Source organism: Lactuca sativa, chromosome 7 (genome assembly GCF_002870075.4).
Source record: "Lactuca sativa cultivar Salinas chromosome 7, Lsat_Salinas_v11, whole genome shotgun sequence".
NCBI lineage: Eukaryota > Viridiplantae > Streptophyta > Magnoliopsida > Asterales > Asteraceae > Lactuca > Lactuca sativa.
In genome coordinates, this window is record NC_056629.2 from 21022647 (window position 1) to 21094292 (window position 71646).

At 37.7% G+C, this 71646-nt stretch overlaps 3 protein-coding genes across 3 annotated transcripts; all 3 read right to left on the reverse strand.

The window, feature by feature from the left end:
• Nucleotides 1-14571: 14571 nt before the first annotated feature.
• On the reverse strand, nucleotides 14572-17908 carry LOC111890934 (glucan endo-1,3-beta-glucosidase 1). The gene is made up of 4 exons (XM_023887011.3): nucleotides 17660-17908; nucleotides 16140-17420; nucleotides 15050-15077; nucleotides 14572-14724 (listed from the first exon to the last, which is right to left on the reverse strand). Exons 1-4 carry the CDS (start codon nucleotides 17724-17726, stop codon nucleotides 14580-14582), a joined length of 1521 nt encoding a protein of 506 aa, XP_023742779.1. The 5' UTR covers nucleotides 17727-17908; the 3' UTR covers nucleotides 14572-14579.
• Nucleotides 17909-35820: 17912 nt separating this feature from the next.
• LOC111891014 (uncharacterized) lies at nucleotides 35821-37227 on the reverse strand. The gene is made up of 2 exons (XM_042896596.2): nucleotides 36747-37227; nucleotides 35821-36566 (listed from the first exon to the last, which is right to left on the reverse strand). The coding sequence occupies exons 1-2, from the start codon at nucleotides 36752-36754 to the stop codon at nucleotides 36143-36145; spliced, it is 432 nt and encodes a 143-aa protein (XP_042752530.1). The 5' UTR covers nucleotides 36755-37227; the 3' UTR covers nucleotides 35821-36142.
• Nucleotides 37228-55292: 18065 nt separating this feature from the next.
• Nucleotides 55293-57960, reverse strand: LOC111891058 (5'-adenylylsulfate reductase 3, chloroplastic). The gene is made up of 5 exons (XM_023887146.3): nucleotides 57803-57960; nucleotides 57517-57681; nucleotides 56846-56975; nucleotides 55950-56751; nucleotides 55293-55861 (listed from the first exon to the last, which is right to left on the reverse strand). Exons 1-5 carry the CDS (start codon nucleotides 57864-57866, stop codon nucleotides 55631-55633), a joined length of 1392 nt encoding a protein of 463 aa, XP_023742914.1. The 5' UTR covers nucleotides 57867-57960; the 3' UTR covers nucleotides 55293-55630.
• Nucleotides 57961-71646: the final 13686 nt, after the last annotated feature.

The following is a 71646-nucleotide window of genomic DNA, read 5'->3' on the forward strand; positions in this document are numbered from 1 at the left end:
TGGTCAAACCATAATTTCTAGACTTTAAGCCCTATTTAAAGGAAGTAAATACTAGGTTTTCCTCCATCCTCAGTCTCCATCACCTTCAAATGACTCATTGTCCACACCTTAACCCTTTTGAAGCTTTTGTGCTCACTTTGCAAGTTCTTGGTGGTTTTGAAGGAAGAATGAGAAGAGTTGGTGCTTTGATTCAACAAAAAAAACTTCCCCTTCACTTATGTGTATCTTATGGACTCTTTATAAGTCCTCAAGTTTCCATCTTTTGATGTTTTTCTCAATAGATCTAGGTTTTATGTCATTATGGTCCCTTTTATGTGGTTTGTATGGGTTGAAGAGATAACGTTTGCAACTTTATGGTTTCTCTATTCCAAGAGCATTATATCTCATACATCTAAGAAGTGGTGGTGCTTTGGGAACCTTGCATGAATTCTTGGTTATATTGCATTTTTTACCTAAAATTGGGAGAGGACGTGCATGGGGTATGCATGTCCATAAAGTTTGAATTTTTAGGGATCATTAGGGTCCCTAAAGTCATTCTGGAAGTTTTGGACTGAGGACTCCATGGATTAAGTGCTTGTTGGTTAAATCACATGTATTAAGTTGCCTTTTGGACCTGAATTGAGATATGGGCTTAATGGGATGTCTCAATAGATAAAGTTGGAAACTTTATCCATTAAGAGCATGGGAAAAAGCAGAGATGAGCTTTGGAGCTCATTGGATTGATGGAAAATGGATTAACCCTTTAAGTTGTTTTGGCCTAGTTCCCACGACGTGGCGATTAGGTGCCACCACATAGCGGTTGGGAGTATCACGCGAATGTTTCGTCTTTATTAGGCCACAATGTGGCGACCCTCTGAAGTCAACTTTGGATAGTTGACTTTGACTGTTTGACTTTTGGTGTTACTTTTACTTAAGTTTACTTATGGTCAAGTACCAATTTTAGAGCATAGACTAAGGTTGGACCTTGTTTGATTCAGTAGGAGTATTGTCGCATCAGTAGCGTGGATTTGTGTTATGGGGTGGGCGATTTTGTGAGACAGGTGAGTCTTCTAACTATACTATGTACGATGCTAGCTGTTTTTGTGACTCTTGCATTTGTATGTTGGGTTGGGCCCATTTATTATATGTTGATTTGGGCCAATTTATTATATGTTCGGCTGGTCCTATTTATTATATGTTGGGTTGGACCCATTTGCATGATTGGGCCCACTTGAAGAAGTATGGTGATTGGTTTTCTTTCAACAGTCGTCATTTTCCCCTTTCCCCATATTTATCTCACTCCAATGGTAACTTGAAAAGTAAGTTTTGTTGGGTGGATATGCATAGCTTGTGTCTACTGTTTTTCCTTGTTGTGTTCCGCTTGGTGATGATTCGGTATCTTTGTGTGCCGATCTATGTGCTTTTGTGCCTTTATTTTCTCATTTATGTGTGAAAATAGCATTTATGTTGGAAATTGTACTTGCGTTGTGTCATATGATCCCATTTTGGAAGGCTCGATGTCAACTGCATGTGTTATTTGTATGTCGTACAGGTTTCTAACCTTTTTGCCATATTGGTATAATTTCTTTTTTCCTTGGTCTTGGCTAATCTCCTGATATAAATGTTACCTTAAGGTGTTTTCTCTATGCTCATTTATTGTTGAGGATTGGGGTAAATGCTCCTTTCATCTGACATCATATTTGGCTGGTGACATTTCACCCGAGTCCATTGTAGTAAACGGTGTGGTTCCGGACCAAGATGTGGACCCAATGATTTCGATACCCGAGTCTCTCGTTACACTTCTAGGGTTTGGGATGAATATGTTTTTATTGATCAACTTCTGACAATCTCATCTTCGTTCCTCTAGCTCAGTAGGAGTGGTGCCCCTAGAAATTGGCTCTCCTGATTGGAAGCGTATGTGGACCCTTTCGCCCGATCAGTTTGAGCAATTTTTACATGAAATTTCCCAGGTGGGGCCTCGCTGCGCTTCTCCTTTATCTTTGGGTCATGTTGCCCTTAAACCGGTTAGTACGTAGATACTTTGCCTATGATTTATGTGCTCACACCTATGTTTTAGGTTTTAATATAGTATTTTGTTCCGCTAATGCCATTTTCCTGGTTCATGTAGATGGGTGCCCTTCTTGCGTACTTTTTGAGGAAGAATTGGATCAAGCATGTCGTTTTATATCCCATGTTGGAAAAAAAATTATACCGTACTTGGGTGGGATCTCAAGTTTTTTGACGGGTTGTTAACCTTACGAGATCGTTTTTTGGATGTGGAGGTGAATATGCGGGTTTTCGAGGGTATGAAGCTTGCAAGTGAAGAGATGTTGGTGAAGGTCGGGGAGATGTATGTCGAGCTGTCAATATGTTACCGAGACGCTATGGCCAAGGTTGTTTTGCTAGAAAGTCAGAAAACTCTTGTCCAAGCTAATTACGAAATGTAACGCCCATAGATCAGGGCTAGTCAATTTAGAGACGATAAGCGTCAAAAATGACTTTTTGATAGAAGATTAATTAGGATGAATAATCCTAACTAAGTTGTAGTATATTTTTACAAGGATTTTGTACATATAAAGAACGCCAAAATCCGAGTTATAACGAAGAACTTATGACTTGTCGAAGTTTCGCGACAGAACCGACACAACGCTGAATGACGTAAAAAGTGAATTTACGTTAGAGTGATATTTAGCCTTAGCGATCTAAACGAGAATCGAAGATCTCGTTGTTAGTAGCGAAACGACGAAAAGTTAGGCAAGAACGGACGTCAAACGAAGAAGTTATGAATTTATAACGAAATTTTCTGTCTCGGCCTATTAAAAATAAATAATAAAAATAAAAGTCAAAATTAGCCGACGGAGTCTAAACGAAAGTCGTAGGGCGTAGTCTCACCTACGCGTGGATATAAAGAACGTCGAAAACGGAGTTCGTATGAAGAAGATATGAATTTTCGAAGTTTATTAAATAATTAATAATTAAATTTAATTATTAAATCCCGGTATTATTCGAAGACGAGTCATCGGACTCATCCGAAGTACGCCCCGCGTACAACGAAGCATGACGACCTTCGCACTCGAGTTCTTCAGATGATGCATGCAGTGACGTTTCGGACGCGTACGCCCCGCGTACTCCGAGGCTCCAGCCTCCTATAAATAGGATGCGAGGGCAGCCGGCTCAATTGCTATTTTTCTCTCTTCTCTCTCCCGTTTTGCATCGTTTTGCGTGCCCGAAGTGTCCCGAAGCCCCAGTCTCAATCTCGAGTCCCGAAGCAAGATCCGAAGCCCCGAGAATCCCGAAGAGCGTGATTCCTGAGCCGAAGCTCTGCCCGCGAGGAGTTCAATTTTTGTGAAGATCTTCCAGATCTGCGGAGATATACTACTTCTGCAAGCCGTAGTGCTGTCCGATCATCTTCTAATCAAGTGAGTGTATACTACCTTTCATAAACACAATAATAATACAAGTATGGTTTGAGTGTATTAACTATATTGTTGTTTATATGCGTGAGTGTGTAGTTACTTTCTTCTAACACATAAATATGAAGTATTTGCTATGAAATACGTGCTAAGTGTTTATATATTATTTGTCTATTTGAGATGGGCGTGGAATTGATGTTTTATACAAGTGTTAAATGATTTAAACTGTGTAAGTATTTATATCTACGAAAATGTTGGGTAGAACTTGGGTAGATGGGATAGTTGGTGACTATGGAGTTAGCGCCTATTGTATAAACCTTGGCGACGATATGACTTCGTGCCTATTTGATGAACCTTGGCGACTATGGAGTTAGCGCTTGTTGAGTAAACCTTGGCGACTATGGAGTTAGCGCTTGTTGAGTAAGCCTTGGCGACTATGGAGTTAGCGCTTCTTAAGTGAACCTTGGTGACTATGGAGTTAGCACCTGATAACTATGGATTTAGTACTTGATAAATAAACTTTGGCAGCAATGGAATTCGTGCCAATTCCTTACGAATAAATGAATGAAGGATAGTTGATTCTTAGGGTAAAACCTTAAGAAGATAATAGGGATGGGTAATTGGGTTGATTGTTTGCTGATTAAATATAATAATTATATTATTATGGGTTGAAAACCCTATATGCTCACCAGGCTCCCAAGCCTGACCCACTCAGTTTTCTTTTCATTACAGGTAATGGCACAAGGGTATAAGTTGGCGGACTTGACGAAGATTTTGGATTATAGATCAGTAGTTATAAATAACTATTGTAAGGTCTATTTTATATTGTTTATGCTTTTGGTCTGTATCGAACATGACATCCCAAGGTTTTATTATTTAATGAAAATACATTCTCTTGAGAAATGTTTGGATAAATGGTTATCATATTTTTGTTTTTGGGAACAAATTCCGCAACAGTTTTCTTTAAACGATTACTCTGATTTTAAAAACAAAGCATAAACAAATCGGTCTTTTTTGGCCGTGATTTTGGGGATGTCACACGAAACTTGTGTTCAGGAGAACAGCCAACTGTGTGCCCAACTCATTATTAAATCTTGATTGTGTTAGTTATGTTAATCGGTTATGCTCTGCTTTGTTGGTTTTTAGGCAAGCATGAACTTCGTATTTTGCTTGTGCCTAATCGATTCCTGTTTTGTGGTTGGTTTTTTTGAGATATTGTTTTTTTGGTGCAAAATGTCGTTGTGTGTTGTGATTGTCGTCGATGATGTTTGTTACTTATGGTAATCGTTAATTTCTTAATGAATTTAGATAATTGTGAACTTTATTGTGAATCAATTGGATTATACACCCCATAAATATATTTTTCCGCCTAACGGATGTTGGATTAATATTTGTCATATTTATAACCTGTTGCGCAAGCTACAACTTTTATGAACAAGAAGTATATTCATTGGCTAAGCGGGTAATTTGTGTCAGAATAATGATACTTGATGTATACACATGTGTAGTCGGCAGACCGGGCTACATGTTTTCAAGAATACGTGTATTCTTAGGCTAAGTGGGTAGCCTGTATCTGAGTAATGATACTCGATGTATATACAAGTGTAGTCCACAGACCGAGCTACATGTTGGGAAGAATTAGTGTATTCTTAGGCTAAACGGGTAGCCTGTGTCATAGTAATGATACTCGATGTATACACAAGTGTAGTTGGAAGACCGAGCAACATGTTTTGAAGAATAAGTGTATTCTTAGGCTAAGCGGGTAGCTTGTATCGGAGTAATGATACTCGATGTATACATAAGTGTAGTCAGTGTACCGAGTTACATGTTGTGAAGAATAAGTGTATTCTTAGGCTAAGCAAGTAGCTTGTATCGGAGTAATGATACTCGATGTATACATAAGTGTAGTCGGCAGATCAAGCTACATGTTTTGAAGAATAAGTGTATTCTTAGGCTAAGCAGGTAGCCTGTATCGGAGTAATGATACTAGATGTATACACAAGTGCAGTCGGCGGACCGAGCTACATGTTGTGAAGAATAAGTGTATTCTTAGGTTAAGTTAGTAGCTTGTATTGGAGTAATGATACTTGATGTATACACAAGTGTAGTCGGCAAACCGAGCTAAATGTTATGAAGAATAAGTGTATTCTTAGGCTAAGCGGGTTGTCTGTGATTATTTTGTCATAAAGCGACTAAACCTTCCGTGGTTTGTGTTATCGTCCACATGGTACATATGGGGTCTAATGATAACTTGTTCTACCCATCTCATTCTTGTTCCGACTGGTATGCTTTTCCTAGCATATTCAAACATAGAACTTCCTAACGTTTTTGACATGCCACGTTCTTGGTATTGTCTCGCCTTCCATTGTCTGTAGGACGTATGATCCATCCTTGTTTGCTTCATGTATTATGTATGGACCTTCCCATGTTTGACATAATTTTCCATCTGGCTCCTATATACCGGCCTCATTGTTTTGTAACGCCTTCTCGCCTACCTTGAAACAACGACCTTGACCCATTGGTTATAATAGCTTTATGTTTTCTTCTTATAATGTTCCTATCGTATTGCATCAACTTTTCTTCGTTCCATGGAAACATCTAGGTTCGCCCTTATATTGTCATCATTATTGACCATGTCCACATTTGCCATTATGATTGTTAGGATAATCAATTATAGTGGTAGTACTGCTTTCAACCTGTAAACTAAACTATAAGGTCTTTCTTTTATTGTCGTTCGTGTTGGTGTTCAGTATGCTCATAAAACGCTTTGTAATTCATCAACCCATCGTCCTTTGGCTTCATTTAGCCTTGTTTCCAAGCTGTATACAATTTTCCTATTGGTGACCTCAGTTTTTCCGTTTTCCTCTAGGTGTGCTACTGAAGTAAATCTTTGATTGATTCCGAGTTCTCCGCACCATTCTCGAAAAGGATTATTTTCTAACTGCGTCCCATTGTTTGAAATTTGTGTATGTGGTACACCGAAGCGGCAAATGATTTCTTTCCAAAAGAATTGGACCATGTTTTGGCCTATTATTGTAGCTAATGGTTCTGCCTCGACCCATTTGGTGAAGTAGTCTATTGCTACTACTAGGAATTTTGCTTTCCCTGGTACCTCTGGGAATGGTCTAACTATGTTGATTCCCCACTAAATGAAAGGCCAGGGGCTACTGATGCTAATCATTGGTGTCGCCGATTTTCTTAGGATTGGTGGATGCTTCTGGCACTTCTCACAATTGTAGATTACACCTTCTATATCTTGGTACAAGGTCGGACAATAATACTTTATCCTCGATATATTGCGTATTATTGTTCGTGTCCGTTCGTGTGCTCCGGCCACTCCTTCGTGCATCTCCCTTATGAGGTATTCTTCCTCCTTTCCATTCACACAACGTAAATGAGGTGTTAAGTACCTTTTTCTGTACAATACTCTTTTTTCCGTTACAAAAGATGGTGCCTTGATGCTTAGTTTCCTAGCTTCCTTGTCGTCCGAAGGTAGCTTGCCCTCTGTTAGGTATTCAATTATTGATCTCCTCCAGTTATTTGTGTATGTTGTTATTAACATTACTGGCTTTGCTTCTATTGATTTTGCTTGTTGTATTTCTACCAACACTTTCTTGGCTAAATAGGGGAAAAGTTGATGATGCGAGCTTACTTAGTGCGTCCGCACGTTAGTTTTTTGACCCTGGCACATGCTCTAAGCTAAAGCTTTTGAAGTGCTTTGTCAGTGCTTTCACTTTGTCTGCATATTGTGCTAGATTTTTTCCTCAAATTTCGTATAAGCCATTTGTTTGGTTAGTGACTACCATCGAATCTATAGAGGCGTGTATGTGTTCACACCCCATCTTGATATCCAGTTGCAATCTTGCGATGAGTGCTTCATATTCTAATTCATTGTTTGATGCCTGAAAATTAAATCTTAACGGGTAGGTTACCTCTTTTCTTGTAACATCCCAAAATTCAAGCCCGAAAATTTCATTTTTGAATTAATATGTTTAATAAACATTTTACCAAAACATTGTCGATAAAACAACACCTTACAAAATCATAATGTTGTGTCTCAAACCATGACATCATAAGTAATGAAAATCATAGTACAATCCTAGAAACTCAATGCGGAAACCATGTGTGTGTGTGATGCACTGCTACACCGCTAACTCTTTCCCCTTTGACGAAGAGGTACCTGAAACCAAAACCAAAATTGTAAGCACGAAGCTTAGTGAGTTCCCCCATCATACCACATACCATAAAATATCGTCGGTATCTTTTCAACCGATAACCTTCATCAGTATCTTTCAACCGGTAACCATCATCGGTATCTTTCAACCGGTAACTAGGGACTATTTCACCCCCTACCACTAGCATGCAACAACAGATATAAGCATATAGTCAAGCATATCCGGGTACTGACCTACCCCTAGGTCCTAAGGACCACTGTCAGGGAAGCTAATCCCTACTACACACATAACATGTCATATAGTAAAATCTCATGACGAAAACACATAACGAGACCAAGATAATTATCACAAAGACAATCATCTTCTAAATACCCCTTTTTGGTAGGCCGGCATTGTGGCCTTAGACCCACCCCTACTGGAAGGTAACTCACCTTAATGCCGTGTAGTGTTTGAATTATCCTCGGCGCACAACTCGACTCCCTTCGACTCCTCGATTCCTCATCTGATGAACAAGTCCTGTCCTCGACTCGCCGAGTTGCATGAGCAACTCTTCGAGTTCATCTTCAATCTTAAGAAGATTGCCTTGGACTCGCCGAGTCTGTTCTAGTACTCGTCGAGTCCCATTAACTCCATGTCTAAAATTACGTCCAATGCGTTGGGTCACTCTTTCTGTCCGGTTACAACCCTTCTAACACTCAACTGAGTTCTTTTGACCTTCAACAGATATAGGACTCAAAACCTTGGTCTCGTCAAGTCCCGGGAATGGACTCGCCGAGTCGGTCATGTCCACACTCTAAATCCTCGATTTCTGATGTACAACCTTTGATCAAAAGATAGATCCAAGCTTCTACAATCGATCTAGCACGTAAAGTTACAAACTTTACGTGCTTGCATGGGACTTTGAGCTCAAAAATACATAAAACAAGCTCTTATGATGCATGGGACCTTTCATAGGTGCAAAATCAGTCCCCCAACTGCCTTGTGACTCCCTTAATGACGTGATTCAGAAGCTCTAACCCCCAACCATGTTTGCAATCATGGTTGGCCATAAAAAATGGCTTATAAAAGCCCTAAATCTCCCCAAAAAGGGATCTAACAAATGAAAGAGCAAGGTTACAACTTTTTACCTTCAATGAACTGTAGAAGGTGCACAAACTCGGGTTCCCTTGGTCTTTACTTGTTACCTCAAGCTTTTTTCTTTCCTTCTTAAGACCACAAGCACCAAAATCCACCAACAAGGCTTAGATTGCTTCAATAACGACTAGGGTTTCAATGAGAGGTGTTCTGGGAGCATAAGGGACGTTGTGGCCGACATAACATTGTTTAAATAGGGTGCAAACCCTCGGATTAGGGTTTTTTGTCCAGACAGGGTCTACTCATCGAGTCCATCACTTAAATCCCGCGTCCCGTCCCGCTTCTACTCGGCGAGTTGGTCCTTCAACTCGCCGAGTCCAAGGCCAAAATGCAAAATACTTAACTCGCCGAGTCCAAGGCCAAAATGCAAAATACTTAGAAAGAAATATGTACCAAGACCCAGGTGCTACATTTCCAGTTGGCCTCGTTAATATCAAGCCAACTCCGGCACCTTATGTACAGGAGGACCCATCCGAACACAATATTCGTTTATTATCTTGCATTAAGTGTGTGTTTTTGATATTTTCATCTAATCCATGTACCGATAACACTTCCTTTTGGCTTGTTATTTCATTAATGAATTCTACCAGTGCCTATGCTTTTATGTTGGTTCGTGGTTTGAAAATGATTTCGTGTTCTCCTAACTCCATGAACCATTTAGCTAGTCTCCCCAACTTCTCTGGTTTCAAGAGCACTTGACGCAATGGAATATTTGTAAGTACTTCGATGGTATGTGCCAAGAAGTACCTTCTTAGTCTTCTTGTCGTGTTGACAAAGCATAACGCTAGTTTTTCCATATCTGAGTATCCCATCTCTGCTCCTTGTAGTATACGGCTTACAAAATATATGGGTACTTGTTTTTCTTCTCTACTTACCACCAATATTGTGTTGGTTTCCGTTCTTGATGCAGCCAAGTACATGGTTAAAACCTTACCCGGGATCGGCGATGTCAGAGTGGGTATCTCGACTAACGCCATTTTGAGTTTGCGGAATGCGCTCTCAGCTTCTTCCATCCATCGGAAAGTCTTCTTGTCTAATACACTTCTTAGCGTTTTGTAGAAAAGGGTATGTTTTCTCTGCAGATTTGGCCAGGAAACATCCGAATGCAACCAATTTACCATTTAGTGCTTGCACCTCTTTTATTGTCTTTGGTGATCGCATTTCTAGTAATACTTCTATCTTTTTAGGGTTCATTTTTGTTCCATCCTTTGTGATGGCGTGTCCTAAGAATTTTCCTTCTTCCGTCCCAAAGATACACTTTTGGGGTTCAATTTCATATTTTCAACTCTTAAGTTTGCAAAGGTTTTCGTTATGTCTTGCAGAACATAACTGTCATTTTTGCTTTTGACAACCATGTCATCCACATAGACTTCAATGTTTCTACCAACTTGTGGCTCAAAAACTTTATCAACTAACCTTTGGTATGTTTCCCTGCATTCCTTAGTCCAAATGACATTTTTAAGTAGCAAAATTTTACTCTATCCGTATGGAAAGACGTTTTTTTCTTCATCCTCATGGTGCATGTGTATTTGGTGGTATCCTTTTGTAAGCATCCAGAAAAATCTTCCATTTATGTCGGTGTAGGGACTCTATCTTATCATCGATGGGCGGTGTGACATCCCAAATTTACAATCATTTAAAAACTTTTATTTATGCTTATTTTTAAATCAAAGCATTTATTTTGTTGCGAAGTTGGTCCCAAAAATATTATTTCAATGTGAGATAATATTAACATTAAACATTTTCGAAGAAACATTCGATATTGATATCTTTTCAAAACTTGGGATGTCATAACTAATACAAAACATAAGCATAAACAAACCTTAGATTAATATACACTAATGAGCTACATTTTCTTTAATCTCTCAGTGTAATGTATCTTCATATCGATACATATGATACAAATAAACTTAGTGGGTTAGGTTGGGAAACCTAGTGAGTACATATGTTTTTCAACCCACAATAATATAATTAATGTGTTTAATTATCAAAATATGAACCCAATTACCCATCCCAAATTTACTATTTATTCTTCCCTAAGGATTTATCCTAAGGGTCATCTTAACCATCGTTGCTAACAGTACTGTTACAAAGATTTATCCGCAATACATGCCAAAATGTTTCTTTCTATTTTTATTCCTAATGATTTGTCCAGAGGAATAGACACGCAGTCCATCGTTGCCAGTTTTTAGGCACGAAGTCCATCACTGGCAGTGTTTATCTTATAGACACCAAGTCCATAGTTGTCAATATCTATCTAATAGGTACCAAGTGCATAGCTGCCAGTGTTTATATAATATGCACTAACTCCATAACTGCCAATATCTATCTAATAGACACTAAGTTCATAGCTATCAATGTTTATCTAATATGCACTACGTCCATAACTGACAGTGTTCTACGGGACTATCGTCAATTAGTCTGGTAGTTGTCACCTATACTTTGCTAAGTGACTACATCGTTGGTAAAATAATAACTCCAAAGTCGTGACATTCTATCATTGCCTAATTCTTTTGTCATACTATGACACCCTATCTTTCATCATACTATGGTATCTTTCATTACCCTTCGTTTCCCAATGTATGATATTTATAAAAATACACATATGGTATAAATCAAATAAACTTATCTTTATAACATTTCATCTAACACATAACATCTTTGCACATAAGCATATATAGCCGTTATTTAATTAGATATTTCATATCTATGTGTAAGATGAAAGTAACTATGCACTCACTTGATAAAGTGATGAATCGAAACTCGGATAGCGCTTCGCTTCTAGCAACTGTCTTTTCCTTTGATGTAACCTAGTATCATTATCACTAAGTCTTAGTCTAATATTTCTTGCGATTAATTATTAGTCTAAAATCATTACTAATTTAAAGTTTACTGATCTATAGCCGATAAGGGACAACCATGTAAGATCATATCGATGGTAGGGTTTGTTTTGTATATAGAGTATACTGTTTGGAAAGCCCGTTTTAAACACCTCACTAAATCTAGCCTTGTTATCATCCCTGTAAAGTAGATCAATCAGTATAACGAATTGGAATCACTGATAAATCTTGTTTATAGGTTCATAATAACAATAATGTACTTAAACATAAGTTATACTTAAAGCATGGTAAGTATAACTCAACTTACATGTGGTTTAGCGAAAAACCGGACTTAGCGTGGGCGGAACTTCAAAACCGAAAGCTCTATTCCTTGTGGCTTTCTGATGCTCCGGAGCTTCGCTGCTAACATTTAGGAAGTGCTAGAGAACGGCCTAGGGACCTTGGGAGGGTTTTGGAAGACATTGGATGAAAAGGTATGAAGAAAAGAGTGAAAATCGCCTTCTATTTATAGGCTGCCAAGAGATCCAGTACGTTGGGTGTACTCAAATTACGTTGAGCGTATTGGGTACAATGGGTGTACTCAAATAACGTTGGGCGTACTGGGGCCACTTGTCTTCATCTGGTGGCAACCTGTAGGGAGAAAGGGGATGTGCCAGATCGCGACACGTGTTGCACTTTTGTTAATCCGAAAATTAATTATCTTGTAAAATCCATAACTTTCGCATACAATCTTCGTTTTTGACACTATTTATATCCACACGTAGCTACCGACGAGATCTACAACTTTTGTTTAGACTCCGTCGACTAATTTTGACTTTATTGTTAAAGTTATATTTTAATAGGCTTAGACAGTTAACGTCCATTAAAATTTCATAACTTTGGCATCCGATGTTCGTTTTCAACTATCTTTATATCTTTGAACTCCTATTAATGAGATCTTCAATTTTCGTTTAGATTGTTTCGGCTAAAAACTGACCGATCTAAAATCCGAGTTCTGAGTTGTATATTGTTACGTTGAATCATAAATTCCTCTATTGAAGTTAGATTTGGACGTTCTCTATATGCACGCTCTCGGTTTAACGAATATTATAACTTTTGTTTAGATTACTAAGCATAAAAAATATTTTATCAAAATCTCACTTTTTACGATACGCAGAGTCGTGTCGGTTTAATCGTGAAACTTCGAAAAAGCATAACTTCTTCATACGAAGTCGGATTTCAACGTTTTTTATATGTACAAAATCATTGTGACATATACTATAACTTTGGTTAAGATTGTTTATCCTTGTGACATATACTATAACTTTGGTTAAGATGGTAACGGGTAGCAATCTTTTGGGCATTCTTTGTTTAGGTCTGTGAAGTCTATGCACATCCTCCATTGTCCATCTCCTTTTTTTTTTTTTTTTTTTTTTTTTTTTTTTTTTACAAAGATTGGGTTCTCTATCCAGGATGGGAAAAACGATTCCTGTATTACGCATGCTTTCACCAATTTATCGACTTCGTCATTTATTGCTTTATTCATGTCTTTCGTTTGCCCCCTCTTTTTTTTGTCGGATTGACATGCTTCCTGGTCTTTCGTTCGGTTTGTGTTCGACCAACTGTCTGGTCATATCGGTCATGTCTGCTGCCTTCCACGTGAATACGTCAACATTTTCTTTTAAGAGTGTTGTTAATTGGGTAGTTTATTTTTTTTGCTTTACTATCTAACATGTTGCCCTGCCCGTGGTGTTTAAATTTTGATCTGCTTGTCGGGTATTTTCTTTGTTTGTCACTCTGGTACCCTCATAATACGGATGGTGCCAATGCTGTTATAGCGAACTCCAGGCGCATGTTTAGCTCTTTCACCCAAATGTCTCAGTCCAATAAGCATCTAGGAATCTGTTATGCATAAGATAAACAAGTGCTAGGTCTGACAGCCATACCGAGGGTCGGACCTCGACATAGCTCTCCGATGTCTAAATTAGATTGCAGCTTATGATGTTGCCTTGATGCTATGTATGATGTCTCTTTTTGGCCTTACCTTGCTCCTCGGATATCATGTCTTTGGGGGTATTTATAAGCTGCTCATTGTTAAAAGAACTTATATCATTGGTTGGTCCTTCGTCTATTATCCGGTCTACAGGCATACACGTCTCTTGTCCTTTTCTTGTTTACTTTATTGTTTTGTACCGTTTCTTTTGCATGTTTCTTGTGATATGGTTCCGACACTTATGCACGATGTATTCAAATTTATATTCATTCGTAATAAGCCATGGTGTCTGTAACGCCGCTCTAGTAAGTACCGGGCCGGTAATGAATTTCCTTGGATTCCGGTCTGGTACATCATTATATCGTAATGAACTAGTTATAGTTTTTACTTTTTGTTTAAATGGTTAAGAATTATTTTGCGTTAATGAAACTAAAAAAAATGCTATAACCAGGTTACCGCTCCGGAACCAGCACCACCAGTTCCAAAATTTTAATAACCGCCTAGACCAGTTTCGGTTCCGGTTCTAACTTCACAGGAACCGTCGGTTCCGGTTCCGATGAAATGAGACAGTTAACCGTCTATGTTCATCCCTACTTTTAAGTAGCATTAGTCAAGTTTAAATACACATACATACACTCCCTAAACATCTATAATTTTTTTGCAAGAAAAAAATCTAGAATAAATGAATAATTAACAAAAATAAGCCGACGGAAGCATACAACAAAATTTTCACCAATTTATTCTTTCAAGCCCTTGGATAACGAAACAAGACAAGACTAGACTACTAATTCTTGAATTTTTAACATCTTACACAACCAAAATGTTGAGCAAAACCATTTTTATGGAGGATAAAACATGCTCAAACTCATCTATTTATTCTCGACTTCCACCATGAATTACCCTAAACACTAAATACAACATTATACAAAAGATTTAAACCCATAAAAAAGAATCAAAAGCTCCATCTTCCTCTTTCTTTTTTCTACAAAAACAGAGAACTGTATCAATATAAAATATTCAAGAAAAGTTTCAATTCTGTTTTAAGTTCATAAGTTCACCTTTGAGGTCACAAAATAAATAAACAGAAGATGACACCAATAATCAGTCCCCAAAAAACACGTAAATTGTCCCCAACGAATCTTGATGTTTCCATGCCACTTGTTGCATTGGTCGAGTTCACCACTGTGTTCGTTCTATTGCTTATTATCTTACTGCAAATACATTATAATAAAGATATTATTATATATTATATATAAATATAAATAAATAAACAATTACTAGAAAGATAATGGGATCGAATTATGAAACTGGTCTTTTTACAAATACGTTAATTATAAATAAGCTCAAAAAGATCTTTGCAATAATTAGTAGCATGATTACAGTCATTACACTCCTTTATTACTAAAAGTATCATGCTAAAGTGTTGTTTAATAAAAAAGAAAATATTCTTTTTTTGTAAGTTTTAATGAATTATTTTTGGGAAATGAGAAATGGGACAAATAAAGGTACAAAAGATGGCAGAAAAATGTAGCTAACCTTCCTGGAAATACACAGACCCCGTGACCTGCAGTGGGTACATAAATCAGAGCAAAAAAAGAAAGTTATTTACATAATTTATAACAGTTGGGGCCCTTAATTTTCTATTTATTTTCATACCCATTTCTAAATAATTAAAATATACTTAAAAAAGACAAACTTTACAAAGAATTGAGGCTGAGTATAAAAGCTGTAATCGGATGCATCTTTTGGTAAATTTCTAACCCCTTTATTCAATAAGGTTTCATTTTAGTCCCCTAATTATATTTGAATTTTAAATTTTCATTATTTGTCACTAACTAATCTATTGTATTAAATATTTAATAATGTTTCATTTTACTCCCCAATGTCGAATATTAAATATTTTCTATCGTTTTTTATAGCTACATGCATAGTAATATTATCATCTTTTATATGTTCGAAATATACTTGTCTTTTATATGTTTTTAAATATCGGGTATTGAAATATGACACGTGCTTCAAAAAACAACATATTTTGAGGGGAGTTTATAAACATTTACGATACGATAGATGAGAATGAATTATTAACTTATAAAAGAAGCTCTTGAAAAAAGTGAATGCATTGGAGAAAGTTTGTATGTAGGTGTAAGTTTTTGGTAGATTAAATTATTGGGAAAATGACATGACAAAAATAATAAGTGTACATGCTCTTTAATCTACAACTTTCTTGACAAGAGAATAACCCTTTTTCAGGGCTAAAACAGTCATAATCTGCAACTTTTTTGGTTAAATTCTATAGGTTCTACTGTTTTCACTCAATCAGTCAAAAAAAGATGACAAGTGTTTGTCTTTCCGTCTTATAAGTGGACACAACACTCTGCAAGCACATACTCATATACAGTGTCAAACAGTAGAGCATCCTATGAATAATGAGTCTTGAAATTTTCAAAGGATTTCAAGAATGTCCTACATCTTCAACAAATGACTAAAAAAGATTCAAACTTTAGCTTTTTTATGGCAAATGAAGTGATTATAGCTATAAAGTTTGAACCTTTTTATGTTGACAATATTCAAGAATCATCATATTAGCATAAAACGATGTACATTGTGCAATGAAAGAAGTACTTACTTGGATCAGTAGTTGTGATCATGGCAACACCTTTGAAATCACAAGAACTTGTAGACCTTCCTTCTTTTTCATAGTAACTATCAAATGCATATGAAGCATGATTTTGAACATTATTAGGTGAATAACAAGTTTCCCCTGGTTGAATTTCTGAACAATTTGCTCTTCCGGGCCCACAAGCCCAATCCAAAGCAGTTTGCAATGTTTTACCATCAACCCCTTCCATTGCAACACAAAACGTTTGATTCGTAGTATCATTCGCTAAAAATTCACCTCTTCCAGATACATGAAGCAAGTAAACAGGAGTCGAATTTGCATAAAAAAGCCCCCAATTCGCTTCAGAAACAGGAGTCGACCTCAAATCTTCATTAAACAATTCGTATATGTAAACACTAGAAGTGTATTCAGGATGCAAAGGTGTCCCACTTCGATCAAGAATATGTTTGATTAAATTCGAATTATACGTATCGGCATTATCGATTGTTGCGTATGGTTCTTTTGAGTCGCCCTTTGAAGGCCAACCGGTTTCAGTTACAAGAACCAAAACATCGGAAACGTTTAGATTCTTCATTGAGTTATAAGCGGAATCGATCATGGCGTCAAGAACGTTTGTGTAATGCAATAATGTATTCGGATCGACCATCTCTTTCGAAGGTGTTAATGGTTTAAACAATGAATTATCAAGAGGGACGACTCCTTTGTTTTGCATAAACACATAGTACGGGTACATGTTCATCATCAATGGCGAACTAGTCCTTGAAAGAAACTTAAGAAGTTGAACGACAACAGGCGAAATGGTTTGATTGAAATATGCTTGTGAAGGTGGGAATGGATCGAGAATGATATTAGCAGCATGTGGGGTGGAGATTTTGATCTGGGTATGTAAATTTGATGCGACTAAAGCACTGTAAAGCGATTCAATGGCGGGCATTAACATGGAAGATAACGAAGGGACGGTGGTTAACACCTCATCGCCGACTGCCACGGTGGTGATGAGGGTGTCCGGGTAGAATGCGGCGACATTCTTGTTGATCCAGTTTGCTGCGGTGGTGTTGGATGACCCGATACCGAGGATTTGGTTATTGGGTACTGAAACGATGACCCGAATCTTGGTTTTTGATAGGGCTTTGAGGATTTCCGGGTCGGAATCATAGATACGGATATGGGTTACCTTTTGTTGTTGCAAGAATGACACTAATTTTGCAGGTGGAAGTAAATTTGAGACATCTGTTCCTATGTTAACTCCCACATAAGGTTCGTCTTTAGCTTGTTGTGCTTTAACCTCTGCATATAAATAGAAAATGGCATTAGGGTTCTTCAATTTGTGCATAAGAGAGTAAAATTTTGAAATTTCGAAGTGGGGTGTGTGGATTTGATTGTGTTTAAGGTGAGTTTCTTGAATTTTGTGTCAAAAAGCTGTGTTTGTTGATTGGGTACTGTAAATTTATAATCTTGGAATAAAAGGGATTGATTAAACTAGGTTTTCTGAAGCTGTAAAGTGGAAATTTGAGTTGTGTAAGTACCTGGTAATGCAGCAGAGAAGACGAAGGAGAAGATGAGCAAGAAAGAAGGGAGACTAAGAACCGCCATTAAAGAGAAGCTTAAGGTCTGCAAGTTTCATGTTCTATGAGTGGCAGTTGAACAAGAGCTTGCATCCTAGCAACTTGGGCAGGAAATCTTTGATAGTAGTTTTGACTAGTGAGATCTAGATTCTAGAAAGTAATTGAAGAACTTGGAGCTTGTAGTAGTTTACTATTATACCCTCGGTAGCATTGGGTGCCCACTCTTTTTGGAGCTTTTGGCCCTTTGCACGTTGTTCCTCGGTTTTTCTTTTGGGATGAGGCAAGAAAGGTGTGAAGTGTGAACTCATTTGCGTAAAAATAAGGTTAAAATATAACATTCTTTTTATATTTTATCAAAGAGAAATTTAGAGAAATAACAATACATGAGGGGTGGTTTAAAGAAAATAACCAAGAAAATTTAGAGAAATAACATATTTTGAAAATTGACCAAAAGATCCTGAGGAAAGGGAACAGCACTGCGAAACTTGGGTATTTTTAATTTTTTTTTCGTTTTTTCATTTTTTTTGTGTTCATTTTTGTTTATTAATATTAAAAAAAAAATTAATACACTAATACCTTATGTGATTATTATGTAAAAAATTTGACAAAAAAAGTTAAAAATAATGAAATATTTTTTTGTAATACGTTCACTACTGATATATGTTCTCCATGTATTTGTATTGTTATTTTCGTAAATAACCTAATACAGACCACATACATATAAATAAGGTAATACAAACCGGTGCATATAAATAACCTAATTAAAATTATACAAATATTTCATGTTTTTTATAAAATTACACATACCGGTATTCTGAATAATAAACATACTTTAAGTAGGTTACAAAACATACTTTAGAAAACATAAACATACAACCTTCATAATAAACATACTTTGAAATAAACTTCATTCATTCAAATCGAACCACGAAAACTTTGATCTGTTTTCGTATTCCGTCCATGGTTTTCTGTTGCTTGTGTCCTTAGGTTTATTGTCGCTTGTGTCCATTGGTTATCTGGCTCTTGCTGCCATTGGTACTCGGTGCAACCCTTCCATTGGTTATGTGGCTCTTCCTGTGGTTGGTATTCGGTCCCTTGCGTCCGTTGGTTATATGGCTCCTGCTGCCGTTGATGTTTGGTCTGTTGTGTCCATTGGTTGTCTGGCTGCTACTGCCATTGATGTTCGGTCTGTTGTGTCCATTGGTTGTCTAGATGATGCTGCCATTGTTGTTCGGTATGTTGCGTCCATTGGTTTTCTGGCTCATGTTGCCATTGATTTTCGGTCGCTTGCGTCGGTTCCTCTTATGTCGCTTTTGTCCGACTCCCTAACGCCACAGTATGTTTTTTACTTTTACTTTGGTTCTTTGGAACGATTTCCTTACACGTCCCTGCATCATGAGTTATGTTATGACATCTACTACACCTTCTTATTTTTGTTTCCTCACCTTAAGAAGGAATACGATTGGTGTTTTTTGGTCTACCGGCTTGACGTATTTCCATCACAATAGGGTTAAAAACCATAAGGTCATCTGAAACCTCCCAATCACTAAGTTCTGAAAATAGGGTATACAGCCTGCTCATACGTTCTTCGATATGTTTCAATTTTATAAGCATCTATAGTCATATGCCCACAGTGATCATTTTTCAAGTGCGTTAAAACCATTATCACATGACCACATGCAAACCAGTTAGTTGCCAATATCTACAAGAACAAGTCTTTTCCCTCAAATTCACTATGATGCCACTTTTGAAGTCATGCACTTGATATGTTGTATTGTCAACACCGGATAACGACCATCCATGAATCCCATATTTACGTTTTTAACCATATCTTCAGCCCACTTCGTAAGTATTGTTGTACTTTTTTTCTGTTAAAACAAACATATATTATTATATATGACATTTATCATATAATTTAAAATTAAACATAATCATACCTGCAGCCATCCGCCGTTTGTAAAACCATTTCTGCATAAGTGTGCGAAAGAACTCAAGAAGTGGTAATATATGCAACTTCCTAGCTTTATTTGATGCAGCATTCATAGATTCCGCACTATTTGAGGTCATATAATCATACCGCGTGGTAGGGCAATACACTTTGGTCCATTTCGCACGTGGAATTTGACTGAGATATGTCGCCACATCATCTCTTATATTACGAAGTCTCCCCCAATAGAATTCAAACTCAGTGGTTTTGTAAGCTCTTACCAATTTCCAAAACAAAATTGTTGTTTTTTTGTTTTTTTCCAAATGTGTGGACTATGTTTCCTATTAGATGAAAAGCACACAATCCATGTTGAGCATTTGGAAAAACATTTTGAATACTTACAGCAATTGCGGGTGCCTTATCTGTAACGTCCGCAGATCCGGGCTAGTCAATTTAGAGGCAATAAGTGTCGAAAACGACTTTTCGGCAAAAGATTATTTATAATAAATAGTCTTAACCAAGTGGTAGAATATGTCTCAAAGTTTCCGTACATATAAAGAACGCCGAAATCCGAGTTATAACGAAGAAGTTATGGCCCGTCGAAGTTTTACGGCAAAACCAAAACGACACCGGGAAGCGTATATAGTAAATTTATGATGGATTGAATTTTAGCCTTAGAAATCTAAACGAGAGTCGTAGAATATGTTAAACCAAGAAAATCCATAAAAAGAACACCCAAATCTGACTTCGTATGAAGAAGTTATGATTTTTCTAAAATTCGGCTTAGCAGTGCACGGCCCGAAACTCGAATTTTAGTTCGAGCGGTTTTTGGCTTACGTGACCTAAATGAAAGTTGAATATCTCATTAATAGGAACTCAACGGTAAAAAGATAGACGAAAACGGAGTCCGTACGAAGGAGTTATGAATTCTTCGCGGTCATTTAACAATCTAATCTCCTCCTACTGTTAAATTTAAGATCGGTAGAGAATTAGCTGACGGAGTCTAAATGAAAGTTGTAGATCTTGTTTTTACCTATGCATGGATATAAAGAACGTAAAAAACGGAGCTCGTATGCGAAAGTTACGAGGTTTAGAAGTCGGCAGGGTGCTGCTGCAAAAGGGGGTGACGTGGCTGAATATGGGCCAAGGCTTTCTCCCCAAGGAAAGCCATCAAATGATGACACGTGGCACCAACTTGGCGAGTAGGTCCTCTTACTCGGCGAGGACATCAGGATTTCACACTATAAATAGATGTGACGGGTTCTCTCATTTCTCACACCTTTCCCCACTTCTTTCTCTCTCTAGCCTATCCTAACCCCCCTAAGGTCTAGGTAAACCCCCTAGCACCCGCAGGAAGCCCCAAGGCTCCCGGAGTCCCGAGAAAAGAGCCTTTCAGCTCAAAAACGCTGCTCCAACGAAGCTCGATTTTGCGAAAAAAAAAACCCGTTGTAAGTGAGTTGTACCTATCATATCTTTAGTATAGCTTATGTTTCAATATAGTAATGTTATTAGGACCTTATAAGGAGTATTTGGGCTATTATTATGGTTTATATAAGTATTGTTTAACGCTTATATAATAATAATAATAATAGCTAGACTATTAAATTAGTCTCGTCAAACGTTAGACTAAACTCTAGTGGTAATGATACTAGGTTTCGTCAAAGGGATAATTGTTTTAAGAGTAACGAAGTGTTGTCCGAGTGCCGAGTCACCACCTTTCAAGTGAGTGCATGGTCCTTTTCATCTTACACATAGATATGAAGTATTTTATATAAATTACGTGATATGTGTGCATATTACCTGAGTACTTGCTGTCTATGCTGGATGAACGATTTTATACACGTTTTAAATGATTTAAATTGTATATGTATTTTATATCTACGAAAATGTTGGGGGTAAAACATGCGTATATGTAATAGATGAAATATGAGTTGGATGATGAGTTGAGAAGTGAAATAGATCGTGAGGTGAGGGTGAGAGGTGGACGATGTGAGAAGCCTTTTTCCCAAATGATAGCCCAGTCATTCAGCAGAGTATGGATGACAACCACGGACTATTCTAGACAGTCCAGTAGGAACACTAGCAGGCTCGCAACCTGTAGGTGTTGTGAACGATGTGTTCACCAGTGTACTCTAAAAACCCATTGATATGTATTGCGAGTGGACTCTCGAAAACGATACTGTCAATAAAACCCTAGCAGATGCGCCTAAAGGACTCTACCAGCAGAAGCGCCTAATAGAGAACCTCATAACCCCGACAGATGTGCCTAAAAGGACTATTCCGACAGATGCGCCCCATAGAGAATGTCACAATTTTGGCAGCTACGCCTAAGTGACAGAACTAGCAATTGTGCTTGACAGATGTGTCATTTACAACGATGGAATTCGTACCTATTCCTTAGGAAAATCCTTAGGAATGAATGAACGAGAAATAGCTGATTCTTAGTGTAGATCCTTAAGATTAAAGAAGATAATGGGGATGGGTAATTGGGTTAACTGTTTGATGATTAAACATAATAATTATATTATTGTGGGTTGAAAATCCTATGTACTCACCAGGTTTCCCAACCTGATCCACTCAGTTTATTTATATCACAGGTGTCGATATGAAATGACATTATACTGAGAGATTAAAGAGATGTAGATCACTAGTGTAAATAAATGTAAGTTCCGTTTATGCTTATGTTCATATATTGACAATGACATCCCAAATGTTTTAAAATGAATAAAATACGTTTCTTCGAAAATGTTTTGATAACGTATTTATCGTATTTTTTTATGGGAACAAATTCCGCAACATTTTTATGAAAAGATGTACTCTAATTTTTATAAAGCATAAACAAAATCGGTCTTTTTTAACCGTGAAAATGGGGATGTCACAGTTGGTATCATAGCATTAGTTTAAACGAACTAGGAATGTGGATTTATTTCTAGACTTAAACTTAGAATGGTAAGCGATGATTGTGAGGTGTGAGCACTAGATTATTTTAGGGATTGTGCCTAAAATGCTTTTATGTGCTAAATGCTTCTGCCTGATATGCTGTTATTTGTTCGGATCTATGGTCTTTTGCCGACCGGATCTGGAAACCTTATGTGTTTAGGATTCTAAGCGTTTAACTACGATATTAGAACTAGCATATAAACGTTTCGGGGTGATAAGGATGATTTAAACGTCAATCCTAAATAAAGATCTAGATTTAACTTATTCGGTGTATAGATCAAGATGGCAAGGACCCGTAGCGGAAACGTGAATGCAAATAGGAACCGAGATCAGCCCTCAGTGATTGAGCAAATACCGGTTGTGGTGGCCGCTGCTGAGCCAATAACGATGGCCGGAGTGCAAGCGATGATCCAGGCGATGTTGGATCGTCAAATGGAGGAAACCAGACGTTTGCTCCAACAAAATCAAGAGGAAGCGACCGAGTTGAACGAAGGTCGAAAGCCCGAGTTGAACGAAGGGCAGACTGAGGAGGGAAACTACAGTGGGACTGTTGGTCAAGCCAACCCACCGATAGTTAGGCAAAACCACCAAGATGGAGGAAAGGATGGACGTGGATGCAAATACAAGGATTTCATGGCGTCCAAACCACCGAGTCTATCTGGAAGCCCGACGCCGGTGGAAGTCATGAACTGGATCTCTGAGATGGAGACGATGTTTGAGAGTTGCGAGTGTAGCAACAGGCAGAAGACCGCTCTCGCGGTTCCTCTGTTGAAATCCGGAGTACTAAGCTGGTGGAAGCTACTGGCTGATTCAATGCACAAAGGTGAAGCAAGCAAGATGTCATGGGAGGATTTTCTGGTGCAGTTGAAGATGTAATGCTGCTCTGAGCAGGATCTTCTAGAGATCAACAACGAATTCCAGAATTTGAAGAAGGGAAGAATGAGCATTACTGAATACGCTACAAGCTTTACTGAGAAAATGAAGCTTGTTCATCACCTCGTCCCAACAGAACTCTCCAAGGTTAACAAGTTTGCCCTCGGATTACCAGCGGACTTTGGTCCAATGGTCAAGCAAAATACCACTCTGAAAGCCGCCATCTAGGCTGCTAAAAATGTGGAGACCTAGATACGAGAGAAGGGTCTGGAGAGAGAAGAGGTGGGAGAGAAAAGGAAATTTGAAGGATCTTCAAAGTCCAACGAGAAGAGAAAATTCTCGAAGAAGTTCGAAAGAGGAGGAGGAAGTGAAGAAACATGGTGCGAAAAGTGCAAAAAGGAACACACTGGAAAATGCGTTGAGGAGGTAACTTGTTTCAAGTGTGGGAAGCATGGGCACTATGCCAACGAGTGTACATTCAACAAAAGGGTGTGTTACGGATGTAACAAGGAAGGGCACTTCAAGCAAGACTGCCCAAAGAGAGAGGGGGCCTACAAATCCAAATGTGCCGCCAAAGCCAAAGGCGAGAGCATTTCAAATGATCCTTGATGAAGCAGATGACAATGCGAGGATTCAGGAATGAAGGCTTGACATCCAAGGATCGAGTTATGGAGTAATCGTGTAGATAGTACCTCGCGATGTAGCCTGTTAGGGGCATAGTTTAGGGTGAACTTGAACACCTATGTAAACATTTCAAGGAATAATATAAAACCTTCGTTTTGATATTTGATGTGTTAAACTGTTATGTGATTTTCTTGTATGATGACTTGGAAAACTGTGAGACAATACTTGGGACGAGTATGAGTAGGTGTGGATGGTAGTAGAGGCCTATACTACCGGAAGCACGGGACTCACACTTGGATCAGGGAAAGTCACAAGGTTACCAAGAAGCTAGTAATTGATTTCGTTTTATTCAAGTATGTCGTTACCATTGTTTCGGTACTTACTAAGAAGATTGTTGTTATCCTGACCCTAGTGGTCATATCACATTGAGTCCGACTATGATGAGTAGGTTACATGGTTCAGAGAACCAATTTTGAAGTAGCGTCCGACTTAAACCAGACGATTGAAATCAAAGCGATCAATAGAAGTATCGTGCTCGTTGTTAAAGAATTTAGTAGCTAGAAATGCTACATGTTAAAATGTGATTATATCACATTAGACCATGAAGGAAGGCATATTCCATTCCGGAATTTGACACTAAGAGACCTGAGTCTAAGCGTTGCTACATACGATGATAGGTCATTAGAATATGACACATAGGTAAATTATAGTAATCAAATTAACTTATCCTAAGTTTGTTAAGAAGAAGAAGGAGTCTCTGATAAAGAATGAGGTTGTGACACGAAGGTCATGATTGAAAGTCTAACGAGCAGGTGCAAGACCGAGCACCGCCTGCAGTCAAGGAGTCCAAGAGTTAAATACTTGTTCGAAGCAACATAGAAGTTACAATTATTATCTAGGATGAAGAGATAACGTATGGAGTCATTATACTATCCTGTTTCATTGATGATTCTGGGACGTAATCATCCTAAGGGGGAGATAATTGTAACGCCCGCAGATCCGGGCTAGTTAATTTAGAGGCAATAAGTGTCGAAAACGACTTTTCAGCAAAAGATTATTTATAATAAATAGCCTTAACCAAGTTTTAGAATATGTATCAAGGTTTCCGTACATATAGAGAACGTCGAAATCCGAGTTATAACGAAGAAGTTATGGCCCGCCGAAGTATTACGGCAAAACCGGCACGACACCGGGAAGCGTAAATAGTAAATTTATGATGGATTGACTTTTAGACTTAGAAATATAAATGAGAGTCACAGAATATGTTAAACCAAGAAAATCCATAAAAAGAACACCCAAATCTGACTTCGTATAAAGAAGTTATGATTTTTCTAAGATTCGGCTTAGCAGTGCACGGCCCGAAACTCGAATTTTAGTTCGAGCGGTTTTTGGCTTACACGACCTAAATGAGAGTTGAAGATCTCATTAATAGGAATTCAACGGTAAAAAGATAGACGAAAACGGAGTCCGTATGAAGGAGTTATGAATTATTTGCGGTCATTTAACAGTCTAATCTTCTCCTACTGTTAAATTTAAGATCGGTCGAGAATTAGCCAACGGAGTCTAAATGAAAGTTGTAGATCTTGTTTTTAACTACGTGTGGATATAAAGAACGTCAAAAACGGAGCTCGTATGTGAAAGTTACGGGGTTTAGAAGTCGGCAGGGTGCTGCTGCAAAAGGGGGTGACGTGGCTGAATATGGGCCAAGGCTTTCTCCCCAAGGAAAGCCATCAAATGATGACACGTGGCACCAAATCGGCGAGTAGGTCCTCCTACTCGGCGAGTCCATCAGGATTTGGGCCTTATAAGGAGTATTTGGACTATTATTATGGTTTATATAAGTATTGTTTAACGCTTATATAATAATAATAATAGCTAGACTATTAAATTAGTCTCGTCAAACGTTAGACTAAACTCTAGTGGTAATGATACTAGGTTTCGTTAAGGGATAATTGTTTTAAGAGTAACGAAGTGCTGTCCGAGTGCCAAGTCACCACCTTTCAAGTGAGTGCATGGTCCCTTTCATCTTAAACATAGATATGAAGTATTTTATATAAATTACGTGCTGTGTGTGCATATTACCTGAGTACTTGTTGTTTATGCTGGATGAACGATTTTATACACGTTTTAAATGATTTAAACTGTATATGTATTTTATATCTACGAAAATGTTGGGGGTAAGACATGTGTAGATGTAATAGATGAAATATGAGTTGGATGATGAGTTGAGAAGTAAAATAGACCGTGAGGTGAGGGTGAGAGGTGGACGATGTGAGAAGCCTTTTTCCCAAATGATGGCCTAGTCATTCAACAGAGTATGGATGACAACCACAGACTATTCTAGACAGTCCAGTAGGAACACTAGCAAGCTCGCAACCTGTAGGTGTTGTGAACGATGTGTTCACCGGTGTACTCTAAAAACCCATTGATATGTATTGCGAGTGGACTCTCGAAAACGATACTGTCAATAAAACCATGGAAGATGCGCCTAAAGGACTCTACCGTCAGAAGCGCCTAATAGAGAACCTCATAACCCCGACAGATGCGCCTAAAAGGACTATTCCGGCAGATGCGCCCCATAGAGAATGTCATAATTTTGGCAGTTGCGCCTAAGTGAGAACTAGCAGTTGTGCTTGACAGATGTGTCATTTACAACGATGGAATTCGTACCTATTCCTTAGGAAAATCCTTAGGAATGAATGAACGAGAAATAGCTGATTCTTAGGGTAGATCCTTAAGATTAAAGAAGATAATGGGGATGGGTAATTGGGTTAACTGTTTGATGATTAAACATAATAATTATATTATTGTGGGTTGAAAACCCTATGTACTCACCAGGTTTCCCAACCTGATCCACTCAGTTTATTTATATCACAGGTGTCGATATGAAGTGACATTACACTGAGAGATTAAAGAGATGTAGATCACTAATGTAAATAAATGTAAGTTCTGTTTATGCTTATGTTCCTATATTGACAATGACATCCCAAACGTTTTAAAATGAATAAAATACGTTTTTTCGAAAATGTTTTGATAACGTATTTATCGTATTTTTTTCTGGGAACAAATTCCGCAACATTTTTATGAAAAGAAGTACTCTGATTTTTATAAAGCATAAACAAAATCGGTCTTTTTTAGCCGTGAAAATGGGGATGTCACATTATCTGTGGCCATTGTCAGGCCTTCCACATCACCAATGCATTCATGTAGTTTTTCAAGAAATCATGTACAAAAATCCGTAGTCTCTTTTGGGCAAATTCCACACCCAATAGCAAGATCTGACTGTTGCCATCCATGGCTACTGCGTGCAAGATGGTGTCTTTGTACTTTCCCTTCAAATGAGCACCATTTATAATAATAACTTTTCTACAACACTCTCTGAAAGCACGTATCTGCACCAATAATATAAAAACCAAATATATCAACAATATAATTTGTTTATAAACATTTAAGAAAATAACAAATATATTTAAAAACATATTACCGCGCATCCAATAACGAAAAAGCAACACTCAAAGCGATCCTCTGAATCAGTTTTTATGTACGCCACAGTACCAGGATTATGTTTCTTCATATTGTGAAAATAAACTTGAAGTTTGGAGAAACTTCCTTCGGGGGTCCCCATCATCAATCCCAAAGCAAATTCTCTAGCATGTCATGCTTGTGAATAACTTATATTTATTTGTAGCAAAACATTCATATCTCTAATTATATCATTAGGCTTCCAAACTCTTAAACTTCCTTGACCCATAATGTCATGTATTATGGTTCCCAAAACTCCGTTATTTGCTTGACTATGATTTGGGTGTATAAGCAATGAAGAACATGTATGCTCATCATTAAACGTCTTAATTTCAAACATTTCTGTTCCTTTAATGAGAGATGCATATAAACGCCAATGATAGTTTTCTTGCATACAAACAACCTGGTACCGAGATTTTGAAGATTTTTCAACCTTTATCTGAAACTTTTCTCTAATGGCTTTGAATTTAACAGCAAATGCTAGGTCTTTATGGTGTTAATGGTTTGATTGACAATTAATTTATCATTCAGACCTAAACTGTGAAATGGTCCAGGTTCAAGAATAGGTTGTGGACAATCAGGAATAGAAAGAATACAATACCATGGATTAAAAGCAGTTTTTCGTTGCGTGTACTCATCATCCGACCACCCTTCATTTATTTTTCCTCACATCTTCGATCATCAATTTCAGGAACTTCTCTAAACTTGAACAAATTTTGACGTTGTAATTCAGTCATGCCCACTTTTTCTTCTTTATCATTATCTGATACAAAAGTATCATTATCATATACAAATTTATCATTAATCAATTTTTTTTTTCATAACCCACTGGCACTTCATTTCCTCTTCCCCTTGAACATTTTCCATGACATTGGCTTTCTCTACGACCTATATTAGTTTTTGTTGGATTAAACTGGTTGTTAACCACTGCTTGCTCTTCATCTTCTTCACATACCACCGTTAAATACAAATGCACCGTCTTCTTTGATTCAGACATTACATGTCTCAATTGAAATACATCAGTTTCATCTCCAAGCTCCATGACATACCCTAACTCCGGGTGTTTAAAAGACAAGCATATATGACTATTTAACACATTTGCCTTACTTCTAACCATTTGTAATAACATTTCATGGTCAATGTTAGGAGGAAGATTTAAACCATAGATTTTCACATTATTTCTAACATAAACCTCATCTCCATTAACTAACTGCCACGACCCGCCCATGCACAAAATAATAAAACTCATTTTACAAATCACTCTCCACAAACACAATGAAAAAAACTTCTACTGGTAATTGAAACTCACAAACTCACAAAAAACCACTTAAATACATCTATAAGTTTTATAACTGATCTGCAGAGGTGTACACTGATCCGCATAGGTGAATACAAATCTGTAGAGGAGTACACTGATCCGCATAGGTGAATACAAATCTGCAGAGGTGTACAATGATCCGCAGAGGTGTACACTGATCCGTAAAAAACAGTTCTATAACTGATCTGTAGAGGTGTACACTGATCCGCAGATGTATATACTATCCGCAGAGGTGTACACTACCGATTTCCTTCTTACGTGGCTAAGTGATGTGTCAAAAACCCTTACCTGGACTTCCAACGTGGCACCTGATGTGTTATCTTCCCAATTATGCTATAAATTAAAACCCCGATTTTGACGTCATTCATTTCTTTCTAACCCCTTCGTGAAAATTCAAAGCAATCACCCTCCTTTATATAATCAGCTTGTTCGATTTTTCAACACAATGTCTACGAGCTTGTCCAATGCAAGAAATTGCCTCCAAGTTGCTTGTGTGTTTGTTAAAGATGATGTTAACAACTGTGACTGCGATGTTCCAACTAAGGAACAAATATGTTGGAAGCTCACTAACCCGACAGACTTTTTGGAACTGCAACAACAGCTTGGTAAGCTTCGATCTACTTTGATTTGTTAATGCAAGATTTTTTAGGGCTTCTTAAATTACATTTGGTGATTAGTGATTATGTTTTGATGTTTTATTCATGTAGGTTTCATACAGACAAGACTGAGGAAATGTGATTACTTTGAATGGAAAAATGTTGCACTAGAAGATGGTTGCTACAAAAACCTCTTCTATTCCATGAAGCAGCAGTTGGATTCCTAAGAGGATCTTGGTGTCATAAAAAACTTGAGGACTAAGAATGTTGAGTTGGAGTTTCTCCTGAGTAAGGAGAAGAGTCTATTGGCAAGTATGGAGAAGGGGATGTGTGATTCCAAGAAGAGCATACATATGTACAAGCTGTTGGTAGTTGTTCTAGTTGTTGGGTATGTTTGTTTTGTTTTAAGTTAGCTAATTATTGTTGGAGGTGAAGCTTTTGGTGTAGCTATTAGTGTAAGGTGTATGTATTGGGATGTGAAGGTTATTTGTATATTTTGTAAAGTCAGCCTAAAGTGGTAATGTGTTGCATTTTGTATCTTTTGTGAAATCCCAATAACAACTGGTAATTAGCCTTAATGTAGCTGTTGTTGTACGTTTGTTTTGTTATATGTATTATCTTGTATTTTAACTTAATCAAAACTCTACTATACTAGTCTACTATTCCAAATAACATAATTAAAACATAAGAAAATATTCTTAAAACAATAATCATAATACAATCAAAGTCTACTATTCCAAATAATTTATGCCATCGTATTTACGGTAACTAAATATTGTATCTCTAGGTTACCGACGTGTCTCCACTGGTGTAACAGCCCGAAATCTCAGGTATTGTTTAATTATGTTTTTAGGGTGAGTTAAGGGGGGGACTCGGCGAGTTGGAGCCTAGACTCGCCGAGTAGGATCGCAGACTTGGTCGCGGATTCGTGACTGGACTCGACGAGTCCAGATATGGACTCGGCGAGTCGACGCTGTTCAGCAGAAACCCTAACCGTTCGGTTTTGGATCGTATATAATGCTCTTATATGCCGTCATTGTCCGTCTTTAGTCGATTGAGAGGAACCCTAAACGGCTGTGGGCATCTAGAGCAAGATTGGAGGATTTTAGGGCTTGAAGAGATTGTTGGGCAAAGAGGAGAAGGGTTTTGGCTAGAGGAACAGCAAGGGATTCGAGTTCTGCGGTTTGGAGACTCAGAGAGGGCATATTCCAGGTAATATTTCGGATTCCAATTCTGTTATTTGATGTGTATGCGAAATTAGGGTTTATGAAACCCATTTAGTGATTAGATGGGTTATTATGTTATTACCCGAACGTTTATACCCCAGTAATAAGATGTTTAGAAGTCCAGAAAGTCCCATGATTGTATATCTCGGGATCATACGTAATTCAGAAAGCAGTTACTCGTCTGCATGGCATGGACTCGCCGAGTTGTTCTTCAGACTCGGCGAGTGGAGTCGGGGTGGCCCCGCGATTCTTCCAGGGGTAACTCGTCGGGTCAAGGAGGATACTCGACGAGTAGATAATGAATCTCAGAAAGTTGGAGGACGTCTAGACTCGCCGAGTCTCCATGGTACTCGCCGAGTCCGGTCAAGTTGACCGTTGACCGTTGACCAGAGTTGACCTAAGTCTGACTTCTTAGGGATAGTCACACTTAGAAGATATAAGTATTAATGAGATATGTGATGTTATAGGGAGGTTGTAGCTCGTCGGATTGTGCACGAGTGATTTCAGGATTTGCTAGCTTTCAGCTTTTGCGAGGTGAGTCTTCTCACTATACTGAACCCGGAAGGGTTTGACTGTGTGACCGGAAGGTCGAATATGATATGTGATATGTATGCTATATGTGGTAAGTTATTTGTTATATGTGCTATGTATGTTGTGGGCCGGAAGGCGATTATATTATGGGCCGGAAGGCAATATGTTATGGGCCGGAAGGCGATATGTTGTGTGATGGACCGGAAGGTCGGCGTGGGTAGGACCGGAAGGTTTACCCAGTAGGGACGGAAGTCCCCTGAGACACATGGACCGGAAGGTCGGGCCTGGAAAGGCGTATGTGCGTAAGTTGTATATTGGGGAACTCACTAAGCATTTATGCTTACAGTTGTTGTGCATGTATTTCAGGTACTAGCAAGGACCGTGGGAAGGCGCCGGCGTGATCGATACACACTGAAGACTACTTTTATGATCTTGGGATTTTGATTATTTGTATTTGACAGAATACTTAAACTATTATGCCTTGTTTTGAATGGAAATAAATACATTTTTAAAATAAAAAAAAATTGTTTGAAAACTTGAGTTGTTACAACTGGTACACTCGATGCAAGCATTTCCATGAACATGCACACATAAACTCCACAATCTCCTCTTTGTCCTTCTTCTACTTTTTCCTGTTCGGCACATGTTTAGCTTTAATGAATTCCACCTTAGTAGGTTTCTGGCTATTGGGAAAATGGGCCCAATATGATATGTGGTCTAGTTCACTTAATATATCATTTCCCAACGATTTGAAACTACCGCCACCCGCATATGTTTTAAAGAAACCACACCATTCGGCTGAATCATATATGCTCACTTTCCATGTAAGGAGATCCAAATCAGCCAAATACCAATGCAGGTGCGGTATGTTGATGGGAATTAAAACCTTCAAACAAATGATAAGTTATTATATATATATATATATATATATATATATATATATATATATATATATATATATATATATATATATATGTAGTAACCCTATCAATATCCTTCCAATGTGGTCCATCAACGATCTCGGCTGCTACACGCCTCAAATAATGTTGTTTCCCAGGTTCCAAAGTCGTGCCTTCAGGATTAATAATCATCCACCTACGAGCCGACGACTTTATTTACTTGAGCAGGGATGTCCAGATAACCAAATGATGCGTGTTAGAAAAAAAATTCATTTTGTACAATTAATTATCCAGCACTTTTTGTAATATAAAATAAAACACTTTTTGTAATATAAAATAAGGGATGTGTGTTACCTCAGAGAGCAACCACCATCCAGAGCCAATACCAAGTAAACTTGACCAAAATTCCCAATTCATCTCAATACCTTTTAAAAGTCTATCTCCAAAAATACCGCTCCCATGCTCTTTCCCCACAATTTCCAAAATTCATTATCATCATCCAGATAATCGTCCAATAGTAATGGTCTTTTTTCTATATTATTGGACTTATGCGATTTTTTCCCTTTTCTGTTCTTTAATGGTTCCGTCGACGGAACCTACAAAATCAGTATGTTAATTAATTTGGAACGATTATATACTATATAAATAGAAATTACTTAAGTTTATACCTGTGTGTAAGGCTTCCTACAAAATTTTGATTTCATTTTTAATCGCCCTTTTAAAGGTGTAACTGTGTTATCCTCAACTTCAACAACAGGCGGTGGCGTCTGCACATACGTATGGCCTGACTCGGGATCCAAACCATGAAAAAATGCTTCCCCTATATCCACATTTTCCATATCGTTCACACCAAATTGTTTATCTTTTTCTCATTTATCCATTCTCTTCCCAAAGTGCTCGATTGTGGTTTTCAATTGAGTAACAACGCCAAATAACTTGTCTATTTACTGTCTTATGGAGGTTTGTGGTATGTTTCCTGAAAATGAGAGGCTTAGGTGTAATCTGAAGCCTGAGGTGTAGTCTGCTCCCTAAAACTGAGACGGGTGAGGTGATGGAGACCACTGCTTAGGAGGACTTTGTTGTTGCGGTGATGGAGACCGCTCCTTAGGAAGACTATGTTGTTGCAGTGGCGACTACACTTTGTCTAGAGTCCAACTTACATAACACACAAAGAATGGAAAATTGATCTAAAACAGACGTTGGTTCAAAAACACGTGAGATGTTATTTCCCTACAAATTTAAAAAATTAAATTTAAGTATATAAAATTGTTGTAATTTTTAAACATATAATTAATATAAGGAATGTATAACTATACCACTGAAATGTCTAATATACGTAAACATTGCTCGAGAGATAATTGTGTTTTTATTCTCCATGCCCTCATTCTTGGAATTTCATTTTCTGTGTGATGTGCAAACCTCAAAGCTTCTGGAAATGTCTCCAAAATCCATACCTAGTATTATGACAAAAAAAAAAATATGCTTTGTCCAAACTTATAAGCACTTAAAAAATATAAGTAATTACACCTAAAACTAACCTTAAACGGAAGCTGAAAACCGGTCACCGTATACTTCATCATTTTCGCGTAACCCACACTCTCATTATCTCATAAATATCTATAGATTTTACCAAACCATAATCGTAATTGTGTTTCACTATACCTCCACAAATACGTACCCCACACAAACTTGGCGTACTCATTATAATTAATATAAATCATCAAGTATTTATAAATAAATAATAAATTTAATACTTGTTCTAATTTTATTGACTATCGGCTAGCTCATACACTGCCGGCGGAATGTACGTATTGCCGTCTCGTCCTATGAGACCCCTCAACAAAAACATCATTTGCATAACCATTATCGCATCCTCATTGCTACACGTCGAGAATGTTGGCCCTTTTATGTAGTCTTCTAAATCTTTCAGCCGTAAATATTCATCTCTCACATTAAGGAACAACTGATTCCTTAATGTTGAACTTGTGCTGACTTTTGTATTTATTATCTCGACATACGGTCCAAATCTCAAACCGCTAATCCAACAAAATTTTATTTCACCATATGCAACCACCCTGCCTTGTAACTCAAACCGTTGGCTACCTCTACGTCACGAACCTTATGCAACATCATCAAATGACAGAGCATCGGGTCACCATTCGGGATTGGCATACCAATGAAGATCCCAAAAGTTGTCCTTGAAATAATTCAACTCGCCTACTATTTAGTTTTGTAATGTACTTTTTCAACACAGTCCCCAACGCCCCTTTAAAAGTACATTCTGCAGCTCATCCACACAAACTATGCTGCAAAAGATTAAACATATATGCCAAAATTTAAAACATAATACTGAAAACTAACTTTAAATAGCATTATAATTTTATTTTTATAGCGTTGTACTTATATATTGTTTTTTAACAAGTTTATGCAACAAAAATAATGTTTTTATTCTATAACTTTTTATACAATGGTCTACATGAATAATTATCTCTCAAAATAAATTGTCCCTTTTTTATAACAAATTTACAAAATTTTATAGAAATGGTCCCATATATATTATAAAATTTACATAAATGGTCCATTTTAATAATAATTATAGAAATTTTCAATGTTTTTTTTTAAATTATTGAATTAATTGGAATCATTTTAATATTAATTTACATATAATCAACATAAAATGATCTCAATATTCAATGGTCCATTTTAAGAGATGATAATCCATTTTAAGAGATAATAATTATAGAAAATCGAAAAAAATAAAATAAAAGGTTCCGCAGAGGCGTTTATCATTCCGCAGAGGGCTCCTCTGCGGATCTGTTCTTGAGCAGAGGGCCTCTGCGAATCTATTCTTGACGAAAACCAGTGGAAAAATCAATTTCTTATTTCTTCGATTCCAGTCCTTACACCCTAACAAACATACATGTTTATATATAACATTTAACCTATCAATTTCCAATTTATATAATCAATTTCTACTTCCGAGTTTATACAAAGATTAGGAAAAAAAAATTGAAATATTACTTGAGTTCCATATCCATCAGAGTGCAGCTGCTCCAGGAATCGAGATCGCCACGACAATTTTCGTTCGACGTCCGCACTATTTCCTTCGCGAACCGACTGCCCTAGCCTCCTTCTGTGGAGTTGTGTAACGTAAAGGGGTATTTTTGTGAATTTACAAATTTACCCCTGCAATTCCGCATAAAACTCGATGCCACGTAAAATCCGCAGTGCTGCAGAAGCTTTAATCGATCCGCAGAGGGTGCTAACTCTGCAACTCAATTTCTAAAATCTGTTTTTTCTTGGTTATTTTCTTTAAACCACCCCTCATTTTTTGTTATTTCTCAAAATTTCTCTTTATCAAATGAACATCTTTTGGGCAAGAAATCTTTAAGAAAAAATTGTAGTGGTTTTACTTTAACTAGTGTCTGTTGGTAACCAAAGGGAAATGTATTGGAGTTGATAGTAAATGATTCTTAGACCCTCAATGGTTGTAGCATTGGGTGCTAACTCTGCAACCCATTTGTGTAAAACCAAGTTTAACACTTGGGAAATTTTTTAAAAAAAAACACGTAACATTATAGAATTATTGAATTAATATATGTGAATATTTTTTTTATTTTTTTATTGGCTTATACATCATCTTATTATCTTATAGAAACAATACAAAAGATAACCATGTCATCAATATAATCGACAAAAGACTACATTTCATTCATAAATATCATCGATACAGACAATAAGGGCTTTAAATGGAGGTTTAGATTTGCAAGACATTAATGCTCAATAAATACAAAACCTTTCTAGTTTTGGGAGACACTGCCAAAAACGACAACATAATACAAAAAGGAGAATCACACCAATTAGTCCTGTTACAGTTTCCATATTTCACCATATGTTTAACCTAATTAAACACCATAGTAATAATATTGTCCACCGGTTTTGAGGAAGAGACACACGTGTTGTTGAAAACTTTCTCATTTTGAGCATGCTAGACACACCAAAGGTAGTCATAAAAGATGGCTAAATGGAGCTTTTTTTTAGGGCAGTTTCCCCTATTAGCTGCAAAATTAACCATCTCAGCGACAGAAGATAATTGTTGAAACAAGATCTTGCACCAGTTCAAGATTTTGAGCAAAGTATCTTGAGCAAACGAGCAGCCCAAAAGAATGTGATATGTATCATCTAGCCCCGACGTGTAACTATAACAGGTGGTGGTAGGAACGTTAATCCCACGACGAGAGAGGGCAATCGTATAAGGAACACGATCCATACAAGTCCACCAGGTGAAAATAATGACTTTAAGAGGAACTAATCTACACCAAACACAAGCAATCAATTTAGAATCAATCAGCTTTCGGAGGTCACGAACACAAAAATTCCAATCGGAGGATAAGGAGCATCTCCACAAATCCCTGCCATCAATCATAACCACCAAATACAAGCAATCAATGATATCAGAAAATTCAATGATCTCCACGAGGCTGCTGGGAGCTCGTTTCCAAGCCGAATTAATTGAATTTGAAACAATTCTCTCTGAAACCAGACATGATTTTCAAAACGAGATGGAAAGAGGGTGGCGAGATTGTTCATACCAATCCATTTATCACGCTAGAAGAGAGTACTCGTGCCCGACTTTATGCGAATATAAAAAATGGAATAAAAATCAATTTCAATGTCAGCTAAATCATGATCACCGTATAAATATTGTACCACACACCAGTGAAAGATTTTTTAGCCATGGACTTGACAGGTTTTCTGTCAAGATTATGAATCCCGCTGATAACACACCTCCAAAGAGATAGAGGATTCATCTTGAAACGCCAAAACCATTTGGTAAGAAGAGCCCAGTTTAGCGATTGTAATGATCCGACTCCAAGACCTCCCTTTTCTTTAGATCCAAGAATTACTTTCCATGCAACCCAATTAACTTTATTTCTTTTATCATTACCGCCCCATAAGAACTGTCTCCGTATCTTCTCAAGGATATTGATAATAGACTTTGGAGCTTTAAATTGAGAGAAAAGGTACAAAGGAAGGCTTCCAAGAACCAACTTCACAAGTGTTAAACGCCCACCAAAGGATAGAGTCTTGACTTTTCAAGACCAAAGACGATTATGGACCCTACCAACAATAAGCATCCAATTCCTTTTAAGGGTCATATTAGCACCAACCGGCACCCCCAAGTACTTGAAGGGGATCGCACCCACATCGCATCCAACGATAAGCACAATTCAAGACCTCATTCACCAAAGACACCAATTCCATAGACATTTGACTTGTGAAATTTAACTTTTATACCGTAAGTTGTATGAAAACAACATAAAATACGGGCTAAGTTGGCAAAGTTGGAACTTTTCCACTCACCAACAAATAGGGCATCATCGGCATAAAAGAGGTGAGATATCACATGACCGCCATTAGGAGTTTAAATACCATGAAATAAAGAATTTGACGAGCCGATCCCAATGCAACATTTAAACCCTCCTTGGCAATGATAAACAAGAATGGAGAAAGAGGATCGCCTTACCGAACACCCCTTGTAATGGGAAATTTCTTTGTAACCGATCTATTTAATAGGACCGAAGCACGTGAAGATGAGAGGCATTCCTTGATCTAAAATCCCCATTTATCACCGAAACCCATTTGCGTCGTCACCGAATCCAAATAATTCCAGTTAATGGAATCGAAAGCTTTATCAAAATCAACCTTTAAAAAGAACATTTTGGTCTTTGATTTTTTATCCCGATTATACATCTCATTAATAATCATAGGTTCATCAAGGATGTTACGCCCCTCAATATACTCCCTTAGAACTTCATCAACTACAAAACCAACCACCTTCTTCAATCTAAGGGCAGGGTCTTTGCGATGATTTTATAGACACGCCCGATAAGGCTAATGAGCCTATAATCACTTAGACAAAGAGGGCCATTTACCATAGGAATCAAGGTAATGAAAGAAGATTTGCTTCCTCTAGAAATACTCCTAACCGATTCAAAATGGTTGACAAACCGCATGATATCATATTTCATAATAGACCAATAATGATTTAAGAATTTAAAAGAAAAGCCATCGAGTCCGGTTGCCTTCTCATTTCCGCAGTTCCAAATAGTAGTTTTTATCTCTTCAAGTTCAAATGGGGGTTCTAGACAAATAATATCCTCATCAAAAAGCCTCACAAATTTCTGATTGATGAAAGAAGGTCTGGTAGATCGAATCTCATGAAATTTATCTCCAATACAATTTCAAACTTCCTTCTTATTGCATTCGACATCGGTAACCCAATTGCCATTGATCATTAGCCGGTTCATGCAAGTTCTCTTATTTTTTTATCTTAAGAGAATTATGGAAAAAGCTAGAGTTCTCATCTCAATCACTTATCAATTTAGTTTTTGATTTTTGAATTAAATCATCCTTTTTTAGTTTCTCTATATCGATGATCCTTACTCTACTTTTTTTTTTTAAATTAGCTATCTCCAGCGAGGTTAATAGCCTCCTCTCAGGATTCATATCTAAGTCGTTCACCACTTTTTTAAGCTCAAGAAAAGCCTAATTTTCCTTTTCAAATTAAGCCTTTCTCCAAAGTTTAATAGCATTTTTGATAAAATGGAACTTATCAGAAAGATATATGTTAGGAGCTCGACCACCATTGAAATTGTTTCAAGCTTGCATAACAATTGAGTCACATTCATCACAACATAACCAAGAATTGTAGAATCTAAATGGGGGAGCACAAAAGTTCATGTAATGAGTACGAAGTATGATAGGGGAGTGATCTGAAAATTCCCTAGGAAGGGCAGTCATAGAAGTGTTGGGGAAAGCATACATGAAATTCGAACATATAAGAATACGAAAAAGCTTGCTTAATTTGCAACCATCATCACAGAAATAAGTAAAACGTCTACCTCCCATGTTAAGATCAAGAATCCCAATATCACGAATAAAATTATTGAAGGTATCTGTAATTTTAGGGCAGAAAAAGAATTAAGCCTTTCATCCAGTCTCCTGAAAGCATTAAAGTCTCCGAAAATAACCCAATTCCTGGTCCTTGAGTTCATTAGATTAAGAAGTTTTCCTTAAAGAATTTTCTTCTCAATTGGCGCTTGCGGAGCATAGACATTAAAACAAATAGTCTCCCTAATGATGCTTTTCCAATAACTGTAACACTCATAAAAATTTTGAAAAATAAAGACAAAATCATCATTCTTTACAATTTCTTTTCACATTGAGTTTCATATCAGAGTTTTCCCAGAAATCATAACACAAAACATGAGGAGGTGCACGATCAAACTTTCTCCTTCCCACGATCATCTGAAATACGAGTACCTGAAATATAACCAAAAACTGTAAGCACAAAGCTTAGTGAGTCTTCCCAAAAATACCTCCACATAAACATAACCAATAACAAGATGCATAATGAGCCTTCAGCCTGACTGGAATACCTCGCAGGGCCTTCAGCTCATCTGGACCGCTTCCGAGCCTTCGGCATGACTGGACCGCCTTGCAGGGCCTACAACATACTCAGACCGCTCGTCGGGCCTTCGGCCTAACTGGATCGCCATGCAGGCCTTTAGTCTATCCGAACCACCCTGGGTCTGTTGGCCTACAACATAAAGCACGACCGCCTCAACCCAACCACACACACATGTCCACATATACATAACTCATAACTACATAGTCAATTTACAAGCAAACCCAGATCATACAGATCAATAAGCATAACATCATCCTATCTACCAGGATACAGATCCAACAGATCATAATAGCATAGCAACATTCTATCTACTATGATAAACATCCAAGAAGGGTCGGCATTGGTGCCTTCGACCCATAAGTATAGTGAGGAAAACTCAGCTCACAGTGACGTATCAAACAGAACCTCCGACCACTAGCTAACGAAAACCTCGAACTATCATAATAATTAAACCTCCAATTAATAATTGGATTATCACCTCAAATCTCTTAACTAAGAATTGTCCATTAACTCTTCCTTAATTGGGCCAAAGTCCAAGTCCAACCTTGATCCAAAAAGGTCCAAATATACAAGGCACATAATTGGCCTAATTTTCCAAATTGGGCCAAACTCCCTAATAGGCCTCATCCTAAGGTCCAATTCCCTTAACTGGCCCAAAATATTCCTACTCCGAAAGTCCATTAAGGTCCCAACTCGCAAAATCCCAACAGAAGGTGTACGTTGGGCGTACCCCGAAGTTACGTAGGGCGTACGCGAGCCTTGCATTGACTGGAAACGGGGGCGTTGACCGTGTACGCGGGGCGTACTCCCTTCTACGTGGGATGTAACCTCGCAGAGTTAAAACTTCATTAAGTGCTTAATGCCTTAAGCACTTAAGCCCAAACTTCAGATCCATGGTCCAAATGCACCTTAGAGTCATAAAGTTTCCAACTTTATGACTTTAGACATCCAAAAGTTCTTAATACAAGGTATTATCCCATTAAGACCTTTCTACCATTGGGACCTCATTTTTATGATTAAGGACCCCTCTAAGGGTCTGAAAGGACAACTCAAATCATCCAGAACATGCCATGTTCAAGATGGAGCATTTGGGACCAAGAAAGAAACAAATAAGAACCCAACATGAGATCTAGCAAAAACAACCATAAAGGTTTGAGCTTTATACCTTTGGATGATGAAGAAGGTAGCCAAAACTCCAGATCCAATCCTTCCTTTCCGTTCCCAAGCTTCTTGATGCACTTCCTAAAATTTAGGGTTTCACTCGGACACTAGTACGCTCAGCGTACATATGTGTACGCCCAGCGTACTAGGGCGCGCCCTAGTACGTTTAGCGTACCCACATGTACGCGCAACGTACATCTCCTACCCTCTAAATTACCAAAATGCCACTAGGGCTCCTTAGGGCAAACTCCAAACAACTCTAAGGACAAAAATGTCACAAATGAAATATCAAGGAAAGGATTCGAAAATACCTGCAAATCCGGGATGTTACAACTCTCCCCCACTCGAAATAGACTTCGTCCTCAAAGTCTGCCGCAACAAACAAATCCAGATAATGCTCCCGCATCTTAGCCTCCGGCTCCCAGTTCTACTCGGATCCCCTCCGATGCTGCCATTGTACCTTTACCAAAGGTACCTCCTTGCTACGTAGAACCTTCACCTTCCTTTCTAGAATAGCTACCGGTCTCTCAGCATAGTTCACGCGCTCAACAACCTGAATATCATCCAATGATACCACTGCACCCTTGTTCAAAACGCACTTCCGCAACTACGATACGTGGAAAGTGCTATGAATCTGACTGAGCTCCTCCGACAGATCCAATCTATACGCAACCTTGCCAACCCTGGAAATAATCCGGAATGGTCTGATATATCGAAGGCCCAACTTCCCCCTCTTCCTGAAGCGGATCACACCCTTCCAGGGTGAGACCTTTAGCAACACCATGTCACCGACCTGAAACTGCAACTTAGATCGGCGTCAGTTGGCATAACTCTTCTGCTGACTCTGTGCAGTCTGCAAATGCTGCCTGAACTGCTGAATTATCTTTGTAGTCTGCAGAACCACCTCGTTTCGACCCATGACCCTGTAGTCAACCTCACCCCAACAGACTGGGGTACGACATCTCTACTCATACAGAAGCTCAAAAGGCGGGGCACCAATACTGGAGTGGAAACTGTTGTTGTAGGAGAACTCTGCAAGAGGTAGGTAGGAATCCCAACTTCCACCAAAATCAATAACACATACACGCAACATATCCTCGAGAGTCTGAATGGTCCGCTCACTCTGGCTGTCGGTCTGCGGATGATAAGTTGTGTTGAAATGCAGCCTCGTGCCCAGTTCCTCATGGAACATCTACCAGAAACGGGAGGTGAACCGAACATCACAGTCTGAAACAATAGAGACGAGAACCCCATGACGAGCAACGATCTCGCAGATATACACATTGGCCAACTTCTCGGCCAAAGAACTCTCCTGAATTGCTAGAAAATGGGCACTCTTGGTCAATCGATCCACGATGACCCAAATAGCATCAAAACCCATTGCCGTCTTCGGCAACTTGGTGATAAAATCCATTGAAATTTGCTCCCATTTCCAAATAGGAACTTCCAGAGGCTTCAGCTTGCCATGCGTCCTCTGATGTTCGGTGTTGACCATCCTGCAGGTCAAGAACCTCTCAACATACCAAGCGATCTCTCTATTCATGCTAGACCACCAATAACTCAATCTCATATCCCGATACATTTTGGTGGCTCCTAGATGGATAGAAAAGATAGACTTATGAGCCTCCTCCAACACAATCTGTTTGACCCCACCAGGCATAGGAACCCACACCCGAACAAAACGATTCAACAATCCACGACTGTCCAGCACAAATCTGGTGATCTCGCCCATGATCCTATCAATCTTCCAATTCTCCTCTCGGACACCCTCAGTCTGAGCCTCCCTAATCAAACCCACAAGTGGAGAATCCATGGATATCCTCATACATGCCACCTCAATAGAAGGTCCGGCCGAATTACGACTCAGGGCATCCACCACCACGTTCGCTTTACCCGGATGGTAAGGATCTCGCAGTCATAATCTTTGACTACGTCCAGCCACCTGCACTGCCTCATGTTCAGGTTCGGCTGATCCATAATATGCCTCAAACTCTTGTGATCCATGTAGATAGTACAACAGAACCCATATAGGTAATGCCTCTAAATCTTGAGAGTAAAAACCACCACTCCCAACTCAAGATTGTGCGTAGGATATCTCGTCTCATGCAGCTTCAGCTGCCGCGAAGCATAAGCTATCACTTGTCCCCTCTGCATGAGGTCTTCTCCCAAACTGGTGATGGATGCATCACATAAAACCACAAAATCCTCAATTCCCTTCGGGAGGGTCAAGACTGGGACCTCGCAAAGTCTCTACCGAACGGTCTCGAATGCTGACTATTGCTCAGGGGCCCATCAGAAATCCACCCTCTTCCTCGTAAGACGAGTGAGGGGTACTGCAATCTTGGATAAATCCTGAATAAATCTCTGATAGTACCCGACCAAACCCAGAAAAATCCTGATATCCGAGGGAGACTTCGGGACCTCCCACTGCATCATATCCTTGAGAGTCTGAATGGTCCGCTCACTCTGGTTGTCGGTCTGCGGATGATAAGTTGTGTTGAAATGCAGCCTCATGCCCAGTTCCTCATGGAACATCTGCCAGAAACGGGAGGTGAACCGAACATCACAGTCTGAAACAATAGAGACGAGAACCCCATGACGAGCAACGATCTCGCAGATATACACATTGGCCAACTTCTCGGCCAAAGAACTCTCCCGAATTGCTAGAAAATGGGCACTCTTGGTCAATCGATCCACGATGACCCAAATAGCATCAAAACCCATTGCCGTCTTCGGCAACTTGGTGATAAAATCCATTGAAATTTGCTCCTATTTCCAAATAGGAACTTCCAGAGGCTTCAGCTTGCCATGCGTCCTCTGATGTTCGGTGTTGACCATCCTGCAGGTCAAGAACCTCTCAACATACCAAGCGATCTCTCTATTCATGCTAGACCACCAATAACTCAATCTCATATCCCGATACATTTTGGTGGCTCCTAGATGGATAGAAAAGAGAGACTTATGAGCCTCCTCCAACACAATCTGTTTGACCCCACCAGGCATAGGAACCCACACCCGAACAAAACGATTCAACAATCCACGACTGTCCAGCACAAATCTGGTGATCTCGCCCATGATCCTATCAATCTTCCAATTCTCCTCTCGGACACCCTCAGTCTGAGCCTCCCTAATCAAACCCACAAGTGGAGAATCCATGGATATCCTCATACATGCCACCTCAATAGAAGGTCCGGCCGAATTACGACTCAGGGCATCCACCACCACGTTCGCTTTACCCGGATGGTAAGGATCTCGCAGTCATAATCTTTGACTACGTCCATGATAGGTTTTATACAAACAATCCTATGTGTGCATGCAACCCTAGTTGGATCTATGTTTTCACTATAAGACATACAACTTTATGAACACAAAATAAACCCTGGCATGCTTCTATAATTTTCGAAAATTACATAGAAGTGTAGTAAACATACCTTTGTTGTTATATAGCAATAACAACTAGTTTCCTTGATCTCTTGAACTCTCTTGAACTCTTGAAAGCAAGCACCACAATTGTAGTGCCTCTAATGGCTCACAAACACCTTGAAGCAAGAAAGCAACTAAGAGAGAGAAGGAATGATGCTAATTTCGGCCCTAGGGTTTCCTTGGAATCAAGTGGCCTCAAATTGAAGCATAGGGCATGTATTTATACTATAGGGTGCTAGGGTTTCAGTCAAAACCCTAATGGACAGCTTAGCCACCAAGCAGCCCAAGGAGCCTTATGGAATGAGGCCTTTGGACGAAAATATGATGATCCTTCATCATAATTTCGTTCCCCCTTAGTCCATTAGGTTTCCTAGCCCAAAACTCAACTATCACACATTTGACAGTTTATACCCTTTTATTTAATTAATCTCTTTTAGTCACCAAATTAATTCCTAATTAATTTATGACTAATACTAATTAAATAAATATGATTTCTCTTTTAATATATTATTCTTATAATATATTAATAAATCATAATATCTCCTCTCTCATATCAAATTACCTTGTCAAGTTGCTTTGGTGAAGGCAACCCAAAAGGACCATGCACACTCGGGTCAAGTATATACCAAATATGGTTACTGACTTAGACACTAATCCAACAGTCTCCCACTTGGATAAGTCTAGTAACTATGTCTCACGTATAACTTCCGTACCCGATAGCAATCGTAGCTTTCAATAGCCGCTGTCAACTCTGACCAATAATCTGTCCTTTAGATAAGGGATCGTATAATCCTCTGTTCTAGATATCATGCTAACAATACTTATTGTCTAGCATTCTATTTCTTGATTTCTGATTTGTTCGACATAGAACTCAGTTGAACACATCAACTTTATCCTGACCGGGCCCGGCACATAAGTCAAACCAAATCATCAAGTGGCCGAGATATCGCTTTTATCCTCATAGAATAAAAGGAACAGAAAACGTTGACTAATATGCCTTTATCATTTACTAGTTAAACCACACACAATAATACGTTTTATAACATCAAGTTACTGATGTGTTTTCGCATTATCAATGTATAATCAACTAGCAAACAATAACCATATCTCTAGGTTTAAAGATTATATGATATTATCATCTTGCGATCACTTGTGATAACATTCATGAAGTAATACCAGCAAGTGTGGGTCTATTTCAATGCTCAATACAAATTTCATAAGCACTCATAAACTTTGCAGCAAACCTTTGCTATGTCTAAAACTTTTCAGACAATCTACAAACAATTTTATGACAATCTTTCTTCATATCTACTTCCAACATATGAGCGATTGTGAACTGTTCGAATAATCTTATTATTCAGGAAGTCAAAACATGCAAAATCGACACAATAGATAAATAATCAACACAAGATAGAAACTTTCTTATAAATAACACACCTTTATTTAATCATCATTTGTTGAATATGACATTATCTATTACAAGTCTCCTACCTATCTAATCTAAACTAATATCGTCCTTCAGCCCTACGCTCCTAGCGTGCAGCAAATGCTTGACCCTACTCAGTCCCTTCGTAAGGGGATCTGCTGGGTTATCTTCTGACGATACCCTCTTCACAACGAGGAGTCCCTCTTCTACCCGATGTCTAATAAAGTGGTATTTCCTGTCGATATGTCGCGATCTGCCATGATCCCTTGGTTCCTTGGTTAAGGCAACCGCTCCTTCATTATCACAGAAAATTTCCACGGGCTCCTTTATGGATGGCACAACTCCAAGGTCTCCAATGAAGTTCTTCAACCATATAGCCTCCTTTGACGCTTCGCTCGCCGCAATATACTCTGATTCGCACGTTGAATCAGCTACGGTCTCTTGCTTGGAACTTTTCCAAGTCACTGCTCCTCCATTTAGGGTAAAGACCCAGCCCGACTGCGATCGGAAGTTATCCCGATCCGTCTGAAAACTAGCATCACTGTACCCTCGTACCCTTAAGTCATCACTCCCACCGAGGACTAGAAACCATTCCTTGGTCCTCCGAAGGTACTTAAGAATATTCTTAACTGCAATCCAATGTGCTCTACCAGGATTCCCTTGATATCTGCTGACCATGCTCAAAGCGAAGGCCACATCAGGGCGAGTACAAGTCATAGCGTACATGATAGAGCCCACTGCGGAAGCGTAAGGTACTCGGCTCATATCAGCTATCTCTGTCTCTGTACTCGGGCTCTGAGTCTTACTCAGCTTGGTATTGCTTTGGATTGGCAACTCCCCTTTCTTGGAATTTTCCATACTAAAACGCTTTAGCACCTTTTCCAAGTATGTATCCTGACTGAGTCCTATCAGTCTCTTTTCCCTGTTTCTTACTATTCTTATTCCCAGAATATAAGCGGCTTCTCCGAGGTCCTTCATAGCGAAGCATTTCCCAAGCCAGGACTTGACTTCCTGCAAGGTTGGGACATCGTTTCCTATGAGTAGTATGTCGTCGACATACAATACGAGGAAGCTTACTATACTCCCACTGGCTTTGACATACACACAAGATTCATCTTCGCTTCGCAGAAAGCCAAACTCTTTAACCTTCTCGTCAAAACAAAGATTCCATCTGCGAGATGCTTGTTTCAATCCATAAATAGATTTTTCAAGCTTGCATACTCTATTTGGATGCTTTACATTGACAAAACCCTCTGGCTGATTCATGTAGACATCCTCAGCCAACTTTCCATTGAGGAAAGCGGTTTTTACGTCCATCTGCCATATTTCATAATCATGAAACGCAGCTATGGCAAGCATCACCCTAATAGACTTTATCTTCGCAACTGGTGAGAAGGTCTCATCATAGTCAACTCCAGGAGTTTGAGTAAAGCCCTTCGCAACCAATCGCGCTTTATAAGTATGCACTTTCCCATCCATGTCCGTCTTCTTCTTGAAGATCCACTTGCACCCGACTGTCTTACGACCCGGTACATTATCAACCAAATTCCAAACTTGGTTGTCGTACATGGACTGAATCTCGCTGTCCATAGCCTCTTTCCATTTTGCAGACTCTGGGCCTGCCATGGCTTCCTTATAGCTGCTAGGTTCATCCAAATTTACTAGTGTACTATCACTAATAAATGTATCCCCTTCAGTAGTAATATGAAAACCATAAAACTGGGGTGGAACACTAGCCCTAGAGGAACGTCGAAGAGGTAAGGACACGTCAACAGGTTCAACAGGAGTTTCCTCCTCAAGTTGAGTGCCAGTGTCAGAGGTTCCTTCATCGCTTTGATCTTGAATTTCTTCAAGTTCAATTTGCCTCCCACTGTCTTCTTGGCCTATCAATTCCTTTTCTCGGAAAACTCCTCTTCTAGCAACGAAGACAACATTGTCACTCGGTCTATAGAAAAGGTAGCCAAAAGACTTCTGTGGATAGCCGACGAAATAACACTTCTCACTACGAGGTTCTAGTTTGTCGTGAGTCTCTCGTCTTACGAAAGCCTCACAACCCCAAACCTTGATATGTGCCAACGAGGGAGCCTTCCCTGTCCACATCTCGTGAGGAGTCTTGGAAACCTTCTTAGTGGGAACTAAGTTAAGTATACGGGCGGCAGTCTCTAAGGCATACCCCCAGAAAGCTATTGGTAACGAAGTCCGACTCATCATAGAACGAACCATGTCCAACAAGGTCCGATTACGTCTCTCAGCCACACCATTCAATTGTGGCGTTCTCGGAGGCGTCAATTGCGAAACGATTCCACATTCTTTTAGATAGTCGTGAAACTCAAGACTTAGGTACTCTCCTCCTCGGTCTGACCGAAGCATCTTGATTTTCCTGCCCAGCTGATTCTCCACTTCATTCTTAAACTCTTTGAACTTTTCAAAGGTTTCTGACTTTTGCTTGATCAAGTAGATATATCCATATCTGCTATAATCATCTGTAAAAGTCACGTAGAAGCGGCAAGCATCCCTTGTGGTGGATCTAAAGGGCCCACACACATCGGTGTGTATGAGATCCAATAAACCCTCACCCCTTTCACAAGTGCCAGTAAAGGGTGACTTGGTCATCTTCCCAAGTAAACAAGACTCACACGTGTCATCGTCCCTAAGGTCGAATGACTCCAACACTCCATCCTTTTGGAGTTGGGCTATGCGTTTCTTGTTGACATGGCCAAGACGACAATGCCACAAGCATGCTTTGTCTAGACTAGTAGACGAATCAATATTCAAAACATTATTTCCAAAATTATCAACAATCATCACTGATTCATAAATCCCATTACAAGGTAATGCATTGAAATAAAAGACACCATTCAAATAAACATTAATAGAACCATTACTATTATCAAAAGAATATCTGAAACCTTGTCTAAACAACCCATGAAAAGAAATAATGTTTCTTGCCATATCTGGCGAATAACAGCAATTCTCTAAATCTATTCCTAACCCATTACTTAATACTAAAGAATAAACACCGACTTTGGTCACAGGCGACGATCTTCTGTTTCCCATAATCAGGTTCATCTTCCCATGCTCCATCTCCCTACTTCTTTTTAGGCCCTGCAAATCAGAACAAATGTGGTAACCACATCCTGTATCAAGAACCCATGAAGTAGCAAATGATGAGTTATTAGATTTAATAGAATACATACCTGCAAATGTGGGCTTGATCTTCCCATCTCTTATGTCTTGCAGATATTGTGGGCAGCTTCGCTTCCAGTGGCCCTTTTGGTGGCAATAGAAGCACTCTGCTTCTTTAGGATCGGAAGAGGGTTTAATGGGGCCTGCTTTGGTCCCACTTGACGACGAACCATCACGGGGTTTCCCCTTATGGTGGCTCTTACATGGAGCCTTCCTCTTTTTACCCTTTCCTTGACCTATCGCCATCACGGGAGCGGCCACAGCAGGTGACGGTGCAACGGATTTGTCTTTGAGGTTGCTCTCAGCAGTCCTCAAGAGTCCTTGGAGCTTGCTCAAGGAGACCTCCTCTTTGTTCATATGGTAGGTCATCCTAAACTGATTGTAGCAGGAGGGCAAGGAGTGGAGGATTATGTCAATAGCCAAATCCTCATCAAACTTAACATTAAGTTTGAGAAGACGATCAACATACCTCTGCATTTTCTGCAAATGAGAGGTTAGGGATTCTCCACTCCCCATCTTAGCGGTGATCATGCTAGTAATGATCTCATAGCGCTCTTGCCTCGCGCTCTGGTGATACCTGTCCAGCAAATCCTGATGCATTTCATATGGATACATGTCCTCATAGGACTTTTGGAGTTCGAGGTTCATGGTGGCCAGCATGATGCAGTGAACTTTCGTGGCATCACGCTCGTGGGCCTCAAAGGCGGCCAGTTCCTCAGGAGTAGCAACATCTGGGATGATCTTCTCAAGCTTTTCATCGAGGACATATTCTTTGTCCTCGTAGCGTGTGATCATGCGAATGTATCTCATCCACTCGTTGAAGTTTGAACCATCAAATGTCACTTTCTGACACAAGTTCATCAACGAGAATGACCCAGAAGCGTTGTTGTTATTGTTGTTAGCAGACATCTGAAAAAGAAAAGGGACAAAGCTAGATTAGAAATGAATCCCTAATTAAACACCCAAATGATAAATTAGGGCTAGGATCCAACAACATTATTTACAACTTAGAAAGGGATGCCGTACTCTAAAAGTAAATAACTTGAAGGTAAGTGAATGACGATTCACTAATTCTCACCATGAAAAACGAAAAAGCAATTTAGGTTTTAAATGTATTGAAAACTCCTAGATCTTTGAGATTCATTGAACTTTTCAATGGCATGTTTAAATCTCGATATGCATTTCACATTTGCGACTGGGATGCCGAGGATCGCAAACAAATTTGTGAATAACCATGCGAATTAACGTGGTGCACTCAAAGTCACTATCACCTAATCAATGTGCCGGTAAACCACACACGCTCCATTGATCTATGACAAACATCGAGTCACCCTTCGCTACCTATGTCATTCCCAAATTGATGTGCCGGTTAACCACACGCGCTCCATCAACGTTTGACAAGGGTACGAAGTGTAATTCCATGGGTTAGCATCATTTTCACATTTTACCCTAAAGTAACTAAGAGTGGGAATTTGAAAAACAATGTAGTTACTTTAATATTTCCATTATACTTTTAATGAGGAATTAAGTGCCCTATCCTATCCGTTCGGCTAACGACCCTCCACCAGTCAAGCAAGCGGTAGATGTGAGTGTACATCCATTAAGCGCCATTTTATAGGCAGCAACCTTATACCCACCTTATAGACCGGCTTCGTGAATGAGGCCTACTAGCGATAAGACTAGCTTATTCTTATACATATATAATAATTAATCTTATAATATCATAATTGTATAAGGGTGTATTTTAAAGCATTTCAAAATACTAGTGTATTTAAAATTTTCGAATATTAAGGCTATTTAATTTAAAAAATTTTAAACACCAAGAAAACTTTGATTTAATAATTATCAAAATTAAACAATTAATTTGAACTATTAAATCTTTAAGGTTTATCATAAAATTAAATTATTAATTTAATTAATCCTTTTATCCCCTAGATTTTTAAATATATGGAAAGGATAATACAAGATCTTCAATTATCTAGTTTAAACAATTAAATGGATAATCATAAAGATAGCAATATCCAAATCCCTAAAATCTTGGGATCTTATCTTGGGGGGCAAGGGAATTTCGAAATCCCTAGGGTTTCTTAACCCTAATTTCGAAATTTGGAGGCTAGGCAAAAATAGTTTAAGAACCCTATCAAAAAAATCGCCAACTAGGGTTTTGCAACCCTAATTTGCGAAAATCACCAAGCCTTAGGGTTTACTTGCCATAAACCCTAATTTGTCAAATTCATAATATGCATCAAATCCAATAGAAAACAAAAAAACCTGGCTCTGATACCACTGATAGGTTTTATACAAACAATCCTATGTGTGCATGCAACCCTAGTTGGATCTATGTTTTCACTATAAGACATACAACTTTATGAACACAAAATAAACCCTGGCATGCTTCTATAATTTTCGAAAATTACATAGAAGTGTAGTAAACATACCTTTGTTGTTATATAGCAATAACAACTAGTTTCCTTGATCTCTTGAACTCTCTTGAACTCTTGAAAGCAAGCACCACAATTGTAGTGCCTCTAATGGCTCACAAACACCTTGAAGCAAGAAAGCAACTAAGAGAGAGAAGGAATGATGCTAATTTCGGCCCTAGGGTTTCCTTGGAATCAAGTGGCCTCAAATTGAAGCATAGGGCATGTATTTATACTATAGGGTGCTAGGGTTTCAGTCAAAACCCTAATGGACAGCTTAGCCACCAAGCAGCCCAAGGAGCCTTATGGAATGAGGCCTTTGGACGAAAATATGATGATCCTTCATCATAATTTCGTTCCCCCTTAGTCCATTAGGTTTCCTAGCCCAAAACTCAACTATCACACATTTGACAGTTTATACCCTTTTATTTAATTAATCTCTTTTAGTCACCAAATTAATTCCTAATTAATTTATGACTAATACTAATTAAATAAATATGATTTCTCTTTTAATATATTATTCTTATAATATATTAATAAATCATAATATCTCCTCTCTCATATCAAATTACCTTGTCAAGTTGCTTTGGTGAAGGCAACCCAAAAGGACCATGCACACTCGGGTCAAGTATATACCAAATATGGTTACTGACTTAGACACTAATCCAACAGTCCAGCCACCTGCACTGCCTCATGTTCAGGTTCGGCTGATCCATAATATGCCTCAAACTCTTGTGATCCATGTAGATAGTACAACGGAACCCATATAGGTAATGCCTCTAAATCTTGAGAGTAAAAACCACCACTCCCAACTCAAGATTGTGCGTAGGATATCTCGTCTCATGCAGCTTCAGCTGCCGCGAAGCATAAGCTATCACTTGTCCCCTCTGCATGAGGTCTTCTCCCAAACTGGTGATGGATGCATCACATAAAACCACAAAATCCTCAATTCCCTTCGGGAGGGTCAAGACTGGGACCTCGCAAAGTCTCTACAGAACGGTCTCGAATGCTGACTATTGCTCAGGGGCCCATCAGAAATCCACCCTCTTCCTCGTAAGACGAGTGAGGGGTACTGCAATCTTGGATAAATCCTGAATAAATCTCTGATAGTACCCGACCAAACCCAGAAAAATCCTGATATCCGAGGGAGACTTCGGGACCTCCCACTGCATCACCGCCTCGATTTTGGCCGGATCGACCAAAATGTGATAGTAGATCATATCCTTGCTAGATATCCTTGTTAGATAAAATGTTGTTATGTTGATGTTTTGTTCAATGATATTATATGAAATATATGTTAGTTATGATATTATATGCACATGTATGTATTGAGTAAAAAATAGGGATCCAAAAAAAGAAGATTGTCTAGAGTTTTGCATGGAAACTGTAGAAATGACAGAGACCGGTTAATTGTTTGCCGATAAGAGTATAGATGAGTGATCTATTTGTGGGATCAATATAGTCGCTTATGTGAAATATGTGGGATAAGAGACTATTTTTGGTATGTTATGTTAATTTATAACTCACCAGACCGATCTATGTTGTTTCCATGTATTTTAGGTTTAGGTAACAAGCCTTAGAGAAAATGTACTTAAGAGCATGAAGAACATGGATTGGGTTTTCGTTTCATGCTTTATTTCTTGTTGCTTTAATTGTGGTTAGGATATGGTTGGTACATCCGTACATGTTTTCTGGAAATGTTTTGAATATTTTTCGAAACTCTGGTTTGTAAAAAATATTATATACTCTGATAATTTCCAGAAAATTTATGTTAAAATGTTGTGAAAAATACGGCTCATACAACTGCTTCCAAGGATTTGAAATTCCGAACCTTATTCAAGTTGTTTTGAATGTTCGTAACGATGTAAATCGAGTGTAGGGCTAGCTGGCTGCTTCGTGTAAGCTTTTTGTTGTTTTATTTGTTTGCACATATGAGAATTTATGTGTGGCTTTGTGGAATTTCATGTTTCTTCCAAATCCAAAACATATAATATACCTTTCTGTTTTGTGTTTTCAAAGAAACAAAGAACTGCCGAGAAGAATCAGATTTCAGTTATTATTCGTAACATCTTCCTGCAATGATTTTCTTCCTGTTATAAGTGGAAGAAAACGATTTTAAGGGAAAGCTTGCGCCACATAATGATATGATGCAATATCAGGTTTTAGTGGGAAAATATTTTCATGAACCCTTTTCCTCCAGAGGGGATTTGCCCCTTTCAACCCTGCTAGGAGTGTTGTCCCCAAACCCTTGTATTCCTAAGTACTCCTTTATCCATTCTGAGTGTGCTCCCCCACACCTTCCATCTCGGAACATAAATTGTACTCAACTCATCTCGATATTAATTCTAACTACACCAAAAAAAAATGATTACAACACTAAAATCACCAACAACCTAGAAACCCAGATGAATTGGCTTAAACTCCAATACCGTTCAGGTTGTTTGTTTAGGTATGAAGGGATGAGAGTGACAGTGATTATGGTTGGTCCAAATTTTGGAACTGTTATTCTTCTTCAGAGACATTAAATAGATCAAAAAATTATATCTGCAATTGGAAAACCATCCAAACTGTGGGAACTGTCAAACTTGCATAACTGATGGTAACAACCTTCGTCCAAGATCCTTTTCTCTGCAATCACCGTTTGCTTGGGCCCGTTTTCACGAGGGATTTGGTGACTTGGATTGGAGATCATCATCAGGATTAGCAGCGATGTTTGGTGTTGATGGGTTAGATAGAGGTGAGAGGCAAAGATGAAGCATTATTGTGTGTGTGTGTGTGTGTGAGAGAGAGAGAGAGAGAGAGAGAGAGATGAGCACGGAGATGAAGAATTAGTGAAAGGAAAAGGAAATGGTGGTCTTATCTCAATTTCTTTTTATTATAAAAGGTAGAATTATTAATAATAAAAAGTTTTAAAAAATTAGAAATGAAAGATAGTCATTTTACCTTGTTAAAAACAAAAATCACAACATAAAAAAACTATATCAAAGACATCCTCAAAGCACATGGACTATACAAATACTATACCGAAGACGACCTCAAACCACATGGACCATTCATGTAATTTACTCATTATATTTTAATTATCAATTAATAACAACTATCGTTTCTAAACACCCAATAACAACAAAAGGAAACTGATTTTTCGAATTTGTTTTTCTGTCCATCTATTGAAAAAATAATAAATGAACAATATACCCTCACTTAATTCAACCTTCATTTAATTTACTCTAAATAATAACGAAGCTAATTATACAACTTAAACACATCACCAACATATGTTAAGAACACAGTTTTTGGCGAATTGTTTTGGGAACAAACACACTTTCAGATGCGAGCCATTACTAGAGATTGCAATTTGTCTTCTTTTTCATAGCCGAAAGACGGATGTTAATTAAGCGTGAGATCATCACCGATTAGGATGAGTCTGAAGAGGTTGGAGAAGTTGACGTTGCCCAGATTCATGATTCAGTACAAGAACATGAGAACTTCTTTCCCATTGTTCTGCATGGCATTTGACACTGTCCTATCAAAATTAGGCAAAATAATCAAAATTTTCATGTAATGAAAAAAATGGTTATGTTTGTTTCTAAGCTTGATAAAAGATGTTTACAGAGTAAACAAAGCACACACGGATTATAAGAAAATAACAAAATTAATCATATAAAATCGAAATCCAAACAGATACATAAACTAAAAAAGCAAATGATACCACAAATCTTGATCCGTATTTCCAGCTCAAACAAAATTCGGCTGTCACAAGAAAATCTCTAGAAACAACACAAAGTTGCTTGATTTCTGGTTCGGTAAATTGTTGAGAGGAGAAATGGGTTTGTAGGTTCTTGGAATAAAGATTCAAAGAGAATATGTAAAGTCTAACTACGGATAAAGCATTGCAATAGGAGGGGCGTATCGACACACTACTACTATTAGGAAGAAGAAGAAGAGTGTGTGGATTGGCTATCAAAAGAAGCAGCTCAGAAGGAGGAAGACGATTGTGTACGTCGTTTGAAATAAATCCATAACTCTCTCTTTCTTCAATACCAATAAATTTAAAAAAGGGCATAATCATCAATGTATATATTTTGTTTTGGATGGAAATATGAATTCCCATAACAAAACTCAGTCTCCCATCTTTCATAAATAACTTGTTGACATCTATAATAACGACTCAATAATGGAAACGATCATTCTCCATCAAGACACTTCCAAGTACAAAATGCAATTAAGATTCAAACTCTAACAAAACAAACGACTGTACGACTATTACTCTATTATACAACTACCAAAACCATCTTTACACATTCCAAACCCGCTCAACATCCCGCATACATCTAAGTACAAGTTCTCGATGCACAACATACACATCAAGCCTTCTTTTCATCATCATCATCTAAGAGCATTAATAAAAGCCATCAACGAGTCAACATCTCTCTTTTCAGACGCATACTTAATCGGTCTAGACGAGTGCTTCGGGAAGAAAAGAATTGTGGGGAAGCTCCCGAGTTGCAATTCTTGCTTTGCAAACGACTTTTGGTCACCATCCGCTCTAAATTTCCCAACTTTCACACCGCTTCCGGCTAATTTATCAGCCAATTCAACATACGATGCTTCCATTGCCTTCAAGAAATAACAACACACTTCATTATTAATAAACATATAAATGTTTTAATAGTTATAAATAAACATTGCTATTCAAAATTATTACCTGACAAAACGGGCACCAAGGTGCATAAAGAACAACCATCCACGCGTCTTTCCGGTCTTCCATCTTCACAAGATTCTCAATTCCGGTCCGACTCAAATTCACAACATTTTGGCTTTCAAAGATATCCGCAGCGGAATTCCCGTTTCCATTCCCATTCCCATTCCCATTCCCATTGACCGATTCCTCCTTCAAATTCCCTTTATGCAACCCACATTCTTTAGCTTTAGCATCCTCCCACCACCACCTTCCTTCTCTCTCATGCTGACCTGGCAACACCGACCTCGTGCATGGCTCGCACCCTATCGACACATACCCTTGAGCATGCAATGAGTTAACCGGGACATCCATGGTTCGTAAAAAGCTCCATATATCATTTCCAGCTACATTAGCCACAGGGTTAAACTTCACCAAGCTACCTGGCCCACCATCCATTCCTTCAAAAACCGGGTCAACTTGAACCACTGGGACCTCGGATCGGGTCCCGGGTGACTGGTCTTTTCTTTGACCCGTTATCCATGCCCGCAAACCCTTCAACGCCCGTCTCAAAGGTCGGACCTTTCTGACCCGACAGCATTCTTGATGTCCATCTTCGTAGAAAGAGAAGAGACCTTTGGTTCTTACTAGGGCTTGAACTTCTACAGCGTCTGGGAACATGTATTCGATTCTGATGTTGTAATGTTTCTCGACTTCATCAAAGAATTTGTAGGTTTCAGGGTTTAGTCTTCCGGTGTCTAGGGAGAAGACCCTGAACGGACGTCCGGTTAAGTGGGCGTATTCGATTAAAGCGACATCTTCGGCGCCACTGGAATTGAGAAATGATTTTAGGATGTTAAGATTTGGTCATTTTCATTGGGTGATCGAAAATTATGGATAAATGAGTTGTACTGTTGAATTACCTGAAAGCGATTGCGATATCGTTCCCGTATTTTTCGAGGGCTTTATCCATGATTGCAAGTGGAGAAGAATTTTCAAGATCTTTAGCCAATTTCTCGATGTCTACCACCTCTACTGATTTCTCCACCACATCTGATACAAACACCAAGGGCATTCTCGTCATTTTACATGTTAGATATGTTAATGCTTTTAATGACTTGTATTTCGTGGTATACGACTTATGCTGTTATGCATACTAAAACTATTTCCATTAAACCACTACAATGAATATCCCCCAAAAAAACCCGAGTTCCATTTAAGAAGGCTTACACAAGAGGTCAAAGGATCTAGCGTCAAACTTCAAAATTGAAGCAAAATTACAAAATTCCAAGAAATTTAATGATTATGGTAAACTTTTTAAAAAGTACTAGAAATAAAAACAACAATTATGCAGCGAATTCATAAGAAAATCCTTAATAATTTTGCAATTAAAAAGCAAAAGCTTTGACATTTAGAAAGTCATTGAATCCTCTTAGGAAAAAGGGTATTATTATGCTTAATGATAAGAAAGAACAGGGGATTATTCAAACACAGATTTTGTCGACTGAATTATCACCAATTAATCCGAATTAATGATCAATTAATTGATTTACAAAAAAAAAACCCTAGAAATATCATGTGTAATTATACATACCAGGAGCAAATATGGTAGCGGCCGAAGGAACGATTGAATCGTTCCTCTTCGGTTCAGCATTCAAAGGCTTCACCGCCGCAGATCGTTTCTGGGATAAACTGAAAGCCGCTGGCAATCGATTCGACCGATCGGACGGATGAAAATTGCTTGAATTGAACTGAACACCTGCAACAAAGATACAATTATTCAAACCCATGACCAAAAAACCTAATTCAAAACAAACCCATACAAATTAACACGCATAAAAACTAAAATCGATGTCTAAACTTATGATCGATGAATTTACCTTGTTCTGTACGATTAGAAGATGAAAAAACGATTGAAGTAGAAGAAGTAACAGCTAACGCCATTGTTGAAGTATGAAACTTGTATCAAGTAATTATAACCGATTGAAATCTGTGAATTTTATGATGAATTTGGTTAAGAGGGAGGAAATTTATATATTAACAAGAGAAGAAAACGGGTTATCAAAGGTGAGGGGCGGCCTTTAAGGTTCATTGAACCTGGACGTTTTTCTGACCGTGTGTGATTTACAGGAAAACACGCAGTAAAAGGTGTGACGTGTCAAGATCTACGGTGGTCGTGAGTCGAGCCTTCTACCTTTGGTAACGGCTCACGTCACTTGGTGGGCCGCAAAGTCCATATAGAATTCTTTTAGGTTTTTATTATTAACATAAAATAAAAACGAAGATTCGAAGGTAATTTACATGAACATTCATGCATCTTCCACTTTTTCAACTTTACTTTCTGTTTCTTTCTAAGGGTATTTTGGTCATTCACTTGATAACAAATTGGACCGTTTCCCCTTTATGCTTATAGCTTGGAATTCTATATCTTGCTCATTCTAAAAAGATTGTAACAACATTATGCATCCATATCATGCATTGCAATTTATAAATTGTAAAGGATATAACAATATTATAATAGTTTGATTCACATTTTATATCAAAAAACATGAGGTGACATGTTTTGTTTATTTGCTCACAGAATCTTTTATGTGTAGTGTGGCTTTTACACTCATCATCCATACAACTTAATAAATACCTATAAATTAATTCAATTTATATTAAACTTTGCTCATACCAAAAAGATATAGAATTATAACTAATATAACTATGGAGAGTAATTGATGCTGTGAAAATCTTAGATATATTCATTAATACGATTGCCTTATATAGGCTGAATACAAATGTTTGACTGTTCCATATTTACAGGAGAATAAGTAGCAACTAGACTAGGTAATTTGACTATACAATTGACTATATAATTACACGTGATAATATCTAATTATACATAAGATAAATCTATTTGTGAATATCCTTAATACGCCCCCGCAAGATGGAGGATCCATCGGAGACTCCAATCTTGGAACGATTGCGAAGAAATGAAGCTCGGGATAGAGGTTTGGTGAGCATATATGCAAGCTGGTCGTGGGAGTGAACATGATGAACTTTGAGAAGACCCGTGGAGACTTGTTCACGAACAAAATGGTAGTCTAGAGCTACATGCTTCATACGCGAGTGATAGACAGGATTCGCATAAACATAAGTGGCACCTGTATTGTCACAAAAGAGAGTAGGAGGGTGTGTGATAGATATGCCGAGTTCGAGTAGTAAGTTCTTTAGCCATGCTAATTCAGCCGAAGCATTTGCCAACGCCTTATATTCTGCTTCAATGGAGGATCTGGAGACTGACTTTTGCCTTGTAGACTTCCAAGAAACAATGTTAGAACCAAGATAAAGTAAATAAGTTGTTGTGGATCTACCTGCATCATTAACACCCCCCCCCCCCCCCCAATCGGAATATGAAAAAGCCGTGAGTGTGAGAGGAGAGGTACGATTGAGAAACAAACCATAGTGAATGGTACGCTTAAGATAACGAAGAAGACATTTTAGAGCTTGCCAATGAGACTGACGAGGAGCATGCATGAATTGAGAAAGTTTATTGATGGCATAAGAGATATCCGGACGAGTGAAAGCGAGGTATTGAAGTGAGCCTACAAGTTTGCGATAGGGTGTGGCATCTATAGTAGGAGTAGAATCAATAGCTGATAGGGGTTCAGAGGTGCTTAGAGGGGTGGAGACTTCCTTTGCACCGTCCATATGAAACTGAGTGAGAACATCTTGAATGTGACGATGTTGAGACAGAAATAGACCAGATGGTGTGGGAATGACTTCAACACCGAGAAAGTGATGAAGCATTCCAATATCTTTCAAGGAAAATTTGTTGCTGAGAGCGGAAATGAATTGAGAGAGAAAGGAAGAATTGTTTCCTGTGAGTACTATATCATCTACATAGACTAGAAAATAGCTAATAATGTGATTGGTATTATAGATGAATAGAGAAGGATCTGCCAGAGACTTCTTGAAGCCACAGTGAGTGAGGAAATTGGTGAGTTCAGTGTACCATGCCCGAGGAGCCTGTTTGAGGTCGTAAATGGATTTCTTGAGTTTACAAAGGTGATTGGGGAATTGTGGGTGAGTATAGCCCGGAGGTTGTACCATGTAAACTTCTTCATGAAGGGTACCTTGGAGAAAGGCATTATTGACATCCAGTTGTCTAAGAGGCCAATTATTGGAAAGAGCAATAGAGAGAACAGTTCGAGTAGTAACCGGTTTTGTGACTGGGCTAAAAGTATCAAAGTAATCTTTCCCATACTATTGATGAAAGCCTTTGGCAACTAAGCGAGCTTTGTATTTATCAATTGTGCCATCAGGTTTACGTTTGATTCGAAAGACCCATTTACAACCAATGGGTTTATGAGATGCCGGAGGTACTAGTTCCCAAGTTTGATTGTGTATGAGTGCATTAAACTCATCTTCCATGGCATGACGCCATTGGGTGTCCTTGCTGGCTTGAAGGTGGGTGGTGGGTTCAATAGTGGGTGGTATCGGATGAATAGTGGTGGTGTTGACAAGGTGTTCGTTATAATATTTTGGGTTGCGGGTGCGATTTCTGGGAAGAGGGTATGGGCTGGAACGAGTATTGTCAGTATCATTTGGGATGATAGAGGGGCTGGGCGGATCAGGTGTGTGTGTGGAGCTGGGCTGAATGAGAGTATTTTGTGAGCTTGACGAAGGAGGATTATGATGTGGGCTGTTGAAAGGAGATGTTAGAGGGGTTGTAGTTGAGTGATTTATCGGTGAAGTGGGAGTAGTGGGTGCTGAAGTCGAATCAGCAACTGGATCAGCTGTTGGAGTGGGCTGCGAAACAATAGGGACAATGTTTGGGAGGACTGGTACAACACAAGGGGATGAGGCAGTTGCAGTGGTAGTTGGCTCGGTTGATAGGAAGTCATTTGTAGTGGGAAGTGGGCTGTCATTATTAGATATAGAAGCATAGGGAAAGGTGTGTTCAATGAACTAAACATGTCTTGAGTGATAGAGTTTGTGTGATATAGGGTCATAGCATTTGTATGCTGATTTGGATGCTGAATATCTAAGAAAAATGCATTTGGCGGAGCGAGGGTGGAGTTTAGTGACTGCATAGGGCCGAAGCCAAGGGAAACAGAGACAACCAAAGGGTTTAAGATTGTTATATGCGGGTGGGGAGTTGTAAAGTTCTTGGTAGGGAGAGATATTGTCAAGAATGGATGTGGGTAATCGATTAATTAGGTGAACAGCCGTTTGAAAGGCATGAGACCAAAAAGTGAGAGGAAGGTGGGCATGGTGGAGGAGAGAGAGACCGGTTTCAACAATGTGTCGATGTCGTCTTTCTGCAACTCCATTTTGCTCAAGTGTGTGTGGAGGTGTTGTGAAGTGGGAGATACCATTTCCCTGTAGGTATCGAGTAAGAGCAATATACTCACCACCATTGTCTGTAAACAGAGAGATAAGAGGGGTTTTATGGTATTTTTCAGCCAGGGTTCTGAATTGAGGAAATAATATTGAGACATCAGATTTTTTTCTTCATTGGATAAAGCCAGGTATACTTGGAGAAAAAATCAACAAAGATGACATAGTAAAGGAAGCCATCATTAGATTGTTTGACTGGTCCCCAAACATCATAGTAGACAAGTTCAAGAGGTTTAGAGGCAACAAATGAATTGCTACCAAATGGTAGTTTATGAATTTTATTAATGGAGCATGCATCACAATGAAAGTTATTGAAATACATTGAACTTGACTCTAAATTTAACTGCCTAAAAAGAGACTTGAGAACTTTGATAGACGGGTGACCCAGCTTGTGATGCCATGAATGAAGAGAACTGGTTGAAATGGTGAGAGTGTTTAGTTGAGGTAGTTGACGAAGAGACTGAATGGCTGCGTAATAGATGTCATTAATGTTCACCCCCCGCATTAGACACGCCCCCGTGCGAAGATCCTTGACAGCAAAATAATGTGGAAAGAATTCAACAGAGACACGGTTAGATTTACACAGTTTGGCAACATAAACAAGATTATTACGCAATTTTGGAACACAAAAAACATTATGCAGATGTAACAATTTTGAGGAAGTGGGGAGTATAGTATGACTAGTGTGAGAGATTGGAAGACTCATACCATTTCCTAACACAATTTCATCGGGTCCTCCATATTCCGAGAGGGTGTGGAATGAAGCCGGATTTGAAGCCACATGATGAGAAGCTCCTGTGTCAAACATCCATGGTGGGTTGGACGATGTGGGTCCAGCTGCAGTGGTATTAACTGAAGGTGATGGTGCTGTCAATGAGATGGAGATGTTGTTGTCTTTCAAGAATCGGGCAAGTTTCCTGCAGTCTTTAGTGTCGTGACCTGGAATATTACAAAATTGACAAAAGGCAGAGGATCGATTTCCACTATGAGTGAAATTGTTGGCATTTGTTGACCCAGAGAATCGATTTTGGCGAGGACCAGAATTACTGAAGCGATTAAACTTGTTGGAGCTTTTGTTGTCTGTCGATTGCCTGGAATTATGACGAGAGAATTGTTTCTGAGTGTTGTTTACAGTAACGATTTTCGGTGTCGATTGATTGTCTTTGAGGGTTCTTTCATGGTCTACGAGCTTATCAAAGAGATCAGGGAAGGTGATAGTTGTGTCTCTGATTTTGAGGGCAGCAGCTATGTGAGTGTAGTCTTCACCTAATTGACTCAGAATGTGCACAATGAGGTCCTCCTCGTCGATTGGACTCTGTGCTAGGGCTAATTCGTCGACAATGCTCTTCATCTCAGTGAGGAAATCAGCAATTGGACGAGACCCCTTTGGATTGTTGGCTAATCTGAACTTAAGGGAGATTATTCTTGATCGAGAGACACTTGCATAGCTGTCATTGAGTCGCTTGAAGACTTGTCTTGAAGTGTCGGCAGAGGAAACAATTGGCTGGATAGTTTCAGAACAACTGCCGAGCAGAGCACCTAACAAGATCTGGTCTTGTCGATACCATGGGCGGTATTTCGGATTAGGTTTTGTAGCGTCAGTAAGAAGAGTCTTAGATGGGGCTTCTTGTGACCCATCAATGAAATGATCAAGGCCTAAGCCGATTAGGGTAGATATAACCTGCTTTCGCCATATAAGAAAATTAGTGGCTGTTAATTTGATTGGAAAGTGAGATTGAGCTGTGACTTCGATAATAGCCATTAGCGACTGATAAAGATATTGGGAATTTTTTTTTTGGATCGAGAATAGCTCAGAGGAGCAAGATGCGCTCTGATACCATATGGAGAGTAATTGATGCTGTGAAAATCTTAGATATATTCATTAATACGATTGTCTTATATAGGCTGAATACAAATGTTTGACTGTTCCATATTTACAGGAGAATAAGTAGCAGCTAGACTAGGTAATTTGACTATACAATTACACGTGATAATATCTAATTATACATAAGATAAATCTATTCGTGAATATCCTTAATAATAACAATATTCTAATCGTTTTGATCACATTAAAAAAAATAATAATAAAAAAAAAAAAAAAGGGAGGGGGGGTTGTTTGGTTGCTCATGCAAGCTTTTAGGTGTAGTTGTGCCTTTCACACTCATCATCCATATAATTTAGGCTATCTTTTTGTTTTTTGAATTTATTTTACTTGTACTAGACTAGAGTTGCTTACAAAGTAGCTGTGGTTGACATAAAAGGTTTACGGATGGTCTAGACAACAACCCGATTTCATGTTAGATGCGTGAAAAAAATTAAAATTTTATTTTTATAATATGGTGCAACTACTCTATAGGTCCAAAAACAAAGCAATATGGTGCAAAAATAAAATAAATAAATAAATTTAAAAAAAAAAAGAAAAAAAATTAAGGGAAATACCGTCTATAGACATTTTTTGGGGTTGAATTCTAAAATATAGAAAAAAAATTGGATTTCTGAGTATAGACATGGATTCTACGGAGGTAAGCACCGAGGGCTCCGCATAATGGTAAAAGTGTAAATAAATTAGGGTAATAAAAAAAAACCCTCAAGATCCATTCCGCAGAGCTACCTCCGAGGAATGGATCTTCACGAAAAATAAAATCACCTCCAATGATTCTTTTATGTAAAGATCTCCAATTAAAAGACCAATTTTTTTTCACTTCACATTCATTCCAAACATTGTCAAGATAAATTCATACTATCATAATATTTTATTGAAAATAATTAGTTGCGAAATAAATATAAACCCCGAAGAATCGATGTGAAAAAAAAAATTCTGAAGATCCATTCCTCGGAGCTACCTCTGCGGAATGAGTTTAGTCCTCGGAGGTAGCTTCGCGGAATGGATCTTGAGGTTTTTTTTAATACCCTGATTTATTTACAATTTTGCTATTCCGCGAAGCTACAATGGATTCCGCAGAGCCCTCATAGCTTACATTCGTGGAATCCATGTCGATACTTGGAAATCCAATTTTGTGTATATATTTTGGAATTCAACCGCAAAAAATATTTATAGCCGATATTTTCCCAAAAAATTGGGTGCCACTACTATCCGCCCCTATAAACTATATTTTAAAAAACTATTCAAATCAGCTATTCAAAGAGCTTTTAAAGTGTTTTTAAAATTATCTCATGTCTTTTCAACAAGATTTTGTAGATTTCTCACACCTTTTATTAATCTTAGAGGAACTTCGACTAACTTTATTTAAGCAATTGTTTAACTTATTACCAGTGTGAAGTATAAACTAAAACTAGTGTTTGGATAGGGACTTTTAAAAAATAGTTTATACCAGTTCCACACCGGAGATAAATCATTTTTGATAAGTTAATTCTCACTAACTTATCAAAAGTTTTCAAACACTTTTTTAAAAACTTTGTTTTTGTATCAATATACGTTAATAAGTTAAAATGTGCATATCATTTTAAATAAACACCCCCAAACACCCTCTTAGAAAATAAAATTTATACGAAAAAACATATTTTTAAACCAAGTTTGTTCCAACATATATACCAAATTAATTAATTTATATAATAACATATAGTTATATAACTTAAAATATGGATTGAGTAGAGGCCCAAAATAAACAAAACCGAATAGGAATCAGATATATATAAATCAATGCAGTCTTTGGTATTTATAATCATGAAACTTGGTTTTCGGTCCCGTGGTTCTCAGTTTTTTTTTCGGGTTTGGAATCGATTTTTTTTGCCCAACTTTAAACAACCTTAATTTGTTCATATGAGTCTAAGTAAGTTTTTTTCTTCTTTTTCTTTTTCATCAAATCCTATTATGTCCTTGTTAAGAATAAACTACATTTTAGGTTTGTGAATCATCTTAATTGGTTAAGTTCACCATGGCTGGCTGGGTTGTTTTCGGTTATTTTCACATTCTTTTTTTTTTGTGCCTTTGAAAAATCTTAATTGGTTAAAACGAGATGAGTAATACAGGCCCAAAAAGGGGTTGTTTTCAATAATTTGCAAAATTTTGTCCAAATTTAAATAACTATAAATTGTTGCTCCAACAAGTGGTCCCGAGTATGTAATTTTCAATCTTGGATACATTTTAGGCATTTGAATCAATTTAGTTGGTTAATAATTGTATGAGTTTCAAACAACTCATACAAATAACAATGTATTTTCAATTCCAATCGATTCTAGAATTAAATTCCTAGTACTTGAATCGAACCCTTACCCTCCGATATGGTTCGATTCTTGGTTCTTAACATTCCCATTTTTTTAATTTTTAGTTTTGGTTCGGATTGGTCCGATTCCGGCGTCAATCTTGTAACATCCCGAGTTCAGGAGTGCAAGTTCAGGGTTCAAAGTATAAATGTGAAAGGGCAACCCGGCGAGTCCATGGGTGGACCCGGCGAGTAGGGTCGCGACTCTGGTCGTGTGTTAAGTGGCCAACTCGGCGAGTCGGCGGCTGGACTCGGCGAGTTGGTGCTGAGTGGAGAAAACCCTAATTTCAGAGGATGATCCCTATTTAAAGGACATTATACCCTCTCCCCAGCCTCTTTACCCTCTCTTGAAGTCCAGAAAACCCTAAGGCACGTTTGTGAGTGGTGTAAGAGCATTTGGACCTTGGAGAAGAGATCTTGGAAGAAATCTTGGAGAATTAAGAGGCTTGGAGCAAGGGGCTTTGCAAGAATTTGGATCTCTCTTCTGTTGGAGCTTTCCTTTGAGGTATTATTTCGTTGCTTGGGTTATTATTCATCATTTTGGAGTTTTTGGAAAATATAGCATGTGGTGTTTGAGTTTGGAGGTTAGATCTGAGGTTGCTACCTCATATCTGGAATGGAGAATGTCTAGAGTGCATTAAAGTCCCTGTTCTTGAGTGATTGGTGAAGCCATCTTGTCCCAAACCCTAACCCTAGAGTGTAAAATGCTTAGATCTACTTGGATTCACGTAAAATTTTCCACTTTACGTGATGGGTGGGTTGTAGAAGGGTAGATCTATGGTTTGGATCATCTGCATGGCCTGGAAAGCTTCTATATGGTTTAAGATCTAGAGGTACTCGGCGAGTCACATAGAGGTACTCGGCGAGTCACATAGGTGTACTCGGCGAGTTGCTTGAAGATGGGTAGGAACTCGGCGAGTTGGAAGAACAACTCGGCGAGTTGGTTGAAGATAACCTTGGACTCGGCGAGTCTGTTCTTGGACTCGGCGAGTCTGGTCGTGAGGTCCTAACCTTGTTCTGCTTGAGTGCAAGGGGACTCAGATTTGTTGGACTCGGCGAGTCTCGGGGTGACTCGGCGAATTGAGTCACAGATTAGGGAAGTTCTGAGCATGGGGACTCAGCGAGCCATCGGGTTGACTCGGCGAGTAGAGTCAGTCAGGAGGTTGACTTTGACTTTGACTTTGACCAAGGGTTGACCAGTTGACTTCCAGGGGCATTTTGGTAATTATTGGCTTTTGTTTTGAGTTCAGTGTTGGTGTTGGCTGGTGGAGATTGTGTCAGTGGACGGAGCATCTTGGTCTTATCTTTTCAGTCGGCAGTTGCGAGATGAGTTATCCTCACTATATCAACAGGGTCTAAGGCACCAAGGCCGACCCTTTATCAGATTGTAATCCGGGTATTGTTGTTATGTTGCTGCTTTGCTATGTTTGCATCCTGGTAGTTAGGATGGTATATGTTAGAGACCTGGTTAAGGTCGGTATCCTGGTATATAGGATAATGTTATGCTAGTGACCGATTAGGTCGGTATCCTGGTTAAGATGATGTTATGTTATGTGATCTGCTAGATCGGTTTGATTGAATGTGAATTGTTATATGATTGAATGTTTATGTGCACATGGTTGTTGGACTGGGGTTGGGTTGAGGCTGGTCCTGCTTTGTGTTGTAGGCCAACATACCCAGGGCGGATCGGTTATTCCAAAGGCCCAGCGAGCGGTCCGGATAGGCTATAGACCCCAAGAGGGTGGACCAGACGTGCCGAGGCTCGGAGAGTGGACCAGGCCAACTGAAGGCCCAGTGCGGGCGGACTAGTCATACTGTAGACTCAGAGAGTTGACCAGATGGATTGAAGGCCCGGTGCGGGCGGACCAATCACACCGTAGACTCGATATATGTGGCTAGACTCGGAGGTTGGATCAGGTGGACTGAAGGCCGGTGCGGCGGACCAGTCACACAGTAGACCCGAAGTGCATGGTTGTTCTGTGTTCTGTTATGATATGGCATGTTGTGTGTGTATGGTATATGTGGTTGGTATTTTGGGGGTATTTCACTAAGCTTTCGGGCTTACAATTGTGGTTTACTGTTTTTCAGGTTCTTCAGAAGATCCGTGGCAAGGCAAAGGCGTAATCGTATCGCTCCTCATGATTTTGTTTTATGATGTGGTTCTGGGAAGACTCTGATAATAATTGTATTGAAAACCTTTTTGTAATAACTTTATGAAACTGGGTTGTTTTCGAAAAGATTAAATTGGTTAGAATTTTTAGAGTGTTACAAATCTCATCCCAAGCTTAAAGCATAAATGATTATATATTTAAGGTACTATTAGTTAAAGTTAAGTAAATCAATTATATTATTTATGAACTTAAGACAATATATATTTTTAACTTAATATAACTTTCTTTAATTTTATATCGGCGTTTAAAATGTGAGAATTTTAACTTAAAATAAAATCCCTTTTTTCATATCGTACTAGTTGTGATACTCGTGTATTATATGAGTTAATTTTAAAAAAAATGTTAAATATAAAAATCAAAATATTTGAGAACTTTGAATTTTTAAAGAAAAAAATGAATTATAATAATAGAAATGTTTTTTGTATTTTAAATTTAAACAAATAATTTAAATAAATGAACAAAAAAAACTAATGAACTTTAATTTTGAAATTAAAAGGAAAGTTTATTAATGAAATTAATATCCATTTATTATTATATTTATTATATTTATCATATTAAAATATTAATATATGAAATTTAATAAAATAGAAAAACACATAAAATGACATGTAGAAAAAATCAATTCAAAATGACATTTGACAATTTGAATGAGTGTATGATAAGTGACAAAAAAAAAATACTTCATTTATTAGAGTAAATATTCTGTAATCACATGAGATATGAGTTTATTGGACTCTGAAATGTAATATAGTATAACTTAGTGCTGTTCAATATATATATATATATATATATATATATATATATATATATATATATATATATATATATATATATATATATATATATATATATATATAAAAGGCAAATCAATACAAAATGCATAAAGGTTTAGAAACTTTAAAACCTAGAAAATCAATATTAATACATAGAAAAAAAACTTTAAGATATATAATTTTTTTTTTTGACTTTATATGGCTAAAAATCGCAAGTTTTGGAATTGATATGTTGAAAAAACTTTTTAAATTTTTTTAAAGATATATATATATATATATATATATATATATATATATATATATATATATATATATATATATATATATATTATTTTTTTCAACGATTTTATAAAAAAAGTAATGATTTTTATGTTTGTAAACTCAAAAAAAAAAAAAGATTAGATATGTAAAAGTATTTTTTTTTATATATTTTTAGGTTGTTTAAGTTTTTTTAGATTTATGCATTTTCTATTGATTTTCCCAATATATATATATATATATATATATATATATATATATATATATATATATATATATATATATATATAAGCTGAGAAATATATGACTGTTATATACCTAATATTAGGTATAGAACCATCAAAATCTATATAATTTTAACAAAATTCAATTAAATATCTCTATCATATTTCTTGTATCATTTTTTAGAGCTTATGTTAGGCTTTGTATATATATATATATATATATATATATATATATATATATATATATATATATATATATATATATATATATATATATATATATTTTATGGAGTTTTATAAGTTTAATTTTGCACCACAAACTGTGTATAAAAATATTTTAACAACTACATGTAGTTCGGTATATTGAAATGTACTATAGAAGACTAGAATGAAATATTAAACTTGTTCATTAAAAACCCGATAAACTTCTTCTCATAATCTATAAAAACAAACAATACAAGTATACATGAGTGTTTAGGACTACAATTACAAAATTGTGTAGTTACATTTTATGGATGTTGCATGCAATAAGATTCTATGTAGATACATGTTAAGCTTATACTTATTAATATAAATTTAAGATATATCTTTACAAATTTTTACGATATTTTGTCTATATAATAGCAAACGATTTTTTTTTTTTTTTTTTTTTTTTTTTTTTTTTTTTTTTTTTTTTTTTGTTTTAGATTTCTGTTAGTATTTATTTATTTCATTTTAACATAAATGTTATATTATTATTTTTGCTTATAGTTTACATCCGGTTTATATTTTAGTCGTTACATCATTATTTTTAGAAAATTTTACTCGTATAAGCTTCTTATTTATCATTTTACCGTTATGCACATAAGGGAGGAGCCGTATGCGATGAGAATCTCATGTATGGTTCTATAACGAATATTCTTCGAATAGAATGATGACCATAACGGATGTTAGCTCAATCCGAAGGAAATTATGCGAAAGCTTTATAGAATTATTATGAAGCTATGCGACTAGAAATTGATTTCTATGACCGAAGTTATATACTCTATAACATAGGACTTATCCATACAAGTAACGGAGAACATACGAAAGCTATGGAATAATTTGTATCAATTTATGTAAACGGGTAATGATACTTTTAAGCCCCGATTAAGTTAAATGAAAAGTCTTAACAGAGGATGTGTAGGATTTTGGGCAATACTATACGGTCTTAAGCAAGCGATGGAATCGAATGACAAATATGGTCGAATTAAACTAACAAGTATTTTCTTAACTCACAAATCTTTAATTTGAACGGTAAATATCATATTTGGAGTTTGATGCGTTTTTGGGCCATAACAATAGTAAAATCTATCCAACATTTAAAATTATCCAATAAAGTTGAGTTTTAAGTTTTAACGCAAATTGGTAGCCCGAATATCAAATAATTCAGTAGTCCAATTGGTTCATTAACAACGCCTATAAATGTGGTGACTGATGACTACGGCCTATGGGGGCTGATCACGTTTTCACAAAAGAAAAGAAAAAAAAAGGCCGGTTCTTTTTTTTAGGGGGATGAAACATACACACAATTTTCTTTTTCTTCATCAACACACACCACAAAGAGGACAAGAAAAGAGAAATATTTTCTTATCGTGTATTTTGTAGTTTTTGATAGGTTAGTTTTTTGAAATGGCTAAATCATCCATGTCGACATTCATTTTGTAAACATATGAATGAATTTGAATTTCTATTTGTAATTGTTGATTATTGTTTATTTCTGTACGAAAGTATGAACTCAACACATTCTTAACATCATCATTTTATTCATTATGAAACATATGGTTTTACATCAACAAAATACACGAGAAATCTCATTACATATCACACTCACACTCAGATTACACATGAATAAGAAATCTATACATAAAACAAAGAATATGAACTAACTCTAACTGCGAAACCCTAATCTACATGTGAGAGAGACGAGAGAATTTTTGTGAATACAAAAGCAAGGAATGAACTGAATAGCCAAAAAAATGCAGCAACAACTACTTAAATACTACGGGTAAAGAAGATTCATGGTTCAACCCGAAGTCCGCATGTAAACCTATAAACCTGCATTATATTTACCAAACATACCCCACTAATATATACACTTACATAACTCATCCTAATAATTTATAAATTAATGTTGAAGTTTGAAACCTTTTAAATATAACATTTTTAACAAATTCTTTCTTCATCCATATGATTTTTGCTACAAAATAAATAAATAAATAAAAATAAAAAACAAGTTTTGTGTCTTAATTCCTTTTATACTTCTCACCTCAAATAGGTAGATGATTACATTAGGTTGATTGTTTGATAATTTAATCGATCATTTAATTTAATTGACTATGAGATTTGTTTTGGTAAAATCATCATTTTTGAAAAGAAAAATACAAATTTATTTGAAATTTTTTAATGATTAAAGTTTATCATGAAATAGGGTTCAGTAGCTTTCTCTTACTTTATTTATTATAATATTATTGCGTCTGTTTTTATATTATAATAGTCCTACCCTAATATTCCAGACCAAATAAAGACTATTATATTACTATTAATATATTATTGTATTCTCAAATCACTACAAAATAATATTATTATAATTTTTCCTTGATCAAGATAATTTGGATTATACAAAGAGTATCATTTTTTTTTTTTAATTTGTTTAAGAAAAAAAATTA

Excerpts from the sequence above, each read along its gene's own strand:
- LOC111890934 (XM_023887011.3), bottom strand. The coding sequence starts at position 17,726 with ATGGCGGTTCTTAGTCTCCCTTCTTTCTTGCTCATCTTCTCCTTCGTC. Across the intron at positions 17,421-17,659 it reads CTTCTCTGCTGCATTACCAG|AGGTTAAAGCACAACAAGCT; the intron begins GTACTTACACAA and ends ATTTATATGCAG. Across the intron at positions 14,725-15,049 it reads GTCTGTGTATTTCCAGGAAG|TAAGATAATAAGCAATAGAA; the intron begins GTTAGCTACATT and ends ATGTATTTGCAG.
- LOC111891058 (XM_023887146.3), bottom strand. The coding sequence starts at position 57,866 with ATGGCGTTAGCTGTTACTTCTTCTACTTCAATCGTTTTTTCATCTTCT. Across the intron at positions 56,976-57,516 it reads CGCTACCATATTTGCTCCTG|ATGTGGTGGAGAAATCAGTA; the intron begins GTATGTATAATT and ends TGTTTGTATCAG. Across the intron at positions 55,862-55,949 it reads CTTGGTGCCCGTTTTGTCAG|GCAATGGAAGCATCGTATGT; the intron begins GTAATAATTTTG and ends TATTTCTTGAAG.